At 37.6% G+C, this 60,948-nt stretch overlaps 1 protein-coding gene and 1 pseudogene across 1 annotated transcript; both read right to left on the reverse strand.

Annotated features, from left to right (window-relative positions):
• Window positions 1–19,134: 19,134 nt before the first annotated feature.
• LOC143639390 (GTPase Era, mitochondrial pseudogene) lies at window positions 19,135–20,626 on the reverse strand (annotated as a pseudogene).
• A 12,517-nt stretch (window positions 20,627–33,143) lies between these two features.
• Window positions 33,144–45,923, reverse strand: Fundc1 (FUN14 domain containing 1). Its single transcript, XM_077106915.1, has 5 exons — window positions 45,804–45,923; window positions 44,865–45,021; window positions 41,203–41,278; window positions 35,246–35,374; window positions 33,144–33,497 (listed from the first exon to the last, which is right to left on the reverse strand). Exons 1-5 carry the CDS (start codon window positions 45,829–45,831, stop codon window positions 33,420–33,422), a joined length of 468 nt encoding a protein of 155 aa, XP_076963030.1. The 5' UTR covers window positions 45,832–45,923; the 3' UTR covers window positions 33,144–33,419.
• Window positions 45,924–60,948: the final 15,025 nt, after the last annotated feature.

The raw sequence follows: 60,948 nt of genomic DNA on the forward strand, positions 1-60,948 counted from the left end.
CTCCTCCAGCACCACCCATTCTAAGTTTCAGGATAAGGACCTGGTGTCACCTAGGTCTCTGTGACTGCTTCCCCTTTCACAGTGTATCTGTGCTTTAAGTCTGTGTTTTATGGTGGTGGAAGGAGGAGAAGCTTAATTACAGAATGTTTGAGAATCTGAGAATATGGGAAAAGTATTTTCCAAGACTTTTGTGGGTTGCTTAAGGTCTCTTTGCAGAACAGAAAGAAAAAATACTAGAAGCTATGAGGTAAAAAGAGGGAGCTGACCCAGGAGGCTCTGAGGATGTTAAGAAACAGGGAAACCCAGTGAAAATACCAAAGAATTAATATCTAAAATGTGTTTATCACTGTCCCATCCATTCAGTATTTCAGGGCCTCAGGCAGGACAGATGGTGTTAGTCCTGTTGGGCGAGGAAGAAACAGGCACAGAAAGATTCTGTGATTTTCCACTAGCACACAAGTCTGGACAGAAGTGGAACTAAAATACAAGTAGAGACTCCTAAGCCTAGTGCTCCCAATGGCACTCTGTAAGCGCATAGGACTAGAAGATTTTGAAAGGGAAAGTGAAGGCAGCCATCTTTGAAAGGAAAGATGGGGCCTTGTGTTCTCACACACAAATTTCTTTCTAATATAAATTGGCAAGAACAAAGTGTTGAGAGTGGTATATGCTCTCAACTGGAGGGCAGATCCCTTGCTCTTCTTTGCATGACTCATTCAACGTGTGCTTACAAGAAATTCCTCCTGAGTTCTGGAAATTATATTTACCCCATAATCTGTGGTCTACAGGCAGGAGTTATTCACTTATGGGAATGAGCCCTGAGCACCTTTCTTAATGGAAGCTGTAGGGATGATTTCCCACCAGAGGAGGAGCAAGTTGGCTGGTCCAGGGTGGCTTTAGACTAGATGCAGTTGATGTTAGAACCTGAACCCTGGAGCCTGGGCCCATTGTTCCTAATTATCCTTACTAGCAGGTTCAACTTCTCAAAATCCCTCTTATACTGAGACTCCCATCTTCTACACACTCCCTTATTTCCTCCCAAGACTTGGAAGTTGGAAAGCAAAGAGAATCAGAGGAGAAGCTGTTGCTTGAGAAACTGAGTTTCTGATGTTTGGTAAAATCACTCCCTCTTCCCAGTAAGCCAGGACTCCTTGACATGGTGTCCCTGTTTTCTTTTCCCTCCACTAGCCACTTTTAGGCTTCTCATGTTTTATTTTCTGGAGAGGTGTAATAAAAAGGTATCTTTCTGCCATTTTATCACCATTATACATTTAGTTACCTTTTTTTTTTTTGAGAATCTGCTATGACATGTCAAGAACTACATTAAGTATGTATAGTAAGTATATATTTATCAAAAACTGTGAAGAGTTGAGATTTTGCCCTACATCCAGCTAATTTCCTGAATTCCAATAGAAGACACAAAGTTCCTGAGTCAGAAACAAAGAACAGTTCACAACAATAGCAGTAACCAAAACTTCATTTGTTTGTTTTCCAAATTCTAATTTCCAAGAGGAGATGTGAGAAGCACAAGTGAAGCCTATTCACATGGTGGCTTGTATTACAGAAGAGAAGCTCCAAGCTTAAGGAACCTGAATCTTTTATAATGGGCAGTAAGTGTACCTAACCTCTGCCCCAGAAAGAGACATTGCTACACCAGACAGCAAACCAATGGGCTCTCTGCTCTGGACAGAGACACTACCTCTACTTTCCATGGTTTTCTTTGTATAAAGCATCCTTGAAAAGACAGTCTGGAATAAAGGCTCTATTTTTTTTTGTGAGATTTAGCTCATAAGACCTACAGATCTACAAGAGACCACAGAGAATCATCTCCTAACACTGTTTTCCCACATCAGTGGAAATAGGCATTGTTTTGCCATTTTTTTAGATTAGAAAAATGAGGCTCAGAAAGCTAATGTGTCTGGGATTTTACAATTTAGGAGGCAAGGTTTAGGTGAGTCTAGAACCTGGGCTGCATACTTAAGGACCTAGAGCTGGTGACTGTAAGGCATTCAGTGTCACAGGACACAGCCTTGTCTCTGAAAAAATTTACAACTGGGGAGATGAAACATGCCTTCCACATTTCTGAGAAGTGTGGTGAGCCAGGGTGGGAGCCTGAACTAACCTCTAACAAAGACTATCTAGCAGAATAGGCCTCCTCCAATAATATTTCTCTCTCACACATGAACAAATTTCTAGAAGATAGAATTTCTTATAAATTGTTCTCCCTTTGCTTGCTTGCTAGAAATCAACAAAATAGAGTCAATCCTCTGTCTCTGTGGGTTCCAAATATGAGAATTCAATCAACTGCGGATTGAAAATACTTGAAAAAAAAAATCTGTTTAAACTGGAAATGTACTATCTTCTTGTTATTATTCCCTAAACAACACAGTGTTGTTTAGGGAATAATAATGTAGTACATAAATATGTACTGTTTATACTATATTAGGTATTATATGTAATCTAGAGATGATTTAAAGTATATGGGAGGATGTGCTTAGATTCTATGCAAATACTATGCTCTTTATATAATGGACTAAGAGACTTGAGCATTTGGGGATTTTGGTACCCGTTGGGAGTCCTGGAACCCCAATGGATATCTAGGGACAAATGTAAAGGAATGCATAAATCAAATGTTAAGAAGTTGTCTTTTTTTGGTGGTGGTGTTGGAGATGGAACCCAAGGCCTTGTGCATGATAAGGCAAGTTTTCTACCACTGAGCTACCACTCCCACTCCCCAGTTCTTTTTTTTTTTTTTCAGAGACATGTTTGTTCCTGGCTGTGATTTTTTTTAAGGTACTGGAAATTGAATCCAGGGATGCTCTATCACTGAACTATATCCTCAGTCACTTTTTATTTTGAAATAGCGTCTCGCTAAATTGCGCACGCTGGCCTCAAATTTGCAATCCTTCTACCTTAGCCTCCCAAGTCACTGGGATTGCAGGTGTTCTACAGTGTGCTCAGCTGGCTATGCTTTTAAAATTATAACTTAGAATATACTTGAATTTTGGGTTAGTGTAGTCATTCCAGGTTGCTGTAATTAAATATTCCTTATTTAGTGTCTTTCCACAAAAAGCAGCCTGATTATAGGGATTCCTTTGTCTCATCCAGACACAGAATCTCTCATGGGAGCTCAAGTTAGAATGTGACTTGTCACGTTTGGGGGTTTGAGAAACAAGAAGTGAATCTGTTTGGCTGAGGCAGAGCAGCTGTGGAGATGGGAAGAGGATGACTAGACAGACAGGTATGAAATGGGGAATAGGTCTCAGGAGGCCTTAAATGCCAGGGTAGATTGTATTCTGAGCAAACAGACAACCAATGAACAATGAGGGCTGGGAATGACTTGATAAAAGCAATGTATTAGGAAGCTGCTCTTAACACAACAGCAGCCACGATGGGAATGGATTCCAGTGAAGAGTGCCTAGATACTGTGCTTCTCCATGCTCATTGCATGTTATAATCTCCCAGAAAGCTTTTAAATAATTCTGATGCCCCTGCTCTATTCCAGGCCAATCACATCCATATCTCTGGGAGTGGTGGCCAGGCACTAATCCTTTTCCAAAGCCCTCCAGATGAATGATTGTTAATGTGTATGGGGTTCTTTTGGGGCTGAAGAAAATATTCTGGAATTAGATGATAGCAATGGTTGAGGAACTTTGTGAAAAACTGCTCAGTTGTACACTTTAAAAGGGTGAATTTTATGCTATGTAAATTATATCTCAATGAAAGGGTGGGGGAGAGAAGGGTCACCTGTGAGGAACAGTATAGAGGAAAACTGGCCAGCAATCTACCATTTAATATCTGATTGGTTATGAATGAAGAGGAAAAGAAAAAAAGGAAGATTTAAGTCAATGTTTTGAGCCTCAGTAACTGGAGAAATGCGGATTCAGTAGGAGAAGGGGAAAACAGCTAGAGGTGTTGGTTACTAGCTATTGCAAAGAATTTCAGATGTTCAGGAGGCAACTGCATGTTGAAATAAAAGCCATACACAATGACCATAAGATGGGAAGCAGGATATACAGCAACAATGAAGACCACATGATTCCTTAGAGACCATTTCTTATCCTGTTTGCCACTTACAGCTGTGTAGGTTCCAACAAGCTACTTCACCTCTCTGAACCTGTTTTCATATCTGTGAAATGTAGTTAATAACATCTGCCCTGCTTATCTCATAAAGTTGTTGTATGAATGAAATGAACACTAAAGGTTTAGAAAACTAGCCAGGCATGGTAGTGCACATGTATAATCCCAGTGGCTCAGAAGGCTGAGGCAGGAGGACCTTGAATTCAAAGCCAGCCTCAGCAATTTACTGAGGCCCTCAGCAACTTAGTGAAACCCTGTCTCAGACTTTAAAAAAAATATAATGGGTTGGGGATGTGACTCAGTGGTTAAGCACCCCTGGGTTCAATCTCTGGTACAGAAAAAAAAAAACAGAGTTTAGAAAACAGTAAAGTGTAACAGAATTGTAAGGTATAGGACATACACAGTCACATGATTTTCAATAAAGACACAAAAACAGTTCAATATGGGGGAGTCTTGTCACTAAATGGGGATGGAAAAACTGGATATACATATGAAACAAATATTAATCTTGACCATCTATCCCATACCATGTAAACATAAAATGTGGGTTCTTTCACATGTCACTACTTGTGGAAACATTAAATGTTCTTCACTGAGTAAAACTGTTTACCATTGAGTCTAGCGCAGTGGCACACACCTGAAATCCCAGCAGCTAGGGAGGCTGAGGCAGGAGGATTGCAAATTCAAAGCCAGCCTCAGCAATGGCGAGGTGCTAAGCAACTCAGTGAGACCCTGTCTTTAAATAAAATACAAAATAAGGCTGGGGATATGGCTCAGTGGTTGAGTGCTCCTGAGTTCAATCCCTAGTACCAAAAAAAAAAAATGTTGAATGGTGTTAATGCTATGAATTGGTTTTGCTGAGCTAAGATAACTGTAAATCTTCGGCTCCATAAATCTCTGCAATTACTATCATTGTCTTACATTGTCAACAAGGGATATTAAGTATTTCTTTATCTCTTTATGGTAATGCTGGGAATATGAACTCAGGGCCTCATGCATGCTAGGCAAGCACTCTACCACTGAGCTACACCCCCCAGCCCCTAAAGATTTATTTCTTTACCTAACTTGTCAGGCTGACCAAGTACGAAACAGCTGATTAAAATATTAGCTTTAAAAAAAATCAAGCAGATAAGATTAGCTCCCTGTATCTCAGTTAGATGGGGAGAGGAGAAACTTCTCTATGGCTGGAGATTTAAAGTAAGTTAACACTAACTCTAGGTCAAAATCCTGACTGAACAAAAAAATAAAAATCATTGGTGATTTGGCTCCAGGTGACATGTTTTGGAGGCCAGCTTTGGAGGTGCACTCACATGTTGAGGTGGAAGGCAGCCTTTGGCTCCTGTCAAGACTGTAGCTCTTCACAGGAACAGAAGTAAAGGCCTCTCCTACATGAGCACTCTTTAAGATGGCAACCAGGCCTCTAGATGGGCATCCAAAATGGCACCCTAAAGTTGGGAAATCCTTCACATGCCAGGCATTGAAGAGGATGGATCGTCTGAGGCATAGCTTTTGCCATTCTCCTCTCCATTCCTGAGGATTCCTCTCTGAGAGGGCCAGGCAGGAGATGGGGCTGGAAGAGGCAGGAAAACTCAATAAGCAACTTATTAGAATACATCAGTGAGGGGCTGGGTCTCTAAGGAACCATCTGGTCTTCATTGTTGCTCAAGTGGTTGAGCGCTTGCCTCAAATGTATGAGGAACTGGGTTCGATCCTCAGCACCACATAAAATAAATAAATAAAACAAATATATATATATATATATATATATATATATATATATATATATATAGAATATAAAAGTGAAAGGGAATTGCTAATATGAAAATATTAGCAATGGAAAATATGAAACAGGAATGAGGTAAGGGTTTCACTGTTGCTCTCCTATTCCTACTCAGCTCTGGCAATTGAGAGTTAATCTCACAACATTTTGTCTGTATTTTCTGTATTAGTTTCCTGGGGCTGCCATAACAAAGTACCATAAACACAGTGATTTAAAATAACAGAAATTGATTGTCGCAGAGTTCTGAGGGAGAAATCTGAAATTGAGGTGTTGGCAGGGCCAAGCTCTCTCTGGAACTTTCATGACTCCTTCCTGACCTTTTCCTGAACTCTGATGCTTTGCTGGCAATCTTTGGTGTTCCTTGACTTGCATTTGTTTAACTCTATTCTCTGCCTTTGTAGTCACAGGGACTTCTTCCTGTGTGTCTGTCTTCATATGGCCATCTTCTTATAAAGACACTGAGTCAAATTGGATTAGGGATCTACTCTACTCCAGTATGACCTCATCATCCTCAACTTAATTATATCTGCAAAAATCCTGTTTCCAAATAAAGTTATATTCTGCAGTATTGGGGGTTAGGACTGCCAATATTTAAATTTTTGTTTATTTATTTTTTGTACCAAGGATTGACCCAGGGGCACTTAACCACTAAGCTACATCCTCAGCCCTTTTTATATTTTATTTAGAGACAGGGTCTCACTAAGTTGATTAGTGCTTCACTAAGTTGCTGAGGCTGGCTTTGGACTTGAGATCCTCCTGCCTCAGCCTCCCAAGCCATTGGGATTAAAGGCATGTGCCACAGTGCCTGGCAAATTCATATAAAATTTAATCTTGGAGTACATTTTATAAGCAGAAGACTAAATTTTTTCATCAGTGAAAAGTTTAAATAAATAGCCTTCCTCTCATAATATCTCTTTTTTAGTGATGGCAGCAAAATGTGCTAAGTAGTCTACACAAGCTATTTATGTTGAATTGGATTTTGTGGACATAAAACAATGTCAGGATTCTATGGATGGCTTTAGGAAGTCCTCAGATGTTAAGTGAAATAAATGGTTAGATTGTGACATTGTTGATATGTTCAAATCAAAAGATGATTTGACAGCAGACTATACTACTTATTGCTTTATTTTCTATATTACTAATATACTATCTTCAATTTTTATGTCACATTCTAATCTGCATTCTACTATGCTCTCTGACACTAACCTAAATGGAATAAGCCAATTTTATTTGAATTATTATTGTTATTATTTTTTAATTTTTTGCAATGCTGGGGATTAAACCAAGGGCTTCACACATGCTAGGCAAGCCTCTACCATTGAGCTACACCTCTAGCCCCTGCATTATTTCCATAAAAACTTAACCTTGACAGGCCAGGAGTGTTGTTCAGTGGTGGAATACTTGCCTGACATATGTGACACCCTGGGTTCAATACTCAGCACTTCAGGGGTGGGGGGGAACTTAATTTTTGAACCTTACAGTTGATGATTTCTTGGTTTTGATTTTAATTTCGCCTTTCAGGTAGGGAAATGTATTTTTGAATTTTTATATGAAATTTCTGGCAATTAATTGATATTCTTTGGTAGTGTGATAGGTGGAATTGGATACCCACACACTCACCAAATACATCAGCAAAAAGATATTTTGAGCCAGGTGTGGTGGTGCAAGCCTGTAAATCCAGAGGCTCGGGAGGCTGAGACAAGAGGGTGATGAGTTCAAAGTCACTTCAGCCAAAAAAAAATTCTATATGGAAATTTTTGGAAACTGAGTAAAATAAGACTGGATCTCATATCAAACACTATGGACATAATTGATTTTTTGTAAATCTACTCATAATCTAAAGCAAGAGTTGTCAAGTTTTGTTTTGTTTTTTTTTAAAAAAGCACTGGGAATGGAGGTTAGTGGTGGAGAACTTGCCTAGCATATATATATAATATATAAATAAATGTGCATTATGGCTATGTTCTAATAAAACTTTATTTACAAAATCAGAGAGCAGGCCAGATTTGGTCCACAGGCTATAATCTAGTTTAAATATCCCAGAAGACAGCTTGTTGTATAAACTTAACTAATAGGAAGTCCTCCATATCATTATAAATTCCTTTAAAAATGTATTTCCCATGTTCCCACCCCTGCACACTTTTTCTTTTGCTCTTTTCTTTCCCTTTTTCTTTTCTTTTCTTTCTTTTTTTTCTTTCTTTCTTTTTTTTTTTTTTTTTTTGTAAATTGAATTTAAGATATTGGATTTGCTGCAAACCTACACTGAATGTCATTTCAACTGGAAGGAATCTTGTGTAGTGATTTTGCTTAGCCTCCTAACATGAAATAAACCTGTGTCTAAATTACCTTGGAAAGATGAGAATTTGATGATCCAGTAAGAGCTATAAGAAAGATTGATCCAAAATTGCCTTAATAGTCCATGCTGTCCTCCAAATAAAACTGTTTTTTTATGTTTTATACTCACCTCAATCTCTTGCTGCTATTTAAACCTATTTCTTCTTGACTTATGTTCTCTAGAGCAAGTGAACATCCAGTATGTCACTTCCTTCAATATTACTTACCTCTGGATGACAGTTCATTCACGAAGTTGACTAGAGATAATCAAGGATCACCTGGCTATAGGTAGCATGTCCCCTTGAACAGCCTGCTAAAGTGATAAGTATTTTCATAGATGCAGTGATGTCCTTTTAAAAAATATTTAAACAACAATTCAATGTCCATAATAAAAAGGTTTCTACAATCAAGATGAAAAATATAAGTAAACCAAAAGTTAATGATAGATGAGTTCAGATAGTGTAGATAAGAAAGAAAAAATGTTAATAAATACAAAAATGCTCAAACTCACTAATAATGAAAATGCACAATTAAAATAATCGTCTCTTTTCTTTAACTCAGTCCTAAATTATTTATGAATTTATGCATTATCATGCAGGAAATCCTGCTACGTGGGAATGTTAGAGTATAGAACAATACATAGAGTTTATGTATAAACATTGACACTTTTATGTATAAACACAGAAATTATGCACACTGGAAAACATGGAAGAAGACAAACAATTGTCAAGAGAGGTCATCTTTGTGGGTTGAGATTATGAGACAGCTCACTTTCTTTTCTTTTTCTTTTTTGATACCATGAATTGAATCCAGAGGTTCTTAACCACTGAACCACAGAGCCACAACCCCAGCCCTTTTTTTATCTTTTATTTTGAGTCAGGGTCTTGCTAAGTTGCTTAGGGCCTCATTAAATTTCTGAGGGGCTGGCTTTAAACTTGTGATCCTCCTGGAGGTGGTGATGTCTTGGTACAGTAATTCCTTAATAGTTTTTTTTTTTTTGGTAGTACTTGGAATTGAACCCAGAGTCTTAAACATGCTAAGCAAGCATTCTACCACTGAGTTACATCCTCAGCCCTTTTTAATTTTATTTTGATACAAGGTCTCATTTCACTGTCAGGCTGGCCTTGAACTTGAGATCCTCCCATCTAAATCCCCAGAGCATCTGGGATTACAGACATGTGCTACCACACCTATGTAAACAAATAGATACCTCAGTCCAACCTTTATTTTGATATTCTTCCATCTTTGTAGCACTCCAAGCAGGTAAGGTATAAAAGAAATAGAAAAAACGAGAGAAAGATCAAATGGTCATTGTACTGGCTAAAATGTGGTTTTAGAACATCTATTATTTATTCATTTAATACAATTGGCTTCTGTAAACTCATGTGAGGAGCCTACAATTATTCTCTGAAAGAGAACTAGCAAAATCCACCCAGAAAATGTAAGAGATGACTTGCCAGAAGAATTTGACAGATGTATCACAGATGGGCTTCCTGAGCCTGGCAGAGGTAAATTTACTCTGGAGCTCTTCTATGGTGTCCTTACTTCCAAGGCTCTGAACAGAGTCCTACTACGTATTCACATAGTCAGATGTTTCTCTAAACTTGGCAAAAGGATGCTGGGCGTGATGGTGCATATTGTGATCCCAGCTAATTTGGAGAATGAGACAGGAGGATCCCAAGTTTGAGGCCAACCTAGGCAACTTAAAATAAAAAATAAAAAGGGCCACAGATGTAACTCAATGGTAGAATGCCCCTGGGTTCAGTGCCCAGTGTGAATAAATAAATAAATAAGAAAATTAAAATTAGATTTGCAAAAGGTAGATAGTATCATGCCAGTCAATTAATACCACTGTCTCTTTCTGTTCCAACTTACTCTTTATCATGTTTTCCCTCCTGTAGGGCGAGGGTTGAGGGATTGTGGACATTCTAAATAAATATTCTCCTTCAATTGGTTTGCTTCTAAATAAATATTCACATTCACATCTAATTTTAAATTTTCTTTTTAATGACAGTGCTTGCCTACTCCCTCCTCCCCGCCAGCACATACACACCAAAATCTATCTCTGGATGCACTGGTTGTTATCTCACAAAGAAAAAAATACCAACTGTCGGCTAGAAACCAAATCAATTAAATTGCACCTGTTTGAAGAAGGGGTGACCCCAGAATGGGTATTGTCAGGCTCCAGACTAGTAAAAGCCCAGAAACCCAGATGTGGGCATGTTTACCAAACACTGGCTCATATGAAGCACACACAGCCAGGATGAACACGCCATTGAGATCATTTGCTATGCCTCATTCCACCCTCCCCACTCTTTTTTATAACAACTCCATCTCCCCAGAAGCCCTTGGCTCGATGACAGTGATTCTGGCTAAGAGCCATGAACCTCTGGCAATTGACTCTGAACATTCACAAGCTAAAAAATTACCAAGTTGGCATTGTATGTCTTCTACACACGGGTCAGTCCCCTCAGAGTACAGTCAATGTTGTGGCCACCGACAACATTCAGGTCTGGATCTGCAAGGCTGAAGTCAACCTAGGCATCCTGATCTGGGGAGCCTGGAATGATCTTTCATGTTGATGTCTCCACTCCCAAACTGTGGCACTTTAGGGAAAAGTTGATATCTGAGAAACCAGAAAATGACACTTTATTTGGGCAGAATGGACCTGAGAATGAATCAAAGCACCACAACTATGCCACCTCCAGATAGATTTTCCCAATCCAAAACAGATGGATAGATTCTCAAAATGTATTCACCTTTCTGTTGATGAATGAGAATCTCAAACCATATAGGAAAATAAATTCTCAACTTGGTTATTATTGAAGCAAAATCTTCTCTGCTATGGTTCAGAAGTCTTTCTCTTTCCATTTCTGTCTCCATTTCCCTTAGGCCTACAGCCCTGTCTGCCTACCAGACTCTGAATATTAACTATTTGCAGTTCTCCCAACTGCTTTGCCAAGTAAGCATTATTGCTTTCCTTATACAGAGAAACTGAGTGTTATAGAGATCAAGCAACCTGCCCATAGTTACAAAGCTAGTAAGTGGCAGAAACAAAATTAGAATGTCTTTCCTTTCCTTCCCCCACCCCCTTTCTGTACTGGGGATCTAACCTAGGGCCTCACACTGAGCTACATTCCCATCTTTTTCCAAACTTTTGTATTTTAAGAGGGAGTCTCATTAAGTTACCTGAACTTGCAATCCTCCTGCCTCAGAGTAACTGGAATTCCAGGCACACATCACCACGCCCAGCTTAGAATGATGTTTTTCAAACCATTCTGCCTCTCTCAAAGTTTCCAGCATTTTTTAGATTACTTTGAATCCAGAGGAAATAGTGAGATTTCAGTCCTATCATATATACTTACTTTTTTACTCTATTTATAATGGTGTTAGACTCCCAGGAATTCACCTGTGACTGACTTGGCAAAGGGGCAAAGGCGCCAAGGTATGTATAGATATTACTTTAAAGATATACTTAGAAAAAAAAAAATCGTCACTGCCACTTCAAAGCTTCAGAGGAGGAGGTCTTTTAAAAAGATTTTTGGCTTCTTCAGATATCACAGAACCTCTGAGATGCTGCTAACATTCTCATCTTGTTTGGGCAGGTGGTTTCACAGATGCATACTTAGATAAAAATGCATTGAATTATATACATAAGACTTGTACCCTTTATGTTATACTTCATTTTTTCTTTTTTTGGTACCAGGGATTGAACCCAGGGACGCTTAACCACTGAGCCACCTCCCCAGGCTGTCTATTATATTTTATTTAGAGACAGGTTCTTTATAAGTTGCTGAGGCTGACTTTGAACTTTCGATCCTCCTGTCTCAGCTGCTAGAATTACAAAGGTGCATCACTGTGTCTAGCTATACTTCAGGGTTTTTTAAAGGCATGGTACAGTGTGTAAAGAAAACTTCCATTTGCATAAAAAAGAACTGGAAACTCTGAAGACATCCTTGGATAGGCATATAACGTCTGTGGAATGATGTACATAAAGCTGGCAATACAGGTTGTCAGGGCATGTAAGAAGGAAACAGGGAGCTGGGGTTGTGGCTCAGTGGTAGAACACTTGCCTAGCATGAGTGAGGCACTGTGTTCGATTCTCAGCACCACATAGAAATAAATAAAGATCCAATGACAACTAAAAAATATTTTAAAAAGCAAAACAAAAGAAGGATGCAGAGAGGATGAAGACTGATCTGCATGGAACACCCTTCTGTATCTGGTGAATTTTTACTATATGACTGGTTTACCTATTTCAAAAATCAGTAAATAAATAATTGCAAGGAAAAAGAAACACAAAACCACAAAGTTCCCTTGAATTTTGCCATTCTGGTTGCAGTACTTTAAGAGAATGCAATTTTATTAGGGAGAACTTTCAGGTACAGTATTTGATCTTTCTAATATTGGGAGAAATGATGAGGATTTGCACTCTCCCTCTGTGCTATAGTTGTTCTGACACTCAGCTAATGATGGTGAGGTTGGTGGGTACATGGCAAAGGAACATCTAATATATTCTGAAGCACTGATCATTACCATGAGTGAATACATGTCAGAGGTCTGATTCTACATTTTTGCTTTTGTCTCTCAACTCTTTGTTTTCCTTATGCTTTCATAAGAAATGAGCATGTCATAGAAAGTAGAGATAAGAAATTCAGAGGAAATTATTTAGATGATCTAAACTGAAATGCTACTGGAGTTAAGGAAATATGTGAAAACTAGAAAAATAGATGAATTTATGTGTTTCTTTCAGACTCCTGTTCCTATACAACTTGTCTCCTTCTTCCTTAACCCCTGAGATGACTTGTTTATTCTTCTCCATGACAGACAGACAGACACACACACACACACACACACACACACACACACACACACACACACAGTGCTGGGATCAAACCCAGTGCCTCATCCATGCTAGACAAGTGCTCTACCACTGAGTTACATCCTCAGTCCCAAGTTATTCATTCTTTAGGAGGTGTTTTTGTATTGCAATTGTCATCTTGAAAATGTTGGGCTGTACTGTTATCTGCATATTTCAGGCCACTTTGCAAGAAAATGCATGATTACTTTTGATCTAAATAAGGAAAATGGGGAATGGAAAAAATAAATGATAACCATAGATATCTCAGTAAAATTCATTTCACAAGCAGACCAAGGGAAGTTTAAAAAAGAAATACACCATTTCATCAAGTCTTTGTTTCCTCTTAGCTTAACTAAACTCCCTATAGTATGTCAGTAGAACTTTACACTCCAATCTGTTTCTGAGAAACTCTAGAAGATAAATCTACCATTTCCTAAAACAGGGTTTTGCAACTTCAGCACTATGGACAATTTGGCCTTAGTAATTGTTATGTTTGGATGAGGTGTCCCCCAAAAGCTTACATGTGAGACAATGCAAGAAGGTGTAGAGAAGAAATGATTGTGTTATAGTCTTGACTTAATCAGTGAATTAACCCTAATGGGATTACCTGAGTGGTACCTGGAGGCAGGAGGGGTGTGGCTGGAAGAAGTAGTTTATTGGAGGTGTGCCACACTCTTCCGCCATGATGTTCTGCCTCACCTCGAGCCCTGAGGAATGGAGTCTGCCTCCAATGAACAAAGATCTCTGAAACTGTGAGCCCTCAAACTTTTCCTCCTGCATAGTTGTTCTGATTGGGTCTTTTAGTCACAGCAGTGAAAAAACTCATTAAAATAGAAATTCTTTGTTGTAGGGACTGTTGTGTGCATCCTAGGATGTTTATTGCTGGTCTCTACTCACTAGATACCAGTAGAACATTCCAGTCATGACAACCAAAGATGTCCCCAGATGTTGCCAAATGACGTCGAGTTGGGGAGGGTAGTGCAAAATTTCCCTTTGTTGAGAGCCACTGTCCTAAAGGATGTTACCTAGAATATTTATTCTAGGAAATACTCTAGCATCTCTTTTTTTATAGAAAAAAATATATATATATATATCTCCACAGAGTTCATCCTTAAAGCAAAATTGATAAGCATTTAGGGGGAAGTGTACTGATGTCTATAATTTACTTTGAAATACGTAAGAAACAAAAAGAAGATAGATCTGAGTGACAAATAGATGGCTATGTGATTTTAAAAACGAGTATAAGAAAATGTTAATTGTGGAATCTAGGTAGTGGGTTCATTGTAACATTCTTTCAACTTTTCTGTGTGTTTGAAAATGTTCATAATAAGATGTTGGGAAAAAAAAGATTCCATGCATATTTAACTATCACAGCTAGGAAATCAAGAGATTCAATTCACTTAATTATCTTACAGAAAAAAAAAAAACCGCAGGAAAAGATCTTTGTCAGTACTGACAGGGATATTCTTTTTCCTCCAAAACTGTGCTATTAAATCTAATTAATCTAATCACACTAAAAAAAACCACCTAATAGTCATGGGGCAGTTCAAAATACTGAGCAGTGTCTGGAATTGAAAGAGAACTGAGATTCATTAATTGTCCTATTTTGTAGATGGAGAAGCTAAGTCCAGGAGAGATCATGCCCTGTATTTTTAGAGAACTGCTTTTTCAGTCTTCAAGTTTCAGGGATTCTGTCATAATCTTGACACTTTGTTAATTAAAAATAATCTTAAAAACTATTTTTCCTCTAGGAGCTTCACTGTCTAATAAAATCCAAGATATTGAAATATTCAAGTTAAATCAGATACATCACCTTCTGTAAAACCCTTCTTGCCCCTAATTATGATGACTGTTGCCTTTAAGCATTTCATTAGACCATAATTCAGCCAGTGTATATTAAACTGCCATATATTAGGAACTGTGTGTGTACAGTACCCACCCAAGGACATTGGAAATTATAGATTTATACCAACGTGAAATGGCTATGCTGTTGTTATCCTGAGACTTTTGGATTCAGATAATTCCATAAGTACAGATTAGGGTTTTTGAGTTCAGTCGTTTGCAACTCTCTTTTTTTTTTTTTTTGGTCGGGGGTGGGGGGGTACCGTGGATTAAACTCAGAGTCACTGAGAGCCACAACCCTAGCCCTATTTTGTATTTTATTTAGAGACAGGGTTTCACTGAGTTGCTTAGCACCTTGTCATTGCTGAGGCTGGCTTTGAACTCACGATCCTCCTGCCTCAGCCTCCCAAGCTGCTGGGATTACGGGCAGGTGCCACTGCGCCCAGCCATTTGCTACTTTTTAAAGAGCAGGTAAGGAATGAAAGATGCTCAATGTCTTTTTTTGTCCTTAGTCATCAGAGAAGTGCAAATTAAAACTGGTGAGACACTACTGTACCCCTATGAGAATGTTTACAATGTAAACACCTAGTTGTTAGCAAGGATACAGTACAAATGAAACTCTTCATGCTCTGCTGATAGGGACACAAAATGGCACAAATGCTTTGGAAAACAGTTTGGCAGCACTTCCAGAGTTAAATAATCATCCCGCCACCTAGAAATCCCATCCTGAATACCTATCCAAGACAAATGAAATAAAAATAAATGTCTGAACAGAGAACTATACTCAAATGTTCATAGCAGCTATAACTCGGTAGACAAAACCCAGAAATGGTCCTTATCCATTACCAGAGAAATAGATAAACTGAGTACATTCATACAATGGAATACTACTCTGCAGTAAAAAGGAGCAAGCAATTAACACACACAGCATTGGCTTGTCTTACAAACAAGCTAAAAGAGTATCCACAGTTTGAGAATGACTGCTTTACTTAAATACTTAGAATTGTTCAGTTCTATACAATTTTTGGTTTTCATGGTATTGTTTTCTCAGTGATGCAACAGAAGTGAACCTGTTTGCTCTGAGCTTCTGGTCTAAGAAGTACTTCCATGAGCACTACAACTCAACAATAGGTTTCAGTACTATAAAGGAATTTTGAGATCATCTACCACAAGTCCCCAATCCCTTTTTTAAAATCTCCCTGCATCTAAGAACCAGGTGCAGAGGTGTACTCCTGTAGTGCTAGCAGCTGGGGAGGCTGAAGCAGGAGGATTGAGTTCAAAGCCAGCCTCAGCAACTTAGTGAGGCCCTCAGTAACTTAGCGACATCCTGTCTCTAAATAAAATATTTAAAAAGGGTCTGGGGATATGGCTCAGTGGTTAAGCATCCCTGAGTTCAATCCCCAGAACCAAAAAAATAAATAAATAAAAAATAAAAAATCTCTCTAAGGTCAGATAACTGATACCAAAATAGAGAGGAGGAATAAGTTCCAGGATTCTACAACAGTAGAGTGACTATAGTTTACAATAACATATTTTATAGTTTATAAAGAACTAGAGGGGATGGAGGATGAAACTCAGTGGTAGAGTGCTTGCTTAGCATGGGGGTGGTCCTGGGTTCCATCTCCACCACCACAAGGTGAAGAGAGAGAGGAATGGAGGGAGAGAGGGAAAAAACTAGAAAAGAGGAGTTCAAAAATTCCCAGCACCAGAAATGATAAATGTTTAAGGAGATGGAAATGCTAATTACCTTGATTTGATCATTACACACTGTATATACATATCGAATTGTCACACAATACCCCAGAAGTATGCACAATTATTACAGATCAGTTATAAATGTAAATGATAAAAAACTAAAGTTTTTTAAAGTATTTTTATTTGTTCTTTTTAGTTACACATGACAGTAGAATGAATTTTGACATATTATACATATATGGAGTTTAACTTCCCATTCTTGTGGTTGTGCATGATGTGGAGTTACACTGGTTGTGTATTTATATATGAACATGGGAAAGTTCTGTCCAACTTATTATACTGTCTTTCCTATTCCTATTCCCCCTCCCTTCCCTTCAGTCCCCTTTTCTAATCCATTGAACTTCTTTCCTCCTCCCTGCCCCTTACTGTATGCTAGCATCTGCATATCAGAGAGAACATTTGGACTTTGGTCTTTTGGAATTGGCATATTTCACTTAGGATGATAGTCTCCAGTTCCATCCATTTCCTGGCAAATGCCATAATTTCATTTCTCCTTATGGCTGAGTAACATTCCATTGTGTATATACCACATTTTCTTTATCCATTCATGTATTGAAAGGCACCTAGGTTGGTTCCATAGCTTGGCTATTGTGAATTGAGCTGCTATAAACATTGATGTGGCAGCATCACTGTGGTAATCTGATTTTTAAGTCCTTTGGGTATATACCAAGGAGTGGGATAACTGGGTAAAATGGTGGTTCCAATCCAAGTTAAAAAACTAAATCTTTTAAAAGTCTCCCTAAAGTATACCAGCAGTTTTGCTTTTTGCCTTGTGAAACCCTGAATGCTAAAAAACAGAATTTCCATCAATTTAGGATCTTGCTTTTCTTCCAAGTCTTCATCTAAAACGCCAATTTTCCTTTTACAGCATGGCCCATGTAGACAGCAGATTGATCCAGATATTTTTGCTTTCCATTTATTTCTTTTGTAATTTCCCAGCTTTAGCACCTGCCCTCAGACCTCCCCAGCCCTTCTTTCCTACCATTTACCTTTGTTTCTCTAGCAATTTTTGGTCATTGTTTCTAGTTGTTTTGTACCTATAGTTATATAAAAAAAATTCTGCTTCCACATTTGTGCTTTTTTCTTTTTTTCTCCTGGTGGTGCTGGGGATGAAATCCAGGGCCTTGCCTGTATTAGGTAAGCACTGTACCACTGAGATATACCCCAGCCTCTCTTTCTATGGCTTTATATGCGTTGGTTTTTCTAAATCTTTTCAGACTCTCCAGAAAGCTTGCTACTCATGTGCCATTTTCTTAAAGTTTTATTGAATATCTCCATAATATTCTCACATGCAATGTGTTCTCAAACAACCCTGACTAGGGGTGAAGGATTATAAATTACTACCCACAGGCAGAAAAGCACCTAGGGGCAATAAATTAGCCATTACCTTATTCATTCATACTTGGTCAGTTTCTCTTAAAATTAATTTGTTAGTGGAGTCTACTTCAGCTTCCAAATTCCTAATCAACTCTTGCTTTACAGAAAACAAAATTACTTCTACTCCCAGAGTATCTGGGATTACAGGTATATGCCACGAAGCCCAGCTAAATTTAACTTTTGAAAAAAATAGGTTATCCACTTGCATGATTCAAAAATCAAAATAAATACGGTTCCTATATGCCTTCCTTATTTCCTTACCTATTCCATAGAGATAACCACTTTTACTTATTTCTTATGTATCTTTTCCTTTTTCTAGGCCAATGCATCCAAACCAATATGAATATATTTCTTATGTCCCTGTCCTTGTTTCTCAGAAAAGATAGCATCTACTAGTCTCTACCTTAGTGTTCTCACTTAATAACAAATCGTGTTGTTTTTTATTTTGGTACATAAAGTATTTTCTCATTTTTTAAATTGCCTTTTAATTTTATTACTATCCAAAACTGGGCAGAGGAATGAGGTAGAAGGGATCAAGAACCTGGGTGAGCAGGTGGGTGGCACTATCTTACTCAGGAAACACAGGACTTTATAAGATTTCAAGGTGGGCTGGGGTTGTGGCTCAATGATACAGCACTTGCCCAGCATGTGTGAGGCACTGGGTTTGATCTTCAGCATCACATAAAAAAAAAAATAAATGAATAAAAAATATAGTTAAAAAAGATTTTAAGGTGCAGGAACTGGGGGAAACAAGAACAAGGTATCTTCCCTGCTAAGAACTGGCAACTTAGGGTAATACTGTGGGTCCAGTGCTTCTGAGGGGAGGGTGGCACTGCTCCTAGTAAGGGGTCAATTTCTGCGACCAACATGGCTATTAGCCTAGGGTAAGTGACTAACTGGGAACTGAGCTAAGATAGTTTCCTTCCTCCAACAGGAGACATGGCTGAACAGGATTGTGCAGACTCAACAAAGTGAAACCAGCCAGTAACCAGTCAGTGTCCAATGCCCCTCATTAGACCATGAAGGTCCCCTCAGCAGGGACAGTTCTTTCTGGTCAGTGACTTCTGCTAGAGCTGGAATGCTCTGGGGGTAAGGGCAGTAGAAGTTGTCACGTAGCTTCACAGAGAAGCTGAATGTCACAAAGGAAGATGTCTATTAAGTCACAGTCCATCTCCTGCACAATCTGGGAGATAGGGTGGCTCTTCTGACCAATCGGGATCCTCTCATGAGATTCTCTGGGTACCAGAAAGTTCTGTTGGATTATCAGCTCCCCAGTTGGTCCTTCCACTGTCTTCTGCTGCACATTGTAGGGCACCTCCTGGGGCAGGTACTCTAAAGAGTTTCTCTTAGATTTTGCTGGTACAGATCTCTTCAGGTATTGGGCTAGTGAGGACTCCACTGTGGAACTCCCAGGCCTCTGGTTGGGCCTGTGCCAAGAAGTTTTGCTTTAGGATCTTCATATCCTCTTGGCTTAGAGTTGACAACATGAAAATCTCCTAGAAGTGGGGCCAGCCAATCCTCTGGGCATTTTCCTTAGACTGTGTGTCTTTCCTTTGACTGTATGTCCTTAGCTGCTGGCCTAGGACAATGGGTGTCAGGCCTGCCTCATGTTGAGCTTCTTTCCATTAACTGAAGAAAATTGAATAGTGATTATCTTGTCTCTAGAAAATAATGTTATGGAGAATGCATTTTCATTATACTTTTTTCTTCTTCAGTGAGAGCTGCTGTGAGCTCCAGGAGAACTGACTTCTGCTTCAGGCAATCTTGTTCAAGATAATGATGCTGGGGACCTGGGAGAACTTGGTCAAGCCCTGGAGCACCTAGGGGCTGAGCTGGTTTCAAGTCCACTTGTCTGAGACATCCACAAAAACTATAACAAGATTAGCAGGGCTGAGGTTGTGGCTCAGTGGTAGCAAGCTTGCCTAGCATGTATGAGGCACTGGGTTTGATTCTCAGCACCACATATAAACAAATAAATAAATAAAGGCCCATCAATAACTAAAAATAAAAATAAATTTAAAAAAAGATTAGCAGATCCTGTGCTCTTCCATGGATCTTCCAACATAGAGATGGTGCTTTTTCTGTTTAACAGGACTGATGATTTCAGGTGTGTCAAGTAGAATCACCTGAATTTCCTTCTCTGTGATGACCCCCCAGAGCCTGGCAATGAGTAGTGTGTACCTTCTTGGAGACAGGGAACACTTTTAGGCCCAGCAGCTGGTTAAAGAGCCTTGACTTCCCTGCATTGGGGGCTCCCAGGAGGACCACTCGTAGAACCCAACGATTCTCAGGCATGTCAGGGGGATGAACCAAGAGGTGATTCTGCTCATAACTATGCATGGGCCCCTTGGGGGCACATTAAGTCAGCAAACTATCAGGCTGAGAGACTCCAATGAAGTGGTCTATAGCTGAGCCCTGGCTGTAATGGAGAGAGGTTGAGACCAAGTGGGAACTAGAGAAAGCAGCAGCTCCCACACAGGACTTGCACCTCCTTTGACGGCCTAAGAGTGGATGAAGTGTGCCACCCATTCCCTCACCATGTGGGGACCCAGATGCCAGACTCCTAACCCAGCATGAACAAGCCCGGCCCCACACCTCATTTTCTCATTTTTTGATAGCAAAAATAGTGTTCCACTGTATGACTACATCATGATTTTTAATTAGTCACTGATAAACTGGGTTTTTCCAAATTTTTGCTGTTATAAACAATGCTGCAGTAACCTGACATATGTGTCAAGAAAATTGAATAGTGATTATCTTGTGTCTAGAAACTAATATTATGGAGAATGCATTTTCATTATACTTTTCTCCATTTCTAAATTTACAATTAATATGTATCATTTTTATAAGGAAAACCAATAAATGTTCTTGTGTTTATAAGATGTACTTTTTAAGTATCTAACTCCATTTGCAAATAATGGTTTTTAGTTAGAATTCTTAGAGCTGTTGAAAGGTGGCAGTCTTATATCTTGGTGTGTACAGCAAACTTAAGAGAGTGGACCCAGTCATCTAAAAGTGGCTTTATGGGAGTTGGCTAAGCTTCCAAAAGCAAGTCTCTACACTCACTAACTCCTCCCTCAAAATAAAATAAATGTCACTGAAAGTACCAGAGGCCCTTTTTTGAACAATGAAGGACAATGGAGATCCAAGATGGTTTGCATGTATCTAGTCTCATGACAAAATGTCTCATGACATTTTGTGGTGCTTATTAAGTTCCCTAACTTTATTATCTGCTGCCTACTATGACACGAGGCCATCTTAAAATAGCTTAACATTCCCCCACACCAAAACAAAATAGTATATTTGGGAAGAGAAGATAGTGGCTTTAACTTGCATTTCTGTGATTGTTGATAAAGGTAAATACCTTTTTCTGTTGACCGATTATTAGGGCTTCCTCTTCCAAGTATCCATGTTCTTTTATCTAACCATGTTTCTATAATTTACTGCATTGTCTACTGTCATTTTCATTTTGACTTATTGGAGTTCTTTATATATTTTAAAATGTTTGAATATTACATATGTGTCAAATTCTTTACATCCTTGATTTTAAATTTTGTTTTTTTGGTATCTTGTATGATACCAAACTTTTAAATATTAATGTAGTATAGAAAGTTGGCATATACTATATGGTATATCAGCATAGTAGAGGAAAATGAACTTTTTAATAAACAGTATTGGTGTGATTTGTTAGGTAGGCAGAAGAAGAAAAAGTGGGATCTGATATATTCCAAGTAGATAGGAGATTTAAAGTTAAAAAAAAACAAAACTAAGCCATATATGTCTAGAAGGAATCATAGACAAATTCTTCTGTAACTCAGGAGCACAAAAAGCTTTCCTAACTAGGAATCAAAAATCAAAAGCAAGAAGGAAAAATACTGGTAAATTTGACCATATAAAATTGAAAAAGAAAACCACACGCCAAAAACACCATAAAATGAGGTAAACAACAAATGGAAAATGGGGAAAAATATTTGTAACTTGTATCACAGATAAAGGTTTAAATCCTTGAATTATTTGTTTAAAAACAGAGAACAAAAAAGGCCACCTACTCTGGAGAAAAAAAATGAGAAAGAAAAATGAACACACATTTCAAGAAAAAGAAATGCAAATGGCTTTAAGCATATGAAAAGATGCTCAACCTGCTGGTAATAAAAGAGATGCAAATTAAAGTTACACTAAGATACCATTTCTCATCTATCAGATTGGCAAAATCCAAAAGTTTAATAACACACTGGCTAGAGCCTCCGGTACAATGTTGAATAGAAGCAGTTAAAATAGACTTTTTGGTCTCATTCCAAAGGCACTCAGTATTTCACCATTAAGTATGATGCTAGCTTAGGCTTTATAGAAACCTTTTATCAGATTGCAGATATTCCCTTTTATTCTTAGTTTGTTGAGTCTATATTTTTATCATCAATAATTGTTTAATTTTATTAAATGCCTTTTTTTCTGTATCTCTGAGTGATAATATGGCTTTTTTCCTTTATTCTGCTAATGAAGTGAAATGCATTGATTTTCAATGTTAAATGGATCTTGTATTCTGAAATGAATCCCATTTGGTTATATGTAATGTCCTTTTTTATGTATTGCTGGATTTCATTTATAATTTTTTTTCTAGGATTTTGGAGTCTGTTCATTGGGAATATTAGCATTTACTTTTCTTCTTGTAATGTCCTTTTAGGTTTTAGTATCAAAGTTAAGATGGCTTCAGGAAAAAAGTTTGATAATGTTTCTGCTGTTTCTATTTTTTGTAAAAGTTTTAAATAAGAATGACATTATTTCTTCTTTAAATGTTTGGAAGAATTCGCCATTAAAGCCATCTGGGCCTGGAGTTTTCTTTAGGAGAGGCTTTATATTATGAATTCAGTTTCAATAACAGATATAGGAATCTTTGGATTTTATTCAGATTTTCTATTTCTTGTTGAGTAAATTTTGGTAAATGGTGCTTTTTGAAAAATTTCTCCATTTCATGCAAATTTTCGTATTTTGCCTTTCCTGTACTAACTGTATCTAAAAGTAACCAAATAGTTGATGAGAAAATATTGTTTAAGCAATTCAAGCTTATAAATTATTTGTTCAAGATCAAAATTAACTTAGAACACTGCTATTTTATAACCCCAATGAAATAATAGATCTAGGCAGTGATCGTTAATGGTTGTTGAAAACATTAAGTTATAAGCTGGTGGGAAATTGTATAATAGCTGACACCTGAAGCCACTAATCAATTTTAGCATCCTCAAAAGAGAAGTAACCAGCTATTATATATCATTTCTTGAAACACAACATTAAGTGCACACTATTACTTATGAAATATTCTTGCCAAAAAACAAGAATCAGGGTTGGGGATGTAGCTTAGTGGCAGAACATTGCCTGGCCTGTGGGAAGTCCTTAAACAAATGACAGCAACAAAACCTGATCATCTGTAGATTTAACTGCCAGTTTATGGATAATACAGGGGACAAAAGAGGGTGTTAACATGACAAGGATGCAATTGCAAAATCCAAAATATAGGAAATTCTCATGACCTGGTTTCAACAAATAATTTGTAAGGAAAAAAGAAAAAGAAAATGGGTCCAATAATCAAAACTAACAGCAACCAAATACAATATCTGAACCATGTTTAGATATTGATTTGAAAAAAATCAGCTGTAGTAAAAGGGAGAAAAATGAGATAATTGGAAAAATTGGAACAGTGAGAGGATGTTTGATATTACTAAGGGATTATATTGTTGATTTTTTTGGTGTGATGAAAATAACAGTATTTTTTTTTAAAAAAAGAGTCCTTACCTTTTATAGATGCATACAGAAATATTTACTAGTGCTAGGCACGATGGTGCATGCCTGTAATCCTCACTACCAAAAGAAATACTTACTAGTGAAATATATTTACTAATGATATATCTTGGATACACTTTGAAATAAATTAGTGGGCTTGGTTAGAAGCAGTGGGAAAGTGTAGCTGAAATAAGACTGGCCAAGTGTTGATAATTATTGAAGCTGAGCAATGAGTATATGGGGTTTCATTATATTATTCTACTTTGACACATGTTTGAAAATTGCTATAATAAAAGATTTTTCAGGGGGCTGGGGTTGTAGCTCAATGGTAAAAGCACTTGCCTAGCATGTGTAAGGCACTGGGTTTGATCCTCAGTACCACATAAAAATATATAAATAAAATAAAGGTATTGTGACCATCCACAACTAAAAAACATTTTATTTTTTTTAAAAAAAGGTTTTATAGAACTGTAACCATGCTGAAAAACAAAGGTGCCATTCACAGACCAAAAATTTGTGAAATTCAGGATGTCTGAAGCAGATGGGATCAGATTGGAAGAGGAAGCCAGAAGCCAGGAAGCCACAGATCAAGTCATCAGAAGGGTTCTCGCCAAAGGAAGAAAAGGTGGAGAAAAGGTGGTTTGTGGCTGTCTGAAGTTATGTATTTTCAAAATTTATTGGCACGAGTAGAGACATTTAGACTCCTTTCTTTCCACCCTGGCTTCACTGGAACAGAATTGCTTGCAGGAAAAGTCCATGTTCTCTTAAAAAAAACAAAAAACAAAAAACTGGTCCTAATGAGGATGTCAAAACTTGAGAGAGAATTGGCACTATCCCAGGGACAGGGAATAGAAAACACAAAAGGGCTTCATCCCTTTAGTTTTCCATGAGGTCCTTTATGGAACTGCACTTGCTCTCCTTCCCCCTCCCCCACCCTGGCTACCTACAAGGAAGCCCTCCTGCTGTTAATAATGCATGTTGCCTTAAAGGGCCTGTGTCCAGCCCTTCTCTTTAGGGACAAATACTGCATGATTTACCTACATGTGGATCTAAAAAAACTAACTCATAAAAGTAGAGAGTATCATGGTCCTTACTTGGGGCTGGGGAGCAGGGAGGGTTGGGAGGATGTTGGTCAAAGGATACAAAATTTTAGTTAGGCAAGAGGAATGCATTCAAGAGATCTGTTGTACAATTATGACTACAGTTAGTAGCAGTGGATACTGGAAAATAGCTGAGAGTAGATTTCAAGTGTTCTCATCAGAAAAAAATGAAGTAGGTGAAGTAATGCATGTTAATTAGTTCAATTTAGCCATTCCGCAATGTATACATGTTTTGAAACATCATGTTGTACACCATAATTATATACAGTTTTCACTAGTCAATTTTAAAACAATGACTAAAAAAAGAAAGAAAAGGAGCCACCTGTCAGGAAAGCAGGCCAGAGCTGCTGCAAAGGAAACCCAGTACGGCTCTCTATATTAACTAAAGCAGTCCTTCTATTCATAAAACTAAACAGAAAACCATGAATTGCTAGATCTTTCAAAAAAAAAAAAAAAAAAAACAACAACAACAACAACAACAACAACAACAAAAAAAAACCCAGGCCACAAAAAGAAGACTCAACGTCAACAGAACCAGGCATTTCAGGGAACAAAAAAAAAAGAAAAATACAGTCTGCAGTACCTTCCCAGCATGTGGGTGGCCCTGGGTTCAAACCCCAGCACTGGGGAAAGGAAGGAAGGAAGGAAGGAAGGGAGGGAGGGAAAATGAAACATTCAGAGGTACAGAGAGAGTTCCTAGAAAATAAATGAATAATTATCAAACTAGTTATTATATGAACAGACTAAATGACAGCCAAGTTTTTGGTCTTTTAAGACCAAATTGGTGAGAAGTAAAATTAAGGAACCGTCCCAGAAAGTAGAACAAAAAGAAAACAGAAAATATTAAAAAGCTGTAGTGGAAAAATCTAGATGCTCCAACAACTAACTAAATGACAGACATTATGTTGAAGAAGAAATAATCAAATCTATTATTAAATAAATACAATTTGGTAAACACATCATTGTGGTGTGGCAAAGGGACACAGGAACCAATGGAATGAGCTCCCAAGTAGTATTTGATTATAACCCCAAGTATAAAATAAGTATCCACAAGCCCATACTGAGCTAAATGACAATAAATTAATGAGGGAGAATGCATACATCTTTAATGCAAAAAAAAAAAAAAAAAAAAATCTATGCAAGTACTCCACACTAAAAAAGGGGAGCATAATTCCAACATTTTAAAAGTGGGGGTTATTCATAATAACTTCCTTCCAACAAGTACAATCATGGAAAGTGGCGGAAAACAGTAACTTTATAGTGGAGAAATGTGATAAACAAGACCTCAGTTCAGGTGATCAAAGAAGTTCACCATCAAGTGATCACTCATGTTTGTATATACCTTTGATGTGATGTAATAAAAATGGTACAACTCTGTGGTCTTCCTCCCCAAAGTTCCTAATTCCAGGATAATCATGAAAAAAATTTTTTTTCATTCCAAAAGAAGGGTATTCTGTAACATGCCTGAACGGTACTCCTCAAAACTGTCAAGGTCATCAAAAACAATAGAAATGTGAGCACTTTTCACTGTCTAGAGGAGATTAAAGAGACCTGATGACTAAATGTCACATGGTATCCGATGGGATCCTGGGGCAGAACAAGGACATTAAATAAAAGCTAAATCTGAATAAAGTATAGACTTTAGTTAATAACAATGTATCAGTATTGGTTCATTAATTATAGCAAAGGAAGCATGATAATATGTTAGAGGTAGGGAAACTGTATATGGGTCTGGGGGAGAATATATGCCAAATGTCTACAGTATCTGCTCAGTTTGTCTCTGAAGCTGAAAATATTCTAAAAAAATAAAGTCTGTTTTTTAAAGTACAATTTGCTTGAGGCAAAGATAAGAATCTTCAGAATGAGAAAACCCTTAAAAATGCAGAGTGTAATGAAAGAACTCTCAGAATGAACTCTCAGAAATTATTTCATTTCCACGATTCTCCATCCCTCTCTCATGTTTACTGAGGGCTTACTTGGGGGCTTTCAATCTCATAGTCGAGGGAGTGAGTTTCCACCCTCCCACCAGCCTTGGTTTTAAAATGTTTTTAAATGTTATCTATGTGTGTGTATCTTCTCTATAATGACAAGAATGCACAGCTAAAGTACACTAACATGCACTTTAAAACCTAATTCAGTTTTTAAAAACTCACAGATTTTGAAATTTATGAAATTTCAAAACTCTAATGTTTAAAAAAAATCCATAAAGCTTACAAAGAAAGAAGAAAAGGTTACTCTGGTTGGAAATCAGACTGACATCACATATCGGATACTAAGGTACTAGAAATACAATGAAGCGAAGTCTTCAAAAGTGTAAGAGAAAAAAAAATATTGTCAATCTTGAATTGTATGAGAACAAGATATTTTAAGACACACAAGAACTTGGCAAGTTTACCTCCCACACCCTGAAAGAAATTCTGAAGAAAACAGTTTAACCAAAAATATAAGTAATCCAAGAAAGGCGATATAAGAATCAGTAAGTGCTGGGTCCATCCCAGATTGGGGGTAGGAACAGGAGGATTAAAAGAAAATTAAGAGGGCTGGGGGTGGGGTGTAGCTCTGTGGTGGAGTGCTTGCCTAACATGTACAAGGCTCTGGGTTCTAGCCTAGCAATGCCAAAAAGGAAAGAAAGAGAGGGAGGGAGGGAAGGAGGGAAGGGAGAGAGAGAGAGAAAGGAAGGAAGGGGGAAGGAAGAAAGAAGAAAATTAAGCTTTATTACATCTGAATGCCTGGAGAATTCTCCATTGAACAATGAAGTTTTATAAACATTTCCCTTTCTATGGAGCTAATCTCACTACTTGATTCAACAGAGAATGATACCTATATAAAATCACATTGTGAATTGTTTTCTTTTGCTATGATTATAGACATATTTGGATTTATTTTGCCATCTTTTAAATGCTTCCTATTTATCCTTTCTCTGTGCTTCTTTCTTCTCTGCCTTCATTTAGACTAGATTGCTTATTTGTAGGTCTGAAATGTATGCATACTCAAAGTGTGAGGTTAATCAATGTTTTGGAACAATACAAGGACTGTATACCATTAATTTCAAATATTTCAGTTCTACATGTTTCACTGCCCTCTCACCCCACTACTCCAGTAGACATAACTATTATTTGACACATGCACTGTTGGCTTAGGGTTTACCCACTCTAGTGGTACCCTATCCAGATCCCTTTTATTGGGCTAGTACACCCACTGGCCAGCTCTAGCACTGGCTGATTTACACTTTTTTCCTGAGAACTGCTCTCATGAGAAGAGGGCCTTCCTGGCTGGGAGGTTACCCCACCCTATTCACTGAGGGCACACTGAGGGCAAGGCACTGGGTTTGATCCTCAGCACCATATTAAAAAACAAATAAATAAAAAATAAAGGTTAAAAAAAGGGCTGGGGAATGTAGCTTAGTGGTAGAGCAACCCTGGGTTCAGCCCCAGTACCACAAAAACAAAAACACGAATTTATTGTTACTAGGTCTGGAAATAGGAAGCCTAGCATGGGTCTTACTGGGCTAAAATCAACAGAGCTATGTGTCCCTTTCTGGAGGCAAGAAGGAACAATCTATTTTCCAGCATTTTCCCTTACTCCATTTTCAAGGCTAACAACATAGTATCTGTCTGACCATTTTTTTTTTTTTTTGGTAGTCACATGTCTTTGACTCTCTCCTCAGCTTCCTTCTCTCTTTTAAGGACCTTTCAGTTTACATTGGGGCCACCAGTATAATCCAGAATAATCTTTTGAGGTCAACTGCTTGGCATTTTTAATTCCATCAGCAACCTTAATTCTCCTTTGCTTTGTAACCTAACATATTCATAGGTTCAGGGGATTAGGATGGGGACATCTTTCAGGGCCATTATTCTGCCAATCACAGTGCCCTTCCTGCTCCAGAGTTATTTACAGGTTCAAGCTAAGGCTAGATCCAGCTGAACACACATTAAGGGGCCTACAGGATGATATGTCTTTATTCAATAGAAAACAGTGTTTGTCATAATAATGTGTAAAACTTTATAAGAAATTTAATGAAATACTATAAGGATGTGAAAAGGAAGGTGTTACAGAGCTAAATCCACATCTGCCATAATAGGAAGTCCAAGCCATTTATCATAATACAAAGTCTAAGAAATATATATGGTTATAGTAAATACTAAGAGAAACAACTAATATAGTTGAAACTTCTCTGGGGGAAAAAGTCACCAAGTTGGAGAGAGGTGGAGCAGAAAAGTGCTCCTTTTCTTTAGAAGCCTTGTAATCCTCTGACTTCTTGAATTATGTCCATTGTTTCAGTTAAAAAAAAACTTTAAAAAAATTGTGAATGCATAAAAGTTGAAAACAACCCCCCATAGCAATAACCCACTAGTCTTAAATTTCTGTCTCTGGTTCTAAAAAAAAAATAACTTATTCTGTATATAAATTAACAAGCACTTGCCTAGCTTGTGTGAGGCACTGGGTTCGATCCTCAGCACCACATGAAAAATAAATAAACAAACAAACAAACAAATAAATAAAGGCATGCTGCCCATCTACGTGAAAGAAAGAAAGAAAGAATTTTTTTAAAGAGAGAGAGAGAATTTTTTTTAATATTTATTTTTTAGTTATTGGCGGACACAACATCTTTGTTTGTATATGGTGCTGAGGATCGAACCCGGGCCGCACGCATGCCAGGCAAGCGTGCTACTGCTTGAGCCACATCCCCAGCCCAAAAGAAAGAATTTAACGTGCACTCAACCTGAAGATTTCAGGTAATATAAAACACTGAAGGCATAAACTGAAAATCCTATATAACAACCCCTTAGAGATAACCATAATTAATGTTGGTGTGTTACACTTAGGCTTGCACTCCTAGGTATTAAAAAATAAGAGGAAAACAACATGATCAGACCTGAGTGCAATGGCATGTACCTGTAGTTCCAGCTACTCAGGATACTGAGGCAGGAACATTCTGGGTACCTGATTTTATCACTAAATGTGAATACATTCTAGATCAATTTATATAACTATACTGCTCTTAATATGTATAGAATGTTATCATTTGAACATATTATTACCAGTAATAATAATTTAACAAAAATATGGAGGTAAGAGGTGCCATATTATATTTATCTTTCATTACAGGAAATTAGGGTAAATTACCTGAAGTTTGTAAAGGAAGAAAAATTAATGTATAATATTTAAACTTGGGAACCTTTGATGATAGGCTAACTTATGTTTCTACAAAGAATGTATTGCAGCCAGGCACGGTGGTGCACACCCGTAACCCCAGTGACTGGGTGGCTGAAGCAGCAGGATCCCAAGTTCAAGGCCAGCCTCAGCAAGTTAGTAAGATCCTATCTCAAAATAAAAATTAAAAAAGATTGGAATGTGGTTCAGTGGTCCCTGGGTTTAATCTCCAGTACCAAAAAATCTCAAAAAGAATGTCTTGCTGGGCACCATGGTCCAGGTACTGATGAGGCTGAGGCAGGAGGATCACAAGTTTTGGGCCAGCCTAGGTAACTTAGCAAGACCTTGTCTCCCAGAGAAAAAAAGGGCTGGGGAAGTAGCTCAGTGGTAGAGCACTTGCCTAGCATGTGTCGGGCCTAGTTTCAATCCCCAGTACTATCAAAAAAGAGTATTTCATCTGTATTATATTTGAAGCAAACACAAAACACTCTAAAAATCATCTATTTTGAGAGGAAGGATATGAAAAAAAATGTAAGAATAAAAATTAAAATCAGTCAAAATGTCCCTATATATCTTCCAAAACCTAAATCACAAAAATAGGTATATTTCATATAGTCAAATTTTAATAAATCCTACAAACAGCTGTTATGTCCTAAAACAATCAATCTTCATTTCACACAAAAGCAGGCTATCTAAATCTAAGCTTTTCCATGCAATGAAGCCCCACCAAGTCATTCTTGACAGACCCTGGTTCACAGCACTATTACACAGAGAAAGTAGTTTTCCATAGGGCAACACTAAATCCAGCACAGTAATATGCTTTTCACAAACTTACATTATCAACTGAATATCTACCAAGAGCCAAGCACTATACAGGTTGAGTGTCCCTCATCCAAACACCCAACATCTCAAACCTTTTGAGTGCCCACACAATGCACCAAGTAGAAAATTCCACACCTGACTTCATGTGACAGACCAGTCAAAACAGGTGGTAAAACAGTTTATTGTGTCCCCAAGGGGGGTGGGAATCTCTCCAAGCCACTTTGGCTATGATATAACCATTTTATGTATAAAAGTTATTTAAAATGTATAAATGTATAAGTTATTTAAAATATTGTATAAAATTACCTTAAGGTATACATGAAACAAATGAATTTCATGTTTAGATTTGGGTTCCAATCTCCAAGATATCTCATTATGTATATGTAAATATTCCAAAATCTGAAATCGGACAGACTTCTTGTCCCAAGCATTTTAGATGAGGGAAATTCACCTGCAATATGTGCTTTAGAAATTAGAGGTTGATAGGGGGAAAACAGCGTAAATTTGAGGTAGAACAACACTAACAGGTATGACAGTAGAGTGTATTGGTAATATTTTACACTGGCATACAAATATTTTCCAACATCACAAGATATTTTGAAATGTATAGGAAAATATGAAGAGTTATCTTTTTCTGTTTTCATTCATATATTTGGACCCTCAAAGTAGTTATGTACATTTGTCACTAAGTCATATGCCAGGTTCTCTTTACATTTGTCACTAAGTCATATGCCAGGTTCTCTTTTTGTTGTTGTTTTGGTTTTTGATGTAAGCATGTGCTCCACCACTAGGCTACATACACCCCCAGCCCTATTACATAATTCTTCAATTAAAAATATTTTAGTGTCCATTTAATTAAAAGCTTGAGGTCAGGCATTTTGTGTCCCCCACTTTCCTAATATATCATGAAAAGAACAGATGCTATAAATATTTTCAAAATAAATGAACAAAATGAGTCAGTTACTGGAGCTCCCTAAACAGCCTGCCTCACAGTAGAGATCACGCAGATGTGGCACACAGAACAGTAGCCAAGGTTCTACTTAACATGACCTGATCATACTTATGAACATTTGTTCCTTTTAATTTCACAGCAATGCAAAGCTTAGTAAGGTATAAACAGAAAAGCACAAAAAAGAAAACACAAATGTTTGTGAACAAAATCATATTAAGAAAGTCTGAGTTTTATTTAGCATTATATCTGAGGCACTAATGAAAATAAAGGAAGAAATTAAAGATGGATTCCACATTTAATTTTAAGGAGTCTCACGATAAGGAAAGTACTCTGTAACCAATCTTGAAAGTATGAAAACATCATATGTTTACAATACACAAAATATACTACAGTGATGTCCTATCAAATGACAATAGTCTCAATATCTTCAAAGTCTTTTCAATCTAACGACTCCATGTTGTTTTTCTCAATTACAACTAAGTATTCTACAGACAAAACTAACAATGCAGAAAGCTTTCTGGGTTAAGAAAGCTGTGAAAGAATATGATGTTGGCCCTGAGAAACAAATAAACTGGCCTAGTGTTCAGCCAACATAATGCTACAAAAAGCCTGAAAGTATTAGTATTTACATCTCAGACTAGATAAAGGAGACAATTCTCTTTAAACTACAATTTTATACTTACATAGAAAATCATGGTTCTTCAGACAGTAAATTCACATTATACTAAGTATTTTAAAGCAACATTTACTTTTTTTGGTGAAGGGGCCAAAATAAGAATTAGGATTTTTAGAAATGAAAAAGTAAGTACACTCAAGGGTAATAAAATGAATGAATGACCCAACTATGTATGTTCCACTTACTTCTGCCCAGGATGACAAATAAACAAATTAGAAGCTAACATACAAGAAGTATTTTTAAAACCACAGACATCAAAATGGGAAAAAGAGATTTAGACATGATGTAATATCTCCTCAGAAGAGCCTTCTTTGAAATGCACAGTTATTATATAAGCATAGTAAGAACTGTAGGAAAAAAAAACCCAAAGACTGGTATTACATCAGTATAATCTATTTAATGACTTTAATAATGCTATTATTTCTAAAGTCTTTCACAAAAGGGCACCACGATTCTTCAGTTTATTGCAAACATAGCTTTAAAAAAAAGTCAGCCCTAGTATCGAAGCTAGTTTTTAATTATTGGCACTATACTATAAAGCACAATGAAGAACACCTTATTTAAATAAGAGGAGGATATTTTATTGGGCAATAAATCCAACCAATTTTTTCTCTCTCCAATGGTGATATCTTACACACTAGTTTCTAAATAGATGCAAATGTTTAAAAAATGACGAAAGCCATGGTTTGCTCCAGAATACTATTATTCACACACCACATAGGTTGTTTTACAGCAGATACTAGTTTGCCAAGCTTCAGGTGGCAAAATGCTAAGTTGTGAATCTGGTATTGTCCAGCTAGTTGTTTCTCCTTGTTCTGAAGACTCTGGTGGCATGTGCTGTTGAGTGATCACCCTGTTGCCACCACTTCCCTTCTCACAGTTGGATCCACTACTAGAGTAGAACATTCATGTCCTTAAGATGCAAGGCCTAGCAAAAAGCCTCCCACAAATCCACTGGATATCACTATGTTCTGTTTGATAAATTCTGTTGCCTGAAAAACAAAGTAAATTTTAAACAAAAACACTCTTAATTATGTTACAGTATGGATTAACTTGGGAAACATGTTAAGTGAGATAAGACAGACAAAAAAGAACAAAAGTATGATTCTACTTATGAACCGTTAAATTCATAAAGTCAGAAAGCAGAATAGAGGTTACTAAGAAAGAGGGAGAAACTGGAAATCTGTATTTAATGGGAACACTGAAATGATTAAAAAGAAAGTTCTGCAAAGGGACAGTGGCAGTAACTGCACAGAAGTGTGAGTGTACTTAATGCCACTGGATTGTACATTTTAAAATGGCAAATTTTATGTTAAATATATTTTACCACACAAAAAAGATACATTGTTGAACCTGGAGCTAAGTAACATTCTCAGCTTAATTTGATGACTATTCAGCAAAAATTCCTATGTACCTACTTACTACACAGGTGCCAAACACCAAGCAAAATTCCAGAGCTGTCCATTACAAATTGAATAAGCCTAGAGTCACAGCCAGGCCCAGAAAGCTCTTCAGCTACTGAAATAATTGGTATCTGAGCAGCAATAACCACACAGGTAAAAAGAAATTTACCTATAGGGCAGATGTAAATGCCCATTCATCAAGTCATTAACAGATTATTTAATAAATGGCCACAGAAGGCCTGGTATTTATTAATAGCCCATTTAGCCAGTAAAAAAAAAAAAATATATATATATATATGAGATAAAAAATGTTGCTTAGATTAACACAATTAACCCAAACAAAACCACAACGAAATTATTAGAAAAAAACAATCTGTGAAATATTCTGCCTAGATGCTTAAAAAATGTCAAGGTAATAAAAGACTGCGGGAGGGGGAAGGATGACAGGTGAGAAAACTACTAAATGAAACTTGAGGCATATGATAACCAAATGCCTGGTCTTAGCTAAAAGGTGGAGAATACACAATTCTTAATTGGAAAAAGTTAAAGAAGATATTTTGTGGAAAAATCTTTACATGAACCATATATTAGAAAATATTAAGGTATCATGTTAAAATTTTTTGGATTCATAATGGTATTTGTAGTTGTGAGGAAAATATCCATACTCTTAAGTAGATACATGCTAAGGTATTTAGGGGTGAAGAGTCATAACAGATTAAATAGTTCAGGGAAACAAATGTAATTGTCACCCACACAGACAAATGCAGCAAAATATGAACAATTTGGTAAATAGGTGAAGGGTGTTTGAGTATTCACTTATATCTTTCAATTTTTCAATTGGTTTGAACATTTTCAAAATAAAAAATCAGGGGAGCTAAAAGGATAAAACAAAAAAAGGAAGGGAGTATCCAATTCTAAACAGTATAAGAAAATATACAAATTAATAAAACTAATATGTTAATCATATTAACAAAAATAAAGCATATACATTTTCAAACTATTCTACCTGAAGAAAATAATGAGTAGTTTTACTTTTATTTTACTCTACACATCCCCACACACATACATCTACAATTATAAAAGCAGAGGAAAAGTTGGGGAAGAATAATGTTATCAGCTTTTTCATGTAGATCAAAAGGGGTAGGAAATGAGAAAGGGAATCTGTGTTAACTACTAAAACAAATAATAATTGACTTGAAAGGTGGTTTGATCCCCAAATTTACTTAACACTCCAGATATATGACTAAAAACATCATTTTTTAAAAATAAGGAAAACTACAGTCACATTTTCTGTGCGACCCATTAACAAAAAGAGGAACCCAAATTATATTTCTTACTTCTTCAATTATATTGTTGATTTCAGGTGCTGCTTTGTTTGCTCGTTTCTTAATCTGTCTTTTTGCTTTGTTTACATCTTTTTCAACTCTCTTCCAGTCGACCTGCACATAGCCACTGTGACTGGCGATCTGCAAAAATGTAATAAAAATGGTTATTATCCAGGAATGTATTAACATTTAGATTGCAAGGAATCCATGAAACTTGTAAGAAATTGTTATTTATTCACTAATTTATTCATTCAACAGATACTGAGTGCATAGTCTGTGCCAAGCATTGAAGGGAGACATAAGCCCCACTGTCAGAGAGCTCTAGGTCAGTTAGGGAGAACAGATATTAAGCCTAAATAACTAATTACATAGAAAAATGTAGTACATGATGGGAAAGATTCCAAAAATTATAATTATACTATAATTCTATTATACCTTTTGGAATAGGGAATTAGTTAAAAAGGACAGAGAGTACTCAAAATTATATAGCTAATAAATAGTATCTTTTGATTAAACAGATGTTTAATTACTATGAATCAGAAGCCAGTTATTAGGTCACTGAAGAAATCTAAAGTAGCCAGATAAAAGCTCTTCACTAACTCTCTTTACTTAAGAATACTTTCTGGTAATTGCTTTTGAAAGTAGAATATAAAAGAAATATGCTCTATACAAGTCTTATGCCATAAATCCTTTTAATACAACTATAGCTAAATGCTTATTAATCATTAAAAAAAAAAAACTCTTATATGGTGCTACCCAGACACTGCAAAATCTGAACAGGAACAATAGTTTGAGTATAAGCCAGTACAGTAAGTTGGTGCCCCAAAATAATAAAATCAAACATAAATAATCATATGAATATATACAATATATACCATTATAATTCCATTATATATATGTGTGTGTATATCATTATAAATAATTTCTCCTGAGCTTATACTCAGTAATTTTTACTTTATTTTTAAATTTTGTAGTGCTGAGGATGGAACCCAGGGTCTTATGCATGCTAGGCCAACACTCTATTATTGGGTTACATTCCTGTTTCTCTTTGTAAGCTTTTAATACATGGCTTTGACTTTTAACCACACATAAAAAGGCTCCTTTTCCTAAGGTTCATTATTTTTTGGTTAGAATAAGCCAAATATTATCTATGCCACCATTAATCAGCAATCACCAAATCAATTGTCATTTTCAAGACTCAACATTTTAAGAAATTTTTTGAAAAGTTAATCTTGAGTTATACTGGTGATAAAATAACCAAAAATCTTAACTATATTCCCTGGGGTGATGGCTTATCAACTCACCCCCAATTCTCAGCAAATGAATAAAGGAAGCCATTTAATCAGACAGATCAAATTCTGACAAACAGCATTCAAAAACACAATACATGAAAAAATTTCACATAGCCACTTTTAACCAAAAGGTAATAAATCTGGCATTATCTGAGATGAAGATTTTGTAGAGTTTAAAGAATCCCCTGTTTTAAGGTAAAATGTCAAACAGTTTCAGGGAAAATAAAAAACCTTGAGATGCTTAGGGACATGAATGACTCTCTGGGCTTCCTTCCTGGACACCTCCAAGCAGTCAGAGCCTTTTTCCTCTGCTCTCTCAGTACCACATTCACCCTTGAGCTCAGCACTGACCAGATCGTTAAATTTGTTTGCCAATACCTACTTCAACCAGTGAACTGTGAATGTCTATGTCCCTAGAGTCTTGAATAATGTCAGGCAAACAGATAAATAAAGAACAATGAATAAATGATGATAAATACTAAATCCTCAAAGCTGTATTAACTAACCTGGCTCAAATAAGAGTCTAACAAAGGACTGTGCTAAATTATCCCAAAAAGCCCTATCATGCCTACTAGTGAGTGAGAGAATGATCTCTTGTCTACGGCTAGTCAGACCACTACCACTGAGCAGATTTTCTTGAGACGTTCACTGCTATCTTCCTTTGAAGGCTCATCTGATCAAACTGAAGGATACCAATCCAAACTGAGCGACATGCTCCAGTGCAGAGATGGCTGAAAATAAGCGATGTGACCCCAGTGGGTTTAGGATATATATTCAACCTAACTGACAAGTACCTCCAAGAACTGACCGTACAGAACCCACTTAAATCTTGTCCACCCAGAAATCATCTAAATCTTTCCAGGGAAAAGCAAACCAAAAGATTGGGAAGAAAGTGAGGCAGTGATAATTGTTTTTTGAACAAAACTTGACTTTTCTACAACATTAAAATATTTAATGAAATTAGGTAAAGAGATTTTATTAGAATAAAAGCATCCAAGTTAAAAATAAGGCTGGCTTTTAGGTAAAGATTCATGTTTGCTGAAAAACTATAAACAGGTAGATAGGGCTTTTTGTGAGCCTCACCATAGGTAATCTAACTGGGCTGTTTCAATGGGAAGACACCCCCCCCACTCCCAACTTCACACTTCAAGATCATTTTTCTTGGACTAGTTAAACCTCCCAAAGAATGGAAAGCCTTATCACACATTTGAAGCTTCCCATCTGTTTTTTTTGTGTGTGTGTGTGTGCTCAATTCTTAAATATGAATGAAGGATAATGAAGATAACAAGGATCATCATTAGGTAGGAGGAAGACCTTTAACATGAAAACTGAATATCAAAGAAAACAAGAGGAGGGGTTGGTATGTAGCTCAGTGGTAGAGCATTCACCTCATATCCTCGAGGCCCCAGGTTCAAGCCTCATTTTGAGGAGAGAGGGAAACAAAACAAAACAAAACTTAGAGGAATAAACTATGCAGGAACCGGTTTAATAACAAAATGAGGGCTGGAGGTATAGCTCAGTGGTAGAACACTTGCCTGGTATGTGTGAGATCCTGGGTTTGATCCCTAGCACCACAAAGGTAAGTAAATAAATAAAAGTCAAAACAACAAAACAAAACAAAACCTGATCATTGATGGCCAGATAAATTTAAAAAGATAATTCACAACTGAAAGAGCTCCCAATGGCCAAAGTTACAACAATTTGAGCAATAAAATGGTATAAATAATGACTGAATAAAAATTAATAAAAGGGCTAGATATGGTGGCACAGTCCTGTAATCTGGTACTCAGGAGGCTGAGGCAAGAGGATTGCAAGTTCGAGGACAGCATGGGCAAGACCCTGTCTCAAAATAAAAAAAATTAAAAGGGCTGGGGGATGTGGCTTGGTGGTAGCGCACTCCTGGGTTCAATCCCCAGTACTGGAAAAAACAAACAAACAAAAAAAACAAAGGGAAAATCTAGAATGGGATTGAAGGGAGATCCTAGGATACAAGCTGTATACCAAGCCTACAAAACAAGAAGAAAAGATGACTCTGGGACAAGTTTGTCCATTAGATTAAACTGATGGACTATACCATACATATAACCACAAAAGATTTAGACAACTAGGAGTTATCTTGAGAAATAATCCCAAACTTTCTATAAGAAACAACCGCCAAAACCTTCTCAAACAAGGTTAAATTCAGAGATGTGACATCCTTAGTGACCTTCAGGCAATGATCTAACACAATTATGAAATAACATCTTATACTGTGTGGGTGAGGATGAGTAGAGAGCATTCAAGTGTGTGAGAATGTGAGGAGGGGTGGGGAGAACAGAACAATTCAATACACCATAGCTAAATTCTCACATTTCATAATGGAAAGCCAATAGTTAAAACCTAAGACTGAAAGATCAAGAAATGTTCAATTAACTTGTTTAGGGAAAGGGAAAATCAGCTAAGAGTTCAAAGTGGTTGCCTCAAAGGAGAGGAAAATTAGGGTAGAGAGGGAGGCAGAGGATTACTCTGATCTTAATAAGCCTTGTACCAGTATTTGATCCTTTGACTTATGTACATATATAACTTCAAAAAATGTAAAAACAGCTATATGCCATTGTCTATTTTTTTAAGTCAAGTGAAGAAGTGGGAACGGAGAAGGAACAAGAAATCTCTAAATGGTTGTGATCAAGTACTTGTAAACAACCCTATACTCTGACAAGTCCCATTGTTTTGTGGTACTGGGGATTGAGCCCAGGGGTGCTTTATCACTGAGCTATGTCCCCAGTCCTTTTGATTTTATTTTGAGGCAGGGTCTCTCTAAGTTGTCCTGGCTGAACTTGAACTTGCGATTCTCTTGTAGCTGGGATTCCGGGCCTTGCTGTTATACCTGGCCCCATTGTTTACCTTAAGATGGCAGTATGATAAATATCTACTGAGAAACACTTAATAGTGTTATGATAAGTTTTTAAATTCTAAGTAAACTAATATTTATCTTTAAGTGTAAGTAAAGGTTGAAAAATCTGGAATCAAGCCTAAAAAAATATTAGGCAATTAGCCTAAAAGCCACTTGTTTCTGTATTTCCTCTTTCAGGTTCCTCCTACTGAGTTTTCAAAGCTAATTATATTTGTAGAAAAAGTAGTTTAAGGAAGATAGGACCCAGCAAAATGTGGGTTTGAATTATCTATATTCAGTGAACAGAAATGAACTTCTGAAAAACTAACATTGCACAGTAGATTAAAATACACAATTCTCTCTGTGAACATTTTAGAAAACTACTTCATTCAAATACTTTCTTTTTTGGTAGTACTAGGGATAAAACCCAGGGGCACTTTACTACTATGTTATATCCTCAGTCTTTTTTATTTTTTGAGACAGGGTCTCACTAAGTTGCCCAGGGTGACCTTGAACTTGCAATTCTCCTGCCTCAGCCTCCTGAGTAAACTGGGATTACTGGCATGTACCACTGTGCCTTGCCCAGTCCAGTATACTCTTTTGCACCAATAATGATAGTTTTCAAAATAGCTATAGAATTAAATATGTTCTTCTATACAAACCCAAGTCAAAATCAGCCTAAAAAAAATTCTCTTCTGTATATAAACACTGGCAAAGTCATCCAAAGGACTAAATTTAGACATTAACCATATTCTTTTTCACCTCTTAAGAGGTAATTATGACTAATAATGTCACAAAAAGAAAATACATATCTTTTTCAAAGCTGTTTAATAAATATTCAAATTCAGTGCTGCACACATGATCTGGTCCCTTTGAACATAAAGGCAACTACACTGGTTATTACAGGATCAATGGCTTAGCTACTGAAGTCAAGATTTTGATTGCCGTAAGCATCAATCATTTTTTAAATCTGGTATAACTGACAGTTCTCTGTATCTTTAAAATTGTTGCTAACATTCATTCCCAAAGATTTTCAATTTTTGGATTTACTATATTTGATCTTCAGGGAATGATATTTTTGGGAAAATATATGCCAAAAAGACATGAATGCCAGATAATATCCTGATAAACATCCTCTAATGGCAAAGCATTTTTAGACCTTATACTCAGAGGAAGATGAACAAAATTAAAATTTTAATCCACCTGCCTCAGTAATAGGATTATGGATAGTTATTTTTAAACCTAATTTTCTACTTTCTATATTATTATGGTTCTTTAGTTTTAAAAAATGTTTAGAAATTGTTAATATCAGCTTCCTCTGGGGAGAATAACTGTGTAACTAGGAAACAAGGAAAAGAAGAGCACTTTTGAATTCTATAAACAGGGAAAAAGAGACTTTCGGAATTTTTATGCATGTGAATTTTAAACAGAGGTTTAAAATGGCCAGGATACGTAGGCTATATTATTGGTGAAATGATTATTTAGCTAGGGAGATATTTTAAGAGACATTTAGGTAATAATTAAAAAATGAATTTTTATATTCAACTTTCAAGTTTTAAATGGTATCTTTTTAATAGCTGGAAACAAACTACACTAGAACTGGAGATCTTAGAAGTATTTGATTTGTTGTCTTTCATGAAGATGGCAGCTTTCAAAACTCACTGCAGTTTTTCCATACACTGACACCTAAAGGAAAAAAATCTACATCCTGTTAAAGTGGACAGAAGTAAAATGGCTAAACTTGACATTCTTAGTTCTTAAGAGCTACCTATGTAAAAACAGGCAAGCATATAAAACTAACATACCTGAAGGAGAAGAAAGCCACCTCCCACTGCAGTAGCTGCAAGTTTTCCAACCTTCTGGAACAAAAATCCTGCACACCTTTAATGAAAGAAATAATAAAAGATGAGATCAATGTACTAAACCCTCTCCTCTTTTACTTTTTATTACTTTCCTAATGTCTTCCCATTCCTTTTGATCATATCCCTTGCCTGCTCAAAAACCCTCAATGTTTCCCTTTAGTCACATAGGCTCGTCAAAAATACACAATCTAAAAATGTTTGAGATTTGCTGCAAAATAAGAGATGGCGAGAGGAGGAGGATTTATAGGTAAGAGAGGCTAATGAAATTGAATGATGAATACTTAGGGGGTTCACTATACACATTCTATATTTGTGCAAGCTGAAATTTCCTATAATAAAAGTGATTTGTTTTCTTTTACTTAATAGTCAAGATATTACATACACCTGGCCAACATCCACTTTACCCAAACCTTCTGCTTCACCCCAATTAATTTCAAAATAGTTTATCATCTTTGTTTGAGCTATTAATCTCCCTGGTTCTAGGGGTTTTTGCCTAACTCTGCCTATCTAAAGCTTTCCTACCCTTTAAGGTCCAGATGTAGTTCCACTTTTATGACTACACTTCAGCCCACATTTCTCAGAGCCTCCTTATCTATATCTATTTTTATATTAAATCTGTGCTGTCTCATCTATGCTGTAACAGTGTCAGCCTATACTTCAGCGAGCTCATATTCCTTAGTATTCCAGATGCATATTGTGCAAAAGAATCTCAGATTTCTAACTCTAGCATTATGCACTGAGTTCATGTTCCCCCAAAATTCGTGTCCTTCCCAGAACCTCAAAATGTGATTTTATTTGGAAACAGATTCACTGAAGATGTAATTAAGTATTCGATGAGGTTATACTGGAACAGGGTAGGCCCTAATCCAATGTGAGTCATATCATAGAATCATAGACACACAGAAGGAATATGATCATGTGATAACAACAAAGGGAGAGATCAGAGTGATATACTTACAAGCCAAAGAATGCCAATGATTGCTGGAAGTGAGGAGAGAAACATGAAAGAGATTTCTCCCTCTGAGCCTCCAAGAAGGAACTAAGCCTGCTGACACCTTGACTGCAAACTTCTAGCCCCCCAAACAGTAAGAGATAAATTTCTGTTGTTTTAACCCCCCAGGTTTGTGGTACTTAGTTATAACAGTCCTAGAAAACTAATACACCTTCCTACATTTGAAATTACATGATGGGCTTCTCCAGTACCTAGAACCACATATGCAAAAACATCTTTCCAACCAAAAAACTACTGCTAAAGTCTCAATTTATTAGTACCATTCTCCAGGCCTGCCACCTCACATTTGTCTCAGGACTCTACCTTCTTTATTCTTGGTACAACTGATTGCCAAGTTCTATATCCTCTATCTCCAAAACATTATCTGACTCTTTTTTCCTTTCCATTCTTAAGGGCATCATTACCTTGGTAACGGTTTAGGCTTCTATTACCTTGCTTCCAGACCACTCTAGAGGCACACTAACTGGTCTTCACACCTTCCATGTCTCCTAGCAACCACCCCATCTTAATATTAGTTTTAATTTCTTATGATCAAAAATGTATAATGGGGTTGGGGATGTAGCTCAGTTGGTAGAGCACCTGCTTACCACATGTGAGGCTCTAGACACACACATACACACACACACCACAAAACTAAGGCTACCTACAGCTAAATATAATTTCCTTAGCTTCTGTTAACTGGTTAAGTTAATGTTCCACTAACCATTCCTCCTTAATATTATAATACACAACATATTAATATATACTAATATATAATATCACATCAATTTTATCCCCTCAGAAAATTCTAAAAATTTACTATATTGAATTTAAAGTCATTATAACAAATCATCTGTATAATATTAACATCCTATTACACAGCTCTTAGGCTGGCACCTGGCTATACTCCAAAAGTATATATTACTATCAAGAATATGTCCCTCATAGGGGAGCCAGCAATAAAAACTCAGAAAAAAAAGAGAAGCAGCAAATAGCCAGGTTTCTACATATCCAGGTTGGGTACTCCACAAGCTTGTATTGATCACTGTTTGATGGTATTAGTCACTAAGATGGACCTACTAAATTCTGCTGCTTTGTCTCTAGGCTTTCCAAGCAAACTTCTGCCAATTATGGGGCTTCTTATAAAGGAGTGTCTACAAGATGAAAATGTACAATGACCTGATAATTCTATTTCTCAATTATTTAGTATCTTTTAATATTGGGCTTTTGGCCCTGACTTTAACCAATCACCCAGGGCATCAAATTATGGGTTTATTTAAACAGAAGGCCATACCCTGAATTATGGAGACAGAGGTACAATCAACCTAAGGCAAATTGTCTAAATCAAATTATCTGAATCAGCCTTGATCAGAAATCTCTCTTCTAATTGCAGGCTTTTTTTTTCATGCAGCAGCATTAATAAATACACATCAGTAATAAATACTGCAACTCTGTGCCACAGAATCTTCACAATAGCTGTTTCTATCATAAAAAAAGGCATTTACAAAAGGGCATAGAGGAGTGCACCATCATTCTGAGCACATAAAATACAAATCAAAAATTTTAATTTACACTTATTAAATGGAAATGTTAATATATAAATTAATGTGAGATGAATTTAACAGAGTCTAAAGAAAAAAATATTATTCACAAGGCAAGCACTCTAAAAATTCTCTACAATCATGAACATTTTCAAAATAAAGAATTCAACTTGCTTCTGCCTACTCCATTACCTGAGTAATCTTTTGTTCCAAAAATAACAGAATTAGATCAATAGTAGCAACTGTGTAATTATGTGGTCTGATGTTACTTGGTTAGCTTATTTATTAACTACTCCTTAATGTACCCCACAATATTATTACATCAGTAAGCAATGAGTCCTTTAATTCCAACATAGAATATTCAACAGCTCTTCTTTAAAGCATTATCATAATCTGAACCAGCCCACAAAAAATGTCAGCTGTATCATCATTAATTTTTTGAAGCACTATCTCTGAGCTATATCCCCAGCCTTCTTTTTTTTTTTTTTTCTTTAGGACACAGAATCTCCCTAAGTGGCTCAGGCTGGCCTGGATATTTGCAATCCTCCTGCCTCAGTCTCCCAAATAGCTGGGACTACTGGCATGTGTCACAGAGCCAGCTTTTATGATAATTTTTACCTAGCATTCATACTGCTCTCTACAGGGTTGACAATTATAGAGGCCAGTTCTGCTATAGGAGTTTCTCACGGGTTTTTCCAGTTGTTGGCACTGAATGGCAAGCAAAAATTTATATATAGTTTTTTTCATATACTTCTTCCTATCTACTCACTATCACTGAATCAGATCCACATTTGCTAAACTTGAGAAACAGGAAATATGTTTTTAAAAAAGCAAAGGAAGGATAGGAGGAAAGAGTGAAATGATGGTGGGCATGGAAGGGGATCACCAAAATCCAACAGGAAGTCTCTGAAGATAGATCACACCACTTGGATCACAAGGAAACCCCTCAAAGTAGTACTCTTCTGAAATTAACAGTGTACACCCACTGAATGTGCATGGTGACTCTGGCCCATTTATAGAAGGACAATAGTCAGGCTCTCAATGAAATTTAATGAAAAAGATGTTGTTCTCACCAGCCAGTCACGCCACCCATTACAATCTGGGTAGCTACAGAGTATTTTTCTACCATAGGTCCCGAACTGTGGCCAAACACTCGATTCCACCAGTGGTGTCTTCTTGCATACTCAGTTAAATCCAACACTTCGTAAGAGTCGTCATCACTTTCGTATTCTTCAAAACACAAAATAGAAAAAATAAAATTGAGTCAATGGAAAGTCAGAAATGTCCTATACATTTTTCTTTTAATCTAACTTACTGTTCCTTTTGGCCTAAGGTAAAAATGCCCAGATAGAAATTAATAAATTTGTTTAACTCAATTCCGGAGACTAGCCAGGCATAGTGGTGAACAACTGTAACCCTGGCTACTCATAGGGAGGCTTGAGGCAGGAAGATCCCAATTTGAAGGCCAGACTGCACAATTTAGAGACCCTGTCTCAAAATTAAAAATAAGGCAGCTCAGTGGTAGAGGGCCTCTGGGTTCAATCCTAAATACTGAGGGTGGGGGGAGGGGAGGGCTTCAACAGTAGAGGGCCTGGTAATAAAACCCCCACCTCCTTTCCAAAGGCCCAGGGATCGCCTGGGGACCCCGAGCCAGTGTCAGTTCAGAATTACACAGCAAGTGAGGGTTCAACCCAATCTAAGAGTTGGGTCAGGGTCTGAGCGGGGTCCATTTTCATCAGTGGAAAGAGAGGGTCTTCCTCTAGGAAAGGAAAACACTTCAGAATGGGACTCAAATAAAAACAGGTTTGAAGATGGAGATGAAGTCCTAGAGGTGAAGGTCGGGTAGGGCTGTGTTGGGGGTGGGGGATCATTCTCCGCCTGAGTTCCGCAGAGCGGATAGGGAGAAGTCTAATTCGGAAGGGGTGGTCATAGGGAAGGAATAAGCGCTGTGGGCACAAGGTCGAGTGCTGTGAGCCGCGTCCCAAATACTACTTCGGGCCCTGGCCGCTCACCTTGGGGAGGGGGGTTCCGGGACGCCATGATACCGCCGGCGGCCAGTTCTGGGGTGGTCCCCGCCCGCCCTCCTCTCCCACGCACTTTAAGGGCCGCTCTAGGCCGAGGTAGAAGTCTATGGTCTCTTCTTTTTCCTCCACCACCTCCTCCTCCTCCTCCTTCAGGCTCGTTGTCGCGTCCCCGCCCACTTCTCGCCGCGCAAGACCATCTGCGCAGGCGCGTGGCTCGGTAGGTTGGGGGGAGGGACAGTCGGCTCTTAGCCCCGTGAGGGCTATGGGAGTTGTAGTCAGTTGCCCTCCTCCTACTTGGCGTGGAATCCTCCCAACCCCCTCTAGAATTTCCATAATCATAATTTCAGTTATTTTGTTTTAAAGAGCCTCGGAGCTGGAGAAATGGGTGAAGGGGCTGCACGTGGTAGTGTAGAGGGAAAACCAGGTTGGTACTGACAGAGACCAAACTTAAAGGCTCTTATGAAGCTCTTTTTTTTATTTTCCCTAGGCCACCCACTTAGGTTCTGTCCTTGGCCTGCTTCATCTACTTGTAGAAAGATTACTGCTAAATGGGGCTGGGGTTGTGACTCAGCAGTAGAGTGCTTGCCTAACACATGTGAGGCACTGGGTTCAATCCTCAGCACCACATAAAAATAAATAAATAAAGGTATTGTGTCCAACTACAACTACCAAACAATTAAAAAAAAAAAAAAAAAAAAAAAGGATTACTGCTAAGTCAGGTTACTGAGAATCCCCCAACCCCTTGATGTCAAATCACCCTCAATATCCATTCAAATTCCCCATCCCGCATGTGTTATCTGATCACACAGACCTTCACTGACTATAAATCCTCAGCTGTCTTTGCTGTATTTACTGTTGAGATGGACCCTTCAACCTTATTGTAGTAGTCCTGACACCTATTTCAAGAGTCCTGAATAAAGTCTTCCTTACCATTTTAAAAAGTGTCAAAATAATTTTTTAAACAGTATTTTGAGCACTAACGGATTCAATCACTTGGGGAAAAAGGATTTTAAAAAGATATAAAACAAATGCTGTTTCAAGCCACATTTTGGTAAAGAGGCAAGGACTCACCAAAGGGACAAATTTTTCTAATATCCTGCTGCTGGGAATCAGAACCTTATTACCTGCTTTCTCTCCATATACTCTGCCAGGAAGTCAAGAGGAAGAAGAGGAAGTCCTTGGATTTGGCTTCATAGGAGTTACTCAAGAGCACATAATTTAAAAAAAAATCATTCTATTTAAATCTGACAGAGCAATAAGCTCAAGTTTTTTTACTCAGAAACTCCATGGGATTCTACAGAATGTAAAAGCAAGATGGTGACCAAACAGCTAACCCAAATTCATATATCCTAGCCCAAAACTATTTATTTATTTATTTATGGTACCAGGGAATGAACCCTGGGCCTCTCACATACTATGCGAGCACTCTGCCACTGAACTACAGTTCCCCAATTCCAGCAAACCCTCTTTTTTTTGGAGACAGGGTCTCTAAATTACTAAACTTGGCTTCAAACTTGCCATCCTTCTATCTCAGGTTCCCAAGCCAGGGGATTACAGGCATGTATCACCACACCAGGCTCTGAAACTTATTTCCAACTTGTATTGTATCTGAATTTGCTGTGCAATTAAACAAAATGACCCTCTCAGTATTTATTTTAATAGAAGATCAAGAATATCTAGTATACACTGTATTACTTAAAACATTGACTTGCATTATTTCACTTGACCTTTCAAATCCTGGTACTTTTTAAAATAATATTCTTATTTACTAATATTCTTTTCATTTAAATAGCTTGCAAGTTTACATTTCTGTTATTTGTTGAGTGAGAAAAAATTTTCTTAAGTATGTAATATCCTTATAAATCAAATTGTTTACCTTTATTATCATGTGTATTCTGATACTAATTTCCATTAACTATTAAGAAACTTGTGTTTATTTAGTTCTTACTATATCTGTGCAAATAATTAACCTGTTAGCTTCAATTATTTGTTCTCCTTTCATTTAAATTGATTGGAAGCTGAGTGTTGTGGCACATGCCTGTAATCCCAGTGACTAGGGAGGCTGAGACAGGAGGATTGCAATTTCAAGGCCAGCCTCAGCAATTTAGCCAGACTCTGTTTCAAAAAATAAAAAGGGCTGGGGATGTAGTTCACTGGTTAAAGCATCTCTGGGTTCAATCCCCAGTACCAAAAATAAAATAAAATAGATTGGAAAAAGCAAATTATCTTTGCTGTGACTATAGAGAGTAACTAGGAAGAGATGAGGGCAACACTAACAGTAATTTTATTTACATTAAATGTTCATGAAGGTGGTTTACAGAGTCTTGGGGGTAGAGGACCAAGGTGATTAAAAAGTAAACTCTCCAAACACATGGCAGAAAGAGAACAGAAGAGAGTGAAGTGCCTCAAAGAGGGGGAGGATATTAGAAAATTTGGACATTGATAGAAAACACAGTGTTCTTTTTTAAAATTTTATTTCAAGACAGGGTTTTGCCAAGTTGCTCAGAGCCTCTCTAAGTTGCTGAGGCTGGCTTTGAACTTGTGATCCTCCTGCCTCAGCCTCCCCAGTAAGTGGATTACAAGTGTGCACCACCACTCCAGCCACATAGTGTTCTAAATTTAACAAGGACTTCACTTTTGACTGCATCTCTGCCTCCATTTTGTATCTGTTTCCTTTGCTCTGAGTCACCTAGGAATCCAGAAACAACAGATGTGATTGATAAACATCTTGTGATGCATGGAAACTACCTCCCAGGCAACAGCAATTTTCTTATTGCTGACAGGCCCCACCTGACCAATCCTGAGATGATGAACCAGATCAAGATCTCCTGCTTTAGCAGCTGTGCAAATCTTCCAGCTAGGCAAACCCCAACCCTTGCGCTTATTCCCCTTTCTGTAAAACATTAAAGTCATTGTCAGCCTCTCAAAGACAGGGCTAAGGACCCAGGTCCCTCTTGTCTTTCCAGTATAGCTACAGTGATTAAAATATGTTTACTGTTTCACAATTTTTCTATTTGTTGTTTGGGGCGAGTGGCTGGGTCTATTTGTTGAATCCCTAGAGTCAGGCCTCTGGCTTAGGACTCCAGTAACATGAATACAAAAGCATTAAAATAATCTGCCTATTCTAAGTTGATTAAGTCCATAGTGCTTCTGATTCCAAGAAACATTTTATCTAGAAATAATGACTAGATAAAAACTTTAAAATATTAGTGTAACAGAACCTATATTTATCCTATATCTCCCCAAATTCATTCCTACATTGAGAATAGGACCAAGAAGGATAACTTGTTGAAGATTTTTTTCTTTCTTTCTGTGTACTGGGGCTAAAACCCAAGGCCTTTTGCAATTAGGAAACACTCTATCACTGAAGTACACACCCAGCCCCTTTTAAATTTTATTTTGAGACAGGGCCTCAAACTGGCATTCTTCCTGCCTCAACCTCCCAAGTAGCTAGGATTACATGAGTGTACCACTGCATCCAACTCTTGTTTAAGATTTTTTTTATTTATTTTTTTATGGTACTAGGTACTGAACCCAGGGGGGCTTTACTACTGAGCTACATCCTTAGCCTTTTTTATTTTAGCCTTGCTAAATTGCTCAGACTGGTCTTAACCTGTGAGCTTTCTATTTCAGCCACCCTAGTAGTTGTGATTAGAGGCAAGTGCCACTGTGCTCCACTTGTTCAAGATTTTTAAAAATTGGGCTCTTGAAATTGATTAAAGTGGTTATTTCAGGACATAGGTTAAGAATTTGTGAATCAAGGAAATAGCCATTGAGATACTTTATTTGCTTTTACTTTTTATAGATATTTTTGGCAGTTCTGGGGACCAAACCCAGGGCCTTGTGCGAATTCAGGCAAGCACTTTAACCCAGCCCCCAAACTTTGGCCCTTTAAATTCTCTAAAGTTCCTCAGCCTGTGATCCCTGAAATTCAATACTAAGACTGGCTATAAATTTTGAATTAATAAAAACTGAATAACTGCAAATAAGGTCTTAGGAATTGTAATTTGGGAGACAAAGATTCAGATACCTCTGAATCCATGTTCTGAGGAGGCAGAAAAAGAGTTTATATGGTGATTGAAAGTTGGGTAAGAACAGGGGCTATGTGACCCATAGAAAAAAATTTTAAAAAAGAAAATACAAGCCAGGTGCCATGGTGCACGCCTGTAATCTCAGTGGCTCAAGAGGCTGAGGCAGGAGGATCACAGGTTCAAAGCCAGCCTCAGCAAAAGAGAGGTACTAAGGAACTCAGTGAGACTCTGTCTCTAAATAAAATATGAAATAGGGCTGGGGATGTGGCTCGGTGGTTGAGTGCCCCTGAGTTCAATTCCTAGTACCCTCCTCCCCCAAAAAAAGTACAAAAAGAATGGAAGTGTCTATAAAAGAAGAGTCCAAAATCCTCTTGATATGCATCGTGAACCTTTGGGCACCGTGTAATTGTCTAGTTTTTCTTGTCATCCCAGATGACTGAGGTCAAAGCTAAGAGATGACCAAAGTTCATGTTCCAGGTAGCAGCTGGTGATGTGTAAAAGTCCTGCTTCCTAATGGCTTCCTGACTTCATTTTGAAAATCTCTTTTGATGTTTCTTTAATTGTAATTTTCCTTTTATAGTTTGGATAAGTGTTCCCCAAAAGTTTATGTGTTAAAGCCTTGGTCCCTTGGTATTGTGAGATGGTATAACTTTGAAGGAGGTGGGGTTGAATGAGAGGTCCTTAAATAACTGAGGGCATACCCCTCTAGAGGATGTAGGACCCTGGCCCATCCTGCCTCTGTTCCTAGTTGTGATGTGAGCAGTTTGCTTGGACAGGTGTTTGCTGATATTACCATCTGGTGCCCTCATCAGAGATCCAAAGCATGGGACTGCTACTGGACTGGACCCTTCAGAATCACAAACGAAATAAACCTTTTCTCTTTATAAATTAATTATCTTAGGCATTTTAGTATGGTGATGGAAATCTGACTAATATACCAGCCCATTCCTAATAAGTTGCTAACAAATAGAGAAATAGCAAATGGCAGGTTACTGAGAGAAGAGAAAGGAAAATCATAAACTGGAAGAACAAAATGAAGGGTTATCTGGGTTAAATGACACTTTGACATATTCTTAGCAATATCTGCCCATTACAGAAAGAAGCCTTTCTGCTGTCAGGGAAATGGTATTTAGAACCAAATGGCTATGGAGAAATGAAAGAGAATGAAAACAAAATACTGCCCTTAAGATACCAAAGAATAGACCTTGATATACCCAAAAAATTAATTAAAAGGCAATCATTTCTCTATAAACTTTAAGTGTTGAGGAGGAAGTTTTTAATGGTCTCCTTTCCATCTTGGGGAGATATGCCCTTGCTGTTACCTTAAAGAAGTTGATTATATAATGTATTTTTCTAGTGTGGATTTTCTTCCTCCTCAGTAATGAAAAAGCTGTCATTTTGTTGGCTGAATGACAAGTTGTTTATTGTGTAAATTGTATACACAGACTGTTCAAAGTCCTATGATCCTCCTGGTGTACTCAAGGGGGTGACTTTTTAAAATTTCCACTTTAAATGGTATGTTATGGTTTAGATGTGATGTATCCCCTAAAAGCTCATGTGTGGGACAATGCAAGAAAGTTTAGAGGTAAAATGATTAAGTTGAGAGCCTTGACCTGATCAATACATTAACTGGGTGGTAATGTTAGGCATGTAGGTTGTGGCTGGAGGAGGTAGGTCATTGGAGGCATGCCCTTTGGGGTATGACTTTTGTCCCTTGAGAGTGGAGCTGTCTCTCTGCTTCTTATCCTGAGGTATTCTCCTCCTCCATCCTTTCCACCATGATGTTCTGCCTCACCTAAACCCAGAGCAATAGAGTCAGCTGTCTATGGACTGAGACCTCTGAAATTTTGAGTCCAAATATTGTTCTTGGCAGGTCTTTTGATCACAGCAGCAAAAGCTGACTAAAACATGGTGTAATTTTTTTTATCAGTTTGCACCTATAAACATTTTCATTGTGAACACCTATATCTACAGCTGCAGCAGAACATTATTTGGGTAGTCTCTAACTTTTCAATGGGTATTGTTTCAAAAATTTATGACAAACTTATATGTTGTTCAAAATAATTTAGCTCTGATTGCCAAAAACAAAACAGGACAGCAAACAACACTTCCCACTCAATGGACAATCTTCTTCCTTATCTTGGTGACACTAGTCACATCTTACTAGATATTCCAAAACAACTCTTGCTATCTTTTTGGTTTTGGTGCTGAGATTGAACCCAAGGACACTCAACCACTGAGCCACATTCCCAGCCCTTTTTATTTTTATTTTTTAATTTAGAGACAGGGTCTCACTAAATTGCTTAGGGCCTCGCTAAGTTGATGATGTTGGCTTTAAACTCGAAATCCTCCTGCCTCAGCCTCCTGAGCTGCTAGGATTATAGGCACGTGCCGCCCCTTGCAGCAACTGTTGCTATCTTTAAAGCTGCCCAAAGTAATAAGACAAATTTTAAGGTCAGTTACTCCTTTTTTACCTCCCTTATCTCCCACAGGTAAGCAATCTTTCTCTTCTTGACTATTTAGTAACAATTGTCCTTAGAAGACAATCTTTACAAGATAAAATCTAAACTTCTCCAGGCATAATGCAAAGAAGTGGCCAAACTCTTTTTGTAAAGGGCCAGATAGTAAAAACAGTTGTCCTCTGTATTCACAGGTTCTACATTCTCAGATTCAACTTATTGCAGATGGAAAAATATTTTGGGGGAGAAAATGTCTGTACTGAACATGTATGGGCTGTTTTTTTTCTTGTCACTATTCCCTAAATAATACAGTGTAAAACTACTTACATAGCATTTATATTGCATTAGGTATTATAAGCAATCTAGAGGTGACTTAAAGAATATAACAGGATGTGCACAGATTCAATTCAAACACTGTGCCATTTTATATAAGGAACTTGAGCATGAGCAGATTTTAGTATCCACAGGGTTTCCTGGAATCAATCCCCCATGGATACAGAGGGACAAGTGTATTTTAGACTTTGTTAGCAACCTATGGTCTTTGTTGCATCATTTTCTTTTGAAACAACTGTTTAAAAATGTAGAAAGTTCCAGTGTTGGTGATATACACCTATAATCCCAAATACTTGGTAGGTCGAGGCAGGAGGATCCAAGTTCAAGGCCAGCCTCAGCAACATAGCAAGACCCTATCTCAAAATAAAATGAAAAGGGCTGGGGATATGCTCAGTGGTAAAGGACCCCTGGGATCAATCTCCAGTACTGGGGGAAAAAAAAAAGTGAAAACTGTTCTCATTTAACAGATGTGTAGGACAAATTTGTCCTATAGATCATGTTTTTCTGATCCCTGGCAAATAGGACCATTCACAGTTTTGACACAAATTACATCTCAGTTCTCTTGCTGCTGCTTGTTGCAATTTTCCTCCTCTTCTGGGCCTTCTGAATTTATTCAGTTTTCCAATATCTGAAACACTTGGTTTATGTCCTTACCTCTGTATGAAGGAGTGACTCTTCCCTGAAGACAACACCCAAACATACTTTAAAGACACTTCTTAAAAGGTAACTTCTAAGGATGTAGGGGGAAGGCACACTCATACATTGCTGGTGGGACTGCAAATTTGTGCAACCAATCTGGAAAGCAGTATGGAGATTCCTTAGAAAACTTGTAATAGAACCACCATTTGACCCAGCTATCCCACTCCTCAATCTATACCAAAGGACAGCAAACTACAGTGACACAGCCACTTCAATGTTTATAGCAGTTCAATTCACAATAGCTAAACTGTAGAACCAACCTAGATGTCCTTCAATAGATGAATGGGTAAAAAAAAATTGTGGTATATGTACACAATGGAATATTACTCAGCATTAAAAGAGAATAAAACTGTGGCATTTGCAGGTTAATGGATGGAGTTGGAGAATATCATGCTAAGCAAAGTAAGCCAATCCCAAAAAAACAAAGGCCAAATGTTCTTTCTGATAAGTGGATGTTGATCCTTAATGGGGGTGGAGGGTGTGGGGAGAATGAAGGAACTTTGATTGGGCCAAGAGGAGAGAGGGAAGGGGAGGGGGCATGATGCAATAGGAAAGATGGTGGAATGAGATGAACATTATTACCTAGGTACATGTATGACTGACTGCACATGTGGTGCGACTATACATCATGTACAACCAGAGAAATGAAAAGTTGTGCTTCATTTGTGTACAATGAATCGAAATGCATTCTGCTGTTATGTATAACTAATTAGAACAAATACAAAATTTTTTAAAATAAAGGTAACTTCTAGCTGGGTGTGATGGTGCATGCCTGTAATCCCAGGAACTCGATAGGCCGAGGCAGGAGGATCCTGAGTTCCAAGCCAGCCTCAGCAATTTAGGGAGGCCCTAAACAACTAAGCAAGACCCTGTCTCTAAATAAAATATGTAAAAAGGGCTGGGGATATGGTTCAGTGGTTAAGCACCCCTGGGTTCAATACCAAAAAAAATGTTTTTAAAAGATAACTTCTACATAGTTTTTCTCTATTTCCCCCAAAGATCACCCTCCTTTCCTTATGATCCTTGTTAAGTTTTAAGCAGGCAGACTCAGTGTTTTGATTACCATTTGGATAAACTTTGGAGTCCTCTAGTCTTGAATTCAAATTGAGCTCTGACCTTCCTAGCTTTGTCTTTGAAGAAAGTGTTATCCTTCCTTAGCTCCAGATTCCTTCTCTCAAAATTTGGAAAGACAAATTGAAAATAAGACAATACAATCAAGTATGTAAAGAGTTTGAGCCAGGCATGGTGCATGAGAAGCTGAGACAGGAGGATCACAAGTTCAAGATCACAAGCAACTTAGTGAGATCCTAAGCAACTTAGCAAGACCCTCTCTTAAAAAATAAAAAATGGGCTGGGAATGTTGCTCAGTGGTTAAGCTCCTTTGAGTTTCATCCCTGTTATCAAAAAGAAAGTTTTGATCATGGCCAATAATTAATATTTATTAAAGGTTAGCTTTTATTATTCTACCATTAATTAATTCATCAAATATTTATTGAGTACTATCAATGGGTCTAACAACATGCTAGGCACTGTTACTGATAGATTAATAAACAATATGGGCAAATTTGGGTCTTCCTAGACATTACAGTAATAAAGTAAAACACAAATACAAATTAAAATTAGTGCTGAGAAAGAAATATAAATGGCAGAAGGCCTGACATATGTAATCAATAATTTACTAGAAGTAAAATGAATTCAAGTCTTATATTTAATTTAGGCCACCCTTGTGAATTCTTTGGACCCCTAACTATAAAATAAGGATCAGATTTCTAAAAGCCCTTCCAACTCCCAATTCTATGTATAATATCCACAGTCAATTCTGTGGATATTATCCACCTCCCTGCCCAAGCTACAAATATTAGCAAAAACTCTAGAGGTACCAGCTACCCTCTTAAGGTTCCTATTAGAGAGTAAATTCTGACCCCCTAAAATTCATATGTTAAAGCCCTAGCCTGCAGTGTGACTGCTGTGAACAAGCTACATCATTAACATATACCAAACACATTTGTGTCTTCCCATAATGTCAAAATTCATTGAATAACAATGAATCCACAGGCTGCACCACTTTCAGTGATGGCAGTTCACCAAACACTCATGAGTCATCTGATAGTCATAAGCTGGGCAATCACAGATTCTTTTATTCCAATCTTAACTCCTGTATCTATGACACTCAAGTCACACATCACACTTTCATATATAGGGTTATAGAAAGACTAAAAAAGAGTTAAGGCAGCCATAGGGTTCAGGAGGCTGAACTGAGAGCAAAGGCAGAGGGCAGATATGAATGCGAAGAGTCACCATAGGTGGTCAGATGAGATTAGGAAGCAGCCAAAGAATTTATTCAGGGTGCAGAGCTGTCAAAGCGCAGGAACTTATTCTAGGGCTAAGGTCCTGAGGAATGATAGTTTCAGAGTCTCAGCTTGGAGTGGGCTGTTGTGTGGTTGTCAGTAGAAGAAAAAATGGTGCTATGCTGAAGCCCGAGGACAGATTCAGAGGTTTGTCATTGTGGTGATTTTCCTGGGCAAGACTCATGACCAGCAAGCAGGTGATGGAGTCAGAGTGCCTCTGTGTCCAGTCTTAGGGATGCTCCTCCTTTTATGGGCCTCTGGTGAAGGGGTTGCTTCATTTGGTAGCCTTGTATATTCGATAAACTCATGGGTCCTTTTTATTAGCACGATTAATTGATCTATCAGTTTGTGCCATATGGTCAGGTTAGGCAGATGAAGGTTGTTTACTTACAAACAAGATGTAGAGTCATTCTGCCTCAGTATTTATACTCAAAATGGAGTAACTCATGGCAAACTTCTGTCTTATAAAATGGAGTTAAATCAGGATAAGGCAAAGTCTGAAGACTATTCTATACATCATGGAGTAACTTAGAACTGTTCTTTGGAGATGGTGCCTTTAAGAAGGTTATTAAGGTTAAGCAAGGTCATCAGGTGGGACCCTGATCTGATAGTACTGGTATCCTTAAAAGAAGAGGGAGACTGACAGAGCTCCTCCTATCATCATCTGCTCACAGAGAAAGGTCATGTGAAGGCACAGAGAGAAGGTGGTTAACTGCAGGCCAGGAAGAGAGGCCTCACCAAGAGAGTGACACTGAGGGTACCTTGACCTTGGACTTCCAACTTCTAGAACTGTGAATTTAAGCCACCTACTTGTGGTATTTTGTTAAGGCAGTCCAAGCTGACTGATATAGTTCCTCAGTCCCTTCCCACTCTCTGTGTGTCTAGAGATCTCTAAGAACTTACCAGAAGTTCAAATATGAGACGTTCCATTCAGATGGATCCAGCTTGGAATCTAAACCCAAGTGGAGGGTAATGTCAGGGAAGGAGGTTCACAGACAATGAAATAAGAATTTCAGCCCCTAAGACAACCAAGAAAATCAAACGAATTCTATTTGTAGGTAGTCATCCTGTTCTGGAATAAATTCAAAGAGCTTCACTGATCACTCTCCCCAAGGTTGCTCAGCCTCTGGAATTGAAGGACTTTACCTCTTCCTAGTTCATGCCAAGGTTTACCCATTAGTTTCATTTCTCTTAACATTTCAAGATTCTTATTGGTTACTTAAACCACTGGGCCTTGACTAGTACTATCCTAATCCAACCCTATAAATGTTCATAATTCAAATCTCCAGAAGTATTTTTTGAAGGCGTGGAGGGAAGGAGACTTATAAACATTAACTCCCAGAAGTTGCCTGGGCCACTATGTAAATATACATCTACCCAGAGCATAACAGCATTTGAAGATGGAGAAAACTTTTACAAAACTTATTTTTTAAAAGATTCCATTCTACCCCAATTCCAACACCATGGGGACCACCCATCCCCTTATTTACAGCATTTAAAATGTCCTAAGTGACCTTTCAAATGACTGAAATAATGAATTGCTGTTGAACAAAGGGTAGCAAAATTGATACTGTATATGCTAGTGTGCTGAAATGTAAATGGCTACATCCCTAACCCACATATCTACATCTTAAATATGTTGTAGTGAGACATGGTACATGCCTATAATCCCAGCTATTTGGGAGGCTAAGGCAGGAGGATCACAAGTTTGAGGCCAGCCTGGGCAATTTAGCAATACTCTGTCTCAAAATAAAATAAAATCCGGGTGTGGTGGTGTGGGTCTGTAATCCCAGTGATTTGGGAGGCTGAGACAGGAGGATCATGGGTTCAAAGCCAGTCTCAACAAAAGCCAGGCACTAAGCAACTCAGTGAGAAGCCATCTCTAAATAAAATACAAAATAGGGCTGGGGATGTTGCTTAGTGGTTGAGTGCTCCTGAGTTCAATCCCTAGTCTGTCTGTCTGTCTGTGTCTCTCTCTCTCTCCCTCTCTCTCTCTCTCTCTCTCTCTCTCTCTCACACACACACACACACACACACACACACACACACACACACACGGCTGGAGGTCAGCTCAATGGTAGAGCACCTGAGCACCCCTGGGTTTAATCCCTAGTGCCACAAAAGAAAAAGAAAGCCTATATGTTTACTCAGTAATCCAAATAATCAGTGCCAAAGATCCGTAATGAGTTTTTATGCTTAAAGAATTGCACAGTTGGTTTTTGTTTTGCTTTGTTTTCCATAAACAATAAGGGAAAATAGAAAATGTCCAACTATTAATAGATGAATACTTAAGGAAATTATGGAACATTATGTTTTAAAAGACTAACAAAATTATATCTCAAGTGATGTAAACAGCTTTATTGTAAGTTTTTTTTTCAATTTCTGCTAAAAATGCATTTTGACATGATACTGTAATGAATTATGTAGCAGATCTCAGTCTGGCCCCTTGGCATTTATCCCCACAACAGGGTGAACTAAATGGCTTATAAGGTCATAATAGAATAGGATTGGATGGAAAAACAAACAAAAATATCCCGGAAAACTCTGAAAAGGAAGAGCAAAGAGAGAGGAAAATATGGTTTTTTAAAAGTCACTAATTAAAACAGTGTTATGGTTTAGATATGAGGTGTTCCCCAAAATCTCAGGTGTGATACAATGCAAGAAAATTTAAAGGTAAAAGGAATGGGTTATCAAAACCTTAGCCTAATCATCGGGTGCATTAATGCATTTGAATGGATTAACTGGGTGGATGAAGGTAGGGTAGGGTGGCGGGTAGGGTGTGGCTGGCTGGAAGAAATAGGTCACTGGGAGATGTGTCTTTGCAGTATATATTTTGTCCCTGGTGAGCAGAGCTAGCCTTTCTCTCTCTCTCTCTCTCTCTCTCTCTCTCTCTCTCTCTCTCTCTTCCTGGTTGCACACCCTTCCACCATGCAGTTCTGCCTCACCTCATGACCAGAGCAAAGGAGTCAGCCATGTATAAACTGAGACCTCTGAAACCGTGAGAGCCGAATAAAATTTTCCCCTTCTAAAATTCTTCTTTTCTGGTCTTTTGGTCACAGAGACACAAACTATTTGTTTCAGTCAGACTACCAGATGGACAGACTAAAGGGACAGAATAAATAGCACAGAAATAAAAATAATAAATATCAGAATTGAATATATGATAAAGGTGGAATCTTAAATCAGGTAAAGGGATTTTTATTAAAAACCATTAATTGGAAAACTAAGATTGATATTTTGACATTGGGAAAGAGATGTATCTAGATCTGTACATACAAACATATACCAGATGAACTCCAAATGGCTCAAGTAGCTAGATGTAGAAATTCAAACAATAAAAACACTTAAAGAAAACATGGGCAATCAGGTGTGGTGGTGCACTTCTGTAATCCTAGCAGTTTGGGAAGCTGAAGCAGGAGGATCGTGAGTTCAAAGCCAGCCTCAGCAATTTAGGAAAAAACTAAGCAACTGAGTGTGACCCTGTCTCTAAATAAAATACAAAATAGGGCTGGGAATGTGGCTAAGTGGTTGAATGCCCCTGAGTTCAATCCCCTGTAACAACAACAACAACAACAAAAAAAGAAAACACGGGCAAATTCCTTTGTCACTTTGTTGAGGAGATGGCCTTTTATGAATGACTCAAAAGATTGCTCCCCTTGTATATAAAAGCTCCCAAATAAGAGAGATAAAATTATCAACCACACCAACAGAAGAATAATAAAAGGTATATAGGCAATTCACAGACAAAAAAATGGCCCTTACATATGTGAAAAATCCTCAAGATTAGTCATAGTAATTGAACATAGTAATTCTCATTTGCCAGATTACCAAAAATCCAAAGATGTATCAGCAGACTTGATATCCCCATGTGATACCTTCACATGAATGTGAGTTAGGGATTTAGGGATACATAGAGAACACTGAGTCTCAAAAAAAAAAAATGCTCATAAACCACTGGGAAGCAGAACAAACTTCTTGCGAACAACCCATACCATGTGTTTGTGTCTTTGTCTTTGCCCAGAGCTTGACTACAAGATAACCACAAGGCATCTGGAGGAACCACTCCTTTAGGAAACATGCACTTTAGAGACTTTGGTGACACAGGAATGACCCTAACTCTTTATAATAGAAAGATGCACACCCTTGGGAGGCAATTTAAGATGCTAATTTGTGGGAAATAGCATGATTAGAAGATGGGATGGCAATGTGTGACACAAGGCACGGTTGCACAAAATTGCATAACCCTGCCCTGACTCCACCTCTAGTTCAACCCTCTAGCTCCTGCTCCTCTAAAATGTTAAAACCCCAGACGGAGATGAAGTGACACTCTCTCTCTCTCTCTCTCTCTCTCTCTCTCTCTCTCTCTGAGATCACCCACACTCCCATTCTCAAGTGTGTACTTTCCTTTTATAATAAATCTCTTGTAAGCCTGTAGCAAAGGTGCATGCCTATAATCCCAGTGACTGGGGTCCGGTAGGGGCTGAGGCAAATTTGAGGCCAGCCTCAGCAATTTAGCGAGATCAATCCCCAGTACTGCTAAATCAATCAATCAATCGATCAATCTATCACTTTCTCTGCTACTCATAGCTGACATGTCTTTAAATCTTTTTGCAACATGGCCAAGAACCGGGATGGTCCAAGTAGAGGTCTACTTAGCTCCTGGAGACCTCCTCAGACTCCTATATGGTGACAAATGGCCAAGGTAATTCACTGTAGCACTGTGTGGAATAGCAAAAGATTGGGTTCGGTTAATAAACCCTAGTAATCCATATAATCACAGTTATAGTGAATAAATAAGCAGGAACGAGGAAGTTCTCTGTTTCCTGATTTGGAAAGCCATCTAGGATAAATTGTTATTGAAATATAACTCACATGCCATATAATTCAACCATTTGAAGTGTACATTTTAGTGCATTATTATTTTTTTTAAATTGTGGTTAAATATATATACACATAACATAAAATTTCCCATTTTGGCAATTTTTAGTGTACAACTCAGGGCATTGAATACATTTATGAGATTGTACAACCATCATCACTATCCATTTCCAAAACTTTGTCATCACCAGGAACAAACTCTGTCATCATCAAAGCAATAACTCCCCATATTCCCTCTCTCTAGCCCCTGGTAATCTATGGTCTAGTTTTTGGTCTTTATGAATTCCCTAGGTATGTCTTAGAAGTGGAAACAGGGGCTGTGGGTATAGCTAAGGGGTAGAGCATTACCTAGCATGTACAAGGCCCTGGTTTCCATATCTAGTCC

The sequence above is a fragment of the Callospermophilus lateralis genome, chromosome X, assembly GCF_048772815.1.
Source record: "Callospermophilus lateralis isolate mCalLat2 chromosome X, mCalLat2.hap1, whole genome shotgun sequence".
In the NCBI taxonomy this organism is placed as follows: Eukaryota; Metazoa; Chordata; class Mammalia; order Rodentia; family Sciuridae; genus Callospermophilus; species Callospermophilus lateralis.

Bases quoted from the DNA above. Each gene is read 5' to 3' on its own strand.
- Fundc1 (XM_077106915.1), bottom strand. From the start codon at position 45,831: ATGGCGTCCCGGAACCCCCCTCCCCAAG. The intron at 41,279-44,864 runs GTGAGAACAACA...CTTTCATTAAAG, and splicing joins ATGGGTGGCGTGACTGGCTG to GTGTGCAGGATTTTTGTTCC. The intron at 35,375-41,202 runs GTATGTTAGTTT...ACATTTTTGCAG, and splicing joins GTGGCTTTCTTCTCCTTCAG to ATCGCCAGTCACAGTGGCTA.